The 66,513-nt window shown below is 41.2% G+C and overlaps 2 protein-coding genes and 1 pseudogene across 2 annotated transcripts in view; all 3 read right to left on the reverse strand.

Annotated features, from left to right (window-relative positions):
* Window positions 1–29,396: 29,396 nt before the first annotated feature.
* Window positions 29,397–60,313, reverse strand: PPP1R36 (protein phosphatase 1 regulatory subunit 36). The gene is given in 13 exon segments (XM_065871665.1): window positions 29,397–29,580; window positions 30,160–30,351; window positions 30,434–30,612; window positions 30,934–30,976; window positions 42,087–42,221; window positions 46,993–47,091; window positions 49,238–49,304; window positions 49,399–49,493; window positions 50,012–50,098; window positions 57,665–57,712; window positions 59,203–59,277; window positions 60,114–60,181; window positions 60,263–60,313. Coding segments are annotated over 13 exon segments (1,323 nt in total).
* Window positions 60,314–60,444: 131 nt separating this feature from the next.
* Window positions 60,445–60,606, reverse strand: LOC136119538 (U2 spliceosomal RNA; annotated as a pseudogene).
* Window positions 60,607–65,281: 4,675 nt separating this feature from the next.
* HSPA2 (heat shock protein family A (Hsp70) member 2) overlaps window positions 65,282–66,513 on the reverse strand; it is a 2,550-nt gene continuing 1,318 nt past the window's right edge. The window contains exon 1 of the mRNA XM_065871278.1: window positions 65,282–66,513. This exon is cut by the window's right edge and continues 1,318 nt beyond it. Coding sequence (XP_065727350.1) covers window positions 65,759–66,513 — 755 coding nt within the window. The 3' untranslated portion in view covers window positions 65,282–65,758.

Genomic DNA, 66,513 nt, shown 5'->3' on the forward strand with positions numbered 1-66,513 from the left:
ATATGTGTTAGCATACAGTATTTGTTTTTCTCTTTCTGACTTACTTCACTCTGTATGACAGACTCTAGGTCCATCCACCTCACCACAAATAACTCAATTTTGTTTCTTTTTATGGCTGGGTAATATTCCATTGTATATACGTGCCACATCTTCTTTATCCATTCACCTGTAGGTGGACACTTAGGTTGCTTCCATGTCCTGGGTATTGTAAATAGAGCTCCAGTGAACATTGTGGTACATCTCTCTTTTTGAATTATGGTTTTCTTAGGGTATATGCCCAGTAGTGGGATTGCTGGGTCATATGGTAGTTCTATTTGTAGTTCTTTAAGGAACCTCCATACTGTTCTCCATAGTGGCTGTATCAATTTACATTCCCACCAACAGTGCAAGAGAGTTCCCTTTTCTCCACACCCTCTCCAGCATTTATTGTTTGTAGATTTTTTGATGATGGCCATTCTGAGGGGTGTAAGGTGATATCTCATTGTCGTTTTGATTTGCATTTTTCTAATGATTAGTGATGTTGAGCATCCTTTCATGTGTTTGTTGGCAGTCTGTATATCTTCTTTAAAGAAATGTCTATTTAGATCTTCTGCCCATTTTGGATTGGGTTGTTTGTTTTTTTGTTATTGAGCTGCATGAGCTGTTTGTATATTTTGGAGATTAATCCTTTGTCAGTTGTCTCATTGCAAATATTTTCTCCCATTCTGAGGGTTGTCTGTTTGTCTTGCTTATGGTTTTCTTTGCTGTGCAAAAGCTTTTTTTTTTTCTTTTTTGCGGTACGCGGGCCTCTCACCGCTGGGGCCTCTCCCGTTGCGGAGCACAGGCTCTGGACGCGCAGGCTCAGCGGCCATGGCTCACGGGCCCAGCCACTCCGTGGCATGTGGGATCTTCCCGGACCGGGGCACGAACCCGTGTCCCCCGCATCGGCGGGCAGACCCTCAACCACTGCGCCACCAGGGAAGCCCTGTGCAAAAGCTTTAAAGTTTCATTAGTTCCCATTTATTTATTTTTGTTTTTATTTCCATTTCTCTAGGAGGTGGATCAAAAAGGATCTTGTTGTGATGTATGTCATAGAGTGTTCTGCCTATGTTTTCCTCTAAGAGTTTTAAAGTGTCTGACCTTACGTTTAGGTCTTTAATCCATTTTGAGTTTACTTTTGTGTATGGTGTTAGGAAGTGTTCTAATTTCATTCTTTTACATATAGCTGTCCAGTTTTCCCAGCACCAGTTGTTGAAGAGGCTGTTTTTTCTCCATTGTATATTCTTGCCTCCTTTAGCAAAGATAAGGTGACAATATGTGCGTGGGTTTATCTCTGGGCTTTCTACCCGGCTCCATTGATCTACATTTCTGTTTTTGTCCAAGCCTCCATTTTCTCATCTGTAAAACAGGGGAACAAGGGAGATGTCAGAATTTGAATGAGCAAGAGATAGAGATTTAAGTATATATTTGTCAAAGTTACAATGTTAACCAATGCAATACAGGGGAAAATAGTAATTTAATTATAAAGAAATGGGAGGGGTGTCATAGAAGTGGTGACATAATCTAAATCCTTGCTATGACAGCAGAACATCAGACGTCAAGCTTATTATTTAGAGATCAAGAGGCAGCCCCCAGAGGCAATAAAAGCATAACAGGTAAAAGTACTTACCTTTAGAGTTTGGGGTTCAAAGTGGGGAGAGATGTAGCTGTAGCTTTTCATTGCCAGATTTTCCAAAGGTTTTGCTTTTTATTTATTTATTTATATTTTTTGGCTGCACTGGGTCTTCATTGCTATGCACGGGCTTTGTCAAGTTGTAGTGAGCAGGGGATACTCTTCGTTGCGGTTCATGGCCTTCTCACTACGGTGGCTCCTCTTGTTGTGGAGCACGGGCTCTAGGCATGCAGGCTTCAGTAGTTGTGGCACGCGGGCTCAGTAGTTGTGGCACACAGGCTTAGTTGCTCCGTGGTATGTGGGATCCTCCCCTACCAGGGCTCGAACTCGTGTCCCCTGCATTGGCAGGTGGATTTTTAACCACTTGCACCACACGGGAAGTCTCTGTTTTGCTTTTTAATCCTGGTCATGTATTACCTTGATTTAATTTTTTTTTTTTTTCCTGTATGCGGGCCTCTCACTGTTGTGGCCTCTCCCATTGCAGAGCACAGGCTCTGGACGCACAGGCTCAGCGGCCGTGGCTCACGGGACCAGCCGCTCCGCTGCATGTGGGATCTTCCCGGACCGGGGCACGAACCCGTGTCCCCTGTATCGGCAGGCGGACTCTCAACCACTGCGCCACCAGGGAAGCCCAATCGGGTGATTCTTAAACGCCCAATTCATCCATTCACTCATCATCCACTCAGTAAACAAATATTTATTTAGTGCTTACCTTGTGACAAGCACCGAGGATAAAGTAGTAAACAGAACAGCAGAGCCTCTTGGACTCATGGAGTTTATATTCTCTTTTCATTGATGAAACTTTTGTGGGGACCTCCCCCTGGCAGTGCTGTTCTGTTGTCTCTTGCTGGGAAGATAGTGGTGAAGGGCACAGACAAGAACTTTTAGATTTACAACCCTGCTGAATAAATCCATGGCTATCAGTAAAAGCTACTTCCACACTCAAACCAAAATACTCGCAGCTCCCAGGCAGGCCGACAGCCCCAGAGCCCCTGTCTCAGGCACAGGAGCCCTCCTGGCCTCCTCCTGTGGGCTCAGCATTCCCATGCGCTGGGCTGCTTCTCCCCCTCCCTTTCCGCCTCCCTGGTCCTGACCCAGGGGAAGAGCCTGAGCAGGCTTGGGACACTCCTGTCCTGCCTGGGCTGTTGTTAGCAGGGGAGTCAAGGAGAGAAAGTACTGCCAGGGCGTGCAGGGTGAGGCAGGAGAGGCTGACTCTGGGTTGGCAGCGACTGGGACACCCCAGGTCAAGTGCAGGGAGATACTGCAGAGGCTCTGAGACGGACCAAGGACCCAAGGTCACAGAGCTCACCACACACATCCTTCCTGGTATTTTCTCTCCAGGAACAAATTTTTGACTGTAAAATCCTTTGTAGCAGTGCAAGAGAGGGAAGTTATAGTCTGTTACCTCAAATAAAATCTTGTTACTGGGTTATGAAGGCTCCACACAGAACCCAGAAGCTGGGGCCAATCAGCCCTTGACTCTTTTTTCCAGTTGCCTCTGCCCACATCTACAAGATAAACAGAGCTATCTGGCCACCTGACCTCCCATGACACAGCAGAGTCCCAGCACCGACCTTCAGCCTTCTTCCGCAGCATCTCTGGGGTCTCCCCGACCCTCTTATCTTCCACCGCACCTGGCTTGGGCACCCAATGCTATTTCCCTCAGCCTTCCCCTTCCCCCACACTCTGCCTAGCTTCTGTAATTAGCTACTGTTACTTCAGTAACTATGCGTGCACTGGGTTCCTTGGGACTGGCATGGGGGAGCTGGGATTTAGGAGCTGCTTCACCTTCGGGGGTCTGGGTCATCTCTTGATTTAATTGGCCTTCTCCTACTCAGTTAAAGCAGTTGAAGGAGAGAGTCTGCAAGGACTTCAAAGTAAAGGAGGAGGTCACAGCTGGGGTCCCTAGGAGTGCCGGGTTCACCCTCACTTTTATGCAGAGTGGAGCGCCCTTAATTTCTTCTCTCCCTTTCCGCCCAGATAACCCTTCCTTGGTTTTTAAGATTCAGTTCCAACAGCTCCTCTTCTAGGTCACAGTCTCAGAGCCCTCCAGTCCACAGCGACCTCAAGTTGCTCTGAGTTTGTAGAGCTGTCACTGCATATGTAACAAATACAATCACTGTTGATGCGTGTCTTCTCCTGGGTTGAGAAGTGGCCCCGTTGGTTATTGGCCACACGGGTCTCTGTGGAGAGTACATTTGATTGCAGAGTCTACGTTGGCAAACTCCTTGGGGACAGAAGCCATGCCGCTACCTCTGGAAACTGCTCTCGCCCCTTGGCGTCTTGATAGTAGTGGCAGGTACGGATTTCCTTGCTGATTGATGGCTGATTAAAGATGGAAACTTGCTTCGTCATTTGATTTCACTCCTGGTAAGACTGGGAAGTAGCTGGCACTTTGGGGAGGAACCCAGACCTTGATTATTCTTTGCGTCATATGCTGTTCCAGCAAAAAACTGAGGCTCAGTAGGAATCCAAAGGAGTGGAAATTACAGGGAACCTTGTGCTTTTCTAGGCTCGTGTTCCAAAGCGATGATAAAACATCCAAGTACACTTCCATTCCTAGCTCAGAAACCACAACAGATGGGGGAGCAAGTGTGGGCAGTAATTAGAGGCCAAGGTGAGGGAACAGAGTCATCCATCGGGCCCTGGAAAACCTCATCAAAGGAAATCAACATAGAGAATAAAGCCTCCCTAGGTTTGTTTTGGAAGAAAGTTCGGGGTTTTATGTCCTGGCTCCTACAAGTACAAGAGACCTGGCACTGGCTTGGGCCATCCAAATATGAAACCCGGTGATTATGTGCTGTGGGCAGAGCCAGCATGGTTTCTCAATGCCACATCCATTTCCTGTGGTGGGTGTCAGGTCTACAAGACACGGTGGTGCCAAGTTTTCTCAGCTCCCTTCTCAGTGTGCGGAAGTTAGAACACAGCCGAAGAGAATGGTCTGGAAGCATGCAGTGAGCCACTGTGAAGATGGGTTGAACAAGATGGGCCAGGTTTCAACCAGAACGGCTGGTTCTTTTTTTTTTTTCCTTATAAATTTATTTATTTATTTATTTTTGGCTGTGTTAGGTGTTCATTGCGGTGCACGGGCTTCCTCTCATTGTGGAGAATGGGGGCTACTCTTCGTTGCGGTGCACGGGCTTCTCATTGTGGTGGCTTGTCTTTGTTGCAGAGCACAGGCTCTAGGCGTGAGGGCTTCAGTAGTTGTGACTCACGGGCTCTAGAGCACAGGCTCAGTAGTTGTGGCGCATGGGCTTAGTTGCTCTGCGGCATGTGGGATCTTCCCGGACCAGGGCTCTAACCCGTGTCCCCTGCATTGGCAGGTGGATTCTTTACCACTGTGCCACCAGGGAAATTCCAGAACGACTAGTTCTTTCTGAACAGAAGCAAAGCCATGGAACACGTTCTGGTGGAAAAACCAGTCTGGGGGGAAATGGATCTCCTGGATGAAGAGGCACCAAAGGCAGGAAGAGAGTAAGGAAGCACCTTCTCTGATCTGGACTAGTGAATGGTTTGGCCAACTTCATTATCTTTCCCAAGGACTGCGTGGAAGCATCCAGGGATTTCATTTGTTTATTTGTTTTGTTTTGTTTTAATATTTATTTATTATTTATTTAGGCTGCACCAGGTCTTAGTTGAGGCATGCAAACTTTTAATTGCGGCAAGCATGCAGCATCTAGTTCCCCAACCAGGTATTGAACCCTGGCCCCCTGCATTGAGAGTGAAGAGTCTTACCCACTGGACCACCAGGGAAGTCCCTCCAGGGATTTTTGAATCCTGTGAGAGGTTTAGGGTCCATATTAGGATCCATATTAAAGAGAACAGTCCCTGCTCTCTCCCTTGGCCTTAGCATTGGCAAACTCTGTTAAGGGAGATGGCTCCTTCCCCTTTGTCCCACCAAATCAACTAAATAAAAATGACCTAATTTGGCAAAAATAGTCATTGGGTACCTTCACATACAGGAGCTATGGGAGTGGGAGCTACCCAAGAAAAATAACTTGTGGTCCCCACCATTTTGGAGCTCAAGGAAGGAGATGGCCACTGGGGATGCCAGCGCTGGGAGGGTCCCTCCAAAAAGGAGTCCTTCCCAATGTTATGCACCCCCATGGAGCAACACTCCAGGGTGTCTGTCCCCTTATGCCCATGTGACTGGGAGGCACAGCTCCTGGGGTGAGGACCACCCACAGAGCTTCTCTGAAGTCAGGGTCTCCAAAAGACCGACACAGAAGTCCTGTTAGCTCTGCCCTCTGAAGGTTCGAGGATAGGGCCTTGCCCATAGCGAGTGCTCAATGATCTCAGCAGGCGATGAGTGCAAATCTGCTTACCTCATGTAAACCCTCTCCATTTTTAGGAGGCACCCACTACTGACGTGTGTTACTCAGCATTATGGGAGTTACATTCTTTCATACTGTGGTTGGCATGCAGTTTACTGCCTTGGTGGAGACAGACAGCCAGTGAGCAGGAAAGCACTGTGCTGCTGCTTTTTTTACCCCACTATGGACATGTGCCAAAAATTCCTTACCTTTTTTCCCGGCTTTATTGAGATATAACTGCTTGAAATTTTTTTAAGATGCAAAAAATTTGTAATGGTTTAACTTAAAGAATAATTTAAACTATTACTTTAAGATTGCATTTGCTGGGACTTCCCTGGTGGTCCAGTGGTAAAGAAAGACTCCACGCTCCCAATGCAGGGGGCATGGGTTCAGTCCCTGGCGGGGAACTAAGATCCCACATGCCGCACGGTGCAGCCAAAAAAAAAAAAAAAAGATTGCATTTGGTAACATTTATATTAATATTTGTTTATGGGAGCAAATCTGGAAGAAAACCAGAAAAGTATTCAAATAATTTTTAATCTCTTGTAACTGCATAGACTAGAGTTAGTCACTGCTATCTTTCTCTTTTTTTTATATATTTATATTTTTTTATTGAAGTACAGTTGATTTACAATGTTGTGGCTACTGGGGCAGGGAAGCCCCAGCATAGTGTTTTTGAGGTTCATCCACATTGTTGCAGGTACAAGTAATTAATTCCTCTTGATTACTGAGTAGTATTCCATTGTATGGATACACTACAGTTTATCTATTCACCTGTTGATAGACATTTGGATTGTTTCCAGTTTGGGGCTATTATGAATAAAACTGCTATGCACAGGTCTTTGTGTGGACATATGCTTCTTGAGTAGACATTTAGGATAGACTTCCTAGATCATAAGGTAGGTATACGTTTAAATTTGTATATTTTTCAAAAGTCAAAGTGTTGGGGCTTCCCTCGTGGCACAGTGGCTGAGAGTCCACCTGCCGATGCAGGGGACACAGGTTCGTGCCCCGGTCCGGGAGGATCCCACGTGCCGCGGAGCGGCTGGGCCCGTGAGCCATGGCCGCTGAGCCTGCGCGTCCGGAGCCTGTGCTCCGCAACGGGAGAGGTCACAACAGTGAGAGGCCCACGTACCGTAAAAAAATAAAAAGTCAAAGTGTTTTCCTAAGCATTTGTACCATTTTACAGTCCCACCAGTTGTGTACAAGTGTTCCAGTTCCTTCCCATCTTCACTAACATTGGGTATGGTCAGTATTTTTAATTCTAGTCATTCTATGGAGTGTGTTATTATATACAGTGTTTTTTTATTTAACATTATATCATGAGTATTCCCCATGATATTAAATATTCTTTGGAAACACCATTTTGTGTGGATGCATTATATATCATTATGTGGGTGAACCATACTTCAGATAAGTAATTCCCTATTGGTGAACATTTAGCTTATCTGTTGTCTTCTCCATAAATAATGCTGTTAAAACATCTTTGGCAGAGTAAGTGGTTATTTCCTTAGGATAAATTACTCAAGTAATTCTTTCTTATGGTAGAAAAATACAGAAGCAAAAAGAAAAAATCATCCAAAATTTTATCACTGTGAGAAAACCATCTTCAACAATTTGGGGTATAGTCTTCCCACCAACTAGCTAACCAGCTAGCCATCTACATTATTTAGAGTCCATTTTTTTGTTCACTGTGCTAAACTGCATCTCAAAATAAGGTCAATTTTCTTTAAAGCTATGTCCATTTTAAAAAATTAAAAAGGATCATAGTAGAGAATGAACTTTTTTAGCGCTCTTGATACATATTGCCAAGAGCTCATTTCTAGCATTTTGGTGCAAGGAAAAGGGATCCTAGCATTTCATCTATCCAATGGGCAGCTTTGGATGTTCCCAGTGGAAGGGGTCTGAACCTTAAGGATAATCCCCTACCTTAAGGGCAATCCCCTGCAAATCTCTGGGCAGACTCTAGAGACGTTATCTCTACAAATCTCAAATGGAGCCTTAACCCTCTCCAGAAGAAGCAGAATGTACAAAACTAGGAAGCAAAAAACAAGCTTCTTTTTACAGGCACTCTTATCCCCATGGAATATACATGCATAGTCTATGAAGCATTCTGATGGAATTCTCCCATTTCTGAACTTTGCAATGAATGTACTGCTCCAATATAAAATGAAAAATAAAACTAAAAAAAAATTTTAATTAAAAAAAAAGATAAAACAAATAAACAAACAAAAAAGGTACTGCTGGACACACCCTCTCTGGACCCAGGGAGGAATTTCCTAAATGGTGGGTGTGTACTAAAAGCAGAGAGAGGCTCTGAACTGGACTGTGGAAACAGGCCCTGACAGGCAAATGTCTCATAGCCCCCAGGCTGGTGAGCACCTGGGGAAGTCACAAGGGTAGAAACCACCACTCTCAAGAGGGGAAGGAGGGAAAAGAAAAACTCATTTATTTGTTTGTTTGTTTTCAACCAGAGGTTATAGTTATAGGAGTGTACACACAAGCAATCACTTCTTAGAAGCAACACTTAGAAAATGTGCCAATGTTGCCTTTGTACTTCCTGTGTGCCAGGCAATGGATTAGGTGCTTTATGTGCTTTGACCACTTTAATATTCACAGTGACCCCATGAAGCCATTAGTATTTTTACCCCATTTTTTAAGACAAGGAAATAGAGGCTCAGAGAAGTTAAGTAACTTTCTTGAGGTCACACAGCTCATGTGTGTGACCTGAGACTCTCTGACCAGATCTATATTAGATGGACCCACATAGCCCCATAATTCCCAGTCCTTTCCCTCTCCCTCATACTTGGCAGCTCTCTGAACTGTGCCCCAGTAATACTGCCTCTGCTCTGTTCATCATATTCATACGTGCATCTACAGCTGGTCACACTGGTGCTTGGGAAAGTATATACACCAGGATGTAAGAAATATGAGTGATTCTCCCAGGGCTCCCAGGTGAGGGAGGCAGCATTGTATAACACAAAGGGCACTGGCCTGGGGATTAGAAGGGCTGGGTCCTATCTCGAGATGTGCCATAACAGCCTAAGGACCACAGGTAAGCGATTTAACCTCTCTGGGCCTCTGTCACTTCCTCCAGCATCATTTCCCCATTTAATCACAAGGCCTCCCTCAGGGGTCCTTGTGGGGACTGGCTGAGACTATGTGTTTCATTATGAAGCCTCTTGAGCCACTCAGCTGCCAGAGCAAACTGCTTGAATGGAATCCAAGGTCTGTCCACTTGCTGGTTGTGGAACTCTAAGTAATTTATCTAACTCGCTGTGCCTCAGTCTCTCCTCTGCAGAATGCACCTACCTCATAGGGTTACTGTAAGGTTCAAAGAGATCATTCCCGGGACAGAGTAAGTAGTAGATACATGTTATGATTACTATTCATAACATGTAATCTGTACATCCCCATACTTGGGTTGGTTTTTCCTGTTGTGTAAGCCCCGTTCTGCCTGTCTCACCCATGATGATGGCATGAATTTCACACAGGCCTCTGATTCTCTTCAGAGATCTGCAACAGGGCAAGACATACTTGGTGTTATCTGAAAGTGTTTAAACCCAGAGCCAGGAAGACAGTTGACTACCGCCCCCAGCTCTTGGTTCACCGCACAGTGACTGTATCATGGGCAAGGTGCTCTCCCAGGAATACTCAACACTAGGATGGTGTCTAGAGTGCAGTTCCACTGCGTATGTGTTCCTTTGTGATCTGAAACCAGGGAAGAGCCAGGGCTGCAGGAAGAGTGGGAACAGAAGGGGAGGGCGCTGTACAGACATTACTCGTCTGCTCTTCATTTAAAGACTGAGGAGGGCATGGTATCCTTGCTCCTGTATTTTAATCAAATTGCCCCAGTGGCACATTGCCTGAAAACCTGCAAGCGAATCACACTAATTCAGACCAGGTGGACTTTGTAAAATGTCAGCATTTTCGACTATTTCATTCAATTCAAAATATTTTCTAATTTCCCTTGTGATCTCTTCTTTGACGCACCGGATATTTCCAGAAATCTTTCTTTTATTGATTTCTAGCTTAATTTCACTGTGGTTAGAAAACATACTTTGATTTCAATTCTTTTTTGTTTGCTAAGGTTTACTTTATGGTCCAGATTATAGCGGGGCATATTTCACGTGCACTTGAAGAGAATAGGTATCCACTATTGGGTGGAATATCCTATAAAGGTCAATTAGGTGAACTTGGTTAATAGTTTTGTTTTGGTCTTCTCTATCTTCACTGTTTTTCTGTCTGCTTTGTCTGCTTATTCTATCTTGCTACTGAGAGAAGAGTCTTGAAATCTCCAACTATAATTGTAGGTTTCTCTATTTCTTCTATCAGTTTTTATTTTAGATGTGTTGAAGCTCTATTATTGGGTACTACACATTTAGAATTGTTATGTCTTCTCAATAAAATTATTTCTTACCGTTATGTAATGTACCTCCTTATCCCTGGCAATATTTCTTATTTTTGAATCTACCTCAGCATTCTTTTGATTTATCCTTCTCTATCCTTTTACTTTTAAACTATTTGCATCTTTATATTTAAAATGTGTTTCTTATAGGCAGTATATAGTTGGATCTAGCTTTTTCATTCAATCTGATCATCTCTGCCTTTTACTAGGGGTGGCCTAGACTATTTATGTATCTAATTATTGCTATGTTGGATTTAAATCTACCATCTTGCTAATTGTTTTCCATTTGTCACATCTTGTCTTCGTTCCTTTTCTCTCTTTTTCTTCTTTTGAATTACTGTTTTTTAATTATTCTATTTTTACCTCCACTTAAACTATTTGAATTGAAAGTATTCCCATACATACTGAAGCCTTTTAGCATACAGATTCATTTAACGCATTGTCAACTAGAAGTCCTTTTCATTTTAATTGAAAGAACAGTGGACTTTGGAATCAACCAAACCTGAGTTTGAAATCTGACTCTGCTGCCAACTGGCCATCTGGCCCTTGTCACCTTAATCTCTATAGGATTCAATTTCCCCATTTGTAAAATGGGATGATCATTACTACTTTTCAGAGTACAAAGAGAATCCAATGAAAAAATTAATTACAGTATCTAGCATGGGCCTAGAACACAATAAATGCTTAATTAATGTTCTTTGCTTCCATTTCATTTGTTTGTTTTCTACACAGCTCTGTTTCTAAAAGAGGTTTGAGCACTATTAAGGAAGCAAATACCTGGCCTATTTACTATCACTCCTGTATCTTCCTTTGAGCCCAGCGCAGACATTGCTAATCAATCACAGTGTTGTTTTAAATATATATAATAAAAGATTATATTATAAATAAATATAATCTTTCTTTCTTTTCTTTCTCTCCTTTGTTTTAAATGCATAATCTTTCTCAACGTTGTGCCAATCAATTGGAGATGAGCCAAAATATAAAACCTATCAACCACCAGAGGACTAGCACATCAACCCTACTTAAGATCTTTTCAATACATTCATAATTTTAATTGGGTTAAACCCCCTCTTCCTCTAACAATTTTTTATCTCTGTTTATTTATTAAGCCCTTTGCTAAGGTATATTGCAAGGGAAAACTTTAGTTAGTTCAGCTCCAGTGATTTCAAATGCTGAATCAATGAGGTTTTTACTTGGCATCTGTGAAACCAGACACCAGAGAAGAGAAGGGGGAGAAAGAGTTGTTGGCCAGAGGTCAGGGGCAGGGCGGCAGGCCAGCTCATCAGACTCCTTTTAGAGCCTGACACAAGCATGTGATGAGGGCGTGGCGTCCCGTGATGGGCACCAACTATTCCTCCTGGGACCTCGGGTGTCACTTAGCTACAGATGGACAAAGAACAATCTGTCATTTGCTTTGAAAAAAAGCCTTGACCTTGCACCACAGCAAAGCACCGCACAGTCCTCGTTCAGCTGCTTCTCCCCCACCCAGCCCTGAAAATAAAGCCTTCCTGTCAATGTTGCCGGGGCCGTTCGCCATTCCAGAGACTTGCTGGTGTCCAGGGACAGACATGCAGCTTTGTCCCCTAGGATCCTGAGCCTGTTGGGTGGGGACCAGCGTGGTCAGTGGTGCCACGGCTGCCCTCCTTGTAACCGCAGGAGGGCCTGACTTATAATAGGGTCCGTTTCTTGTTATTGAGGAAAACAGCAGGAGAACAACCTCATTGCCTGGAGGGAGATTAGGAGAGACCCCTGGAACCACCACTCAGCCTGACTCAGCAGGACACCTGTGTCCTCCTCTGAGCTTTCCTTCCTCTCTTCTTACCATTTCTCCTACTATTCCTGTCCTAAAAACCTTCGGAATGAAACCAAGCAGGACCCTGTGGGGGCTCCTGAGCACGGAAACCTTTCCATGTCCTCCGTTTCTTGTTGGTAGGTCAAGGGATACATATAACGATATCTCTGAGCTCTTCTGCAGAACAAAACCCCCCAACAAATGGAAGATGCTAACTACTTGATGAAGCCTTCTTCAAAGATCAGGAGACCACCTGAGGCCAGATTAAGGGAGTACAGGCCCTGCACACACCCTGATCCTTATCAGCAACCCCGCCCTTGAACCATTGTTAAAAAACTCCTCACCAAATTCCCCCAGGTTAGGACACACAGTTTTTGAGGCATGAGCCCGCTGTGTCTCCCTTTGCCTGGCAAAGCAATAAAGCTTCTTTTCTACTTCACCCAACACTCTGTCTCCAAGATTCAATTCGGCTCCGGGGCACAGAGGCCAAGTTTTCGGCGTCAGTAACAGCAAGTAGGGGGTTGAAATTTCTTGAAGTTTCCCACATTACATGTAGAATGGTGTATGCTTTCACCAGTTTGGACCGCTGAGATAAACGGGGAAGAGTGCTTACATCTCATACACCCCTGTGATTGGGCGGATATGACCAGAACCCTTCCAAGCGAGGATCCAGAAAGACTGCCTTCTCTTCCATTTCTCACAGACAGGACATCTTGCTCTGGCATTTATTATTTCACTATTTAGAAGTTGTCTTGGTCCAAATGCGTAAGAAGGGCAAAATATAAAGGCATAGATGGATACACACACATGCGCATACACACCAGGATTCTTACTCAGAGTTGTTAGTGGTGCTTTTGAAATCTTTCTGCAAAGCAGAGGTGCAACTTAAACCCATGGCCTTTTGAGTTCCTGTTGCCTCAAATACTGCTTCATGTTCACATCCATCTAGAAATGTCACAGATTTATGCCCACTTGACTTAGTCAAGTAATAATGGTAATGTATAAAGACAATAATAATGGTAACAATAACAAAAACCCAGCCCCTGGACCCAATAGAAGCTGTCACTCTCTAGACCTCCTTTCAGCTTCACCTGAGAAATTCTCTCCGCTCTCCTCTTTCTTCAAAGTTCACTTAAGTGTCTGGGCTTCTGTGAGCCTTTGGTGATTCCCAGGCAAAAATCATCATTCAGGCTCTATGCTTCCACGGCAATTTGCCCCTGAAATTTGTCTTCTGTCACGTGATATTAAAATGAACTATTTTTGCTTCTTCTTCTTATAAGACTGTGAGGTCTTTAAAGGCAGAGAACAAGTCATTTGTTGTTCCAAGGGCCCAGCACACGTCCTCGATAATGCTTAGTTGAACTAAATGGAATTTATTTGAATTGAGTTAAACTGGCTCATTAACACAAAGTTCAGACATGAATATATTCCAAGGTATATGATATGAAGATTATTTGATAATAGCTCTGCAATATCAAAAGACCAAGGAGCAAATATTCTCATGAGCCATGTCCAGGTTTGCAATCCACCTGATCGCATATGCGTACTGTGTGCAAGGCAGTCTCAGCTGGGTGCACAAGGTTTATAATTCTGTGTTATAAGAATGTGATAAGGGGCTTCCCTGGCGGCGCAGTGGTTGAGAGTCCACCTGCCAATGCAGGGGACACGGGTTCCTGCCCCGGTCCGCGAAGATCCCACATGCTGTGGAGCGGCTGGGCCTGTGAGCCATGGCTGCTGAGCCTCTGAGTCCAGAGCCTGTGCTCCGCAACGGGAGAGGCCACAACAGTGAGAGGCCCGCATACCGCAAAAAAAAAAAAAAAAAGAATGTGATAGGGACTTGCCTAGTAGCGCAGTCATTAAGAATCCGCCTGCCAACGCAGGGGACACAGGTTCGAGCCCTGGTGCGGGAAGATCCCACATGCCGCAGAGCAACTAAGCCTGTGCGCCACAATTACTGACCCTGTGCTCTAGAGCCCGCGAGCCACAACTACTGAGCCCACGTGCCACAACTACTGAAGCCCGCGCGCCTAGAGCCTGAGCTCCACAACAAGATGAAGCCACCACAATGAGAAGCCCACGCACTGCAACGAAGAGTAGCCTCTGCTCGCTGCAGCTAGAGAAAGCCTGCGCACAGCAACGAAGACCCAACGCAGCCAAAAATAAATAAATTAAATAAATAAATTAAAAAAAAAAAGAATGTGATAGAGTGAGGCAATTTTGAAATGATGGCTAAAATATTGTGTGAGATGTTTCGTGTAGATGCCATGTGTTGTTCACAAAGTTGTCTCAAATTAGAACTATAAATTTAACCATAAGTTCGAGACAGTCTAGGAAAAGATTCAAGGATCCCCTCCAGGAGTCCATTCTAGAAGTTTTACCATCCTTAGTGATCAGCCAGTAATCACATCCTTTCGGGGCTTGCCTACGTCATCTCATACTATCTTCCCCACAACCTTATGAGGCAGACAGTATTGACCTCCCACTTCTTAGATGGGCAAACTGAGACAGGATGCAGGTAAGTCAGGCTCATAGATATTAAACAGTCTGGCTCCAGAGTCCATGGTCTGTACATTCTAGGTATTATACACAGCTGCCCAGTACACTAATCTACTTCAAGCACACATGTCCTCAGATCTAAGTTAATCCAAATTACTGCATGTTTACCTCTTGATTTCCAGTTGTGTCTTTTGTAGAAAAGAGAAAAAGATATTCAGCACTCCATAATCACACCATGAATATTTGAAGACAGTTCTAAAGTTGTTTCTGAGTTTTCTTTTTTTTTTTTTTTCTCTTTTTTTTTTGCGGTACGCGGGCCTCTCACTATTGTGGCCTCTCCCGTTGCGGAGCCTGCAGGCTCTGTGGCCATGGCTCACGGGCGCAGCCGCTCCGCGGCATATGGGATCTTCCCGGACCGGGGCACGAACCCGTGTCCCCTACGTCGGCAGGCGGACTCTCAACCACTGCGCCACCAGGGAAGCCCCTTTTTTCTTTTTCTTTTTTTTTTTGTTTTTTTTTTTGTGAGTTTTCTTTCTGCAATTTAAATAATTCCAATTAGCTTAATTTTTCTCTCAGAGATTTTTGCCCCCCATCTCATAAGTCACCCACATTTTTCAGGCGCATTTTACTTTTCTTAGATAGACTTCCAAATTTTGAAGACTCAAACTGGATAGGAGTATTTTCCAGTTAAGGCCTGACCCAGGCCATATGCGGGAAAAGTATTCAGGAGTTTTGCTTATCTTTTCCTCATTAACATTCCAGTATCATGGTTTTTTGTGTGTCTGTTTTCTCAATAGTTTCTCTATTGCTAATTCTGTACTTGTGACATAGTTGTTAACTTTGAAAATCTCATATTTTTTTTCACTATAGCTCTTGTGAGCCGTCTTTCATCTTGTATTTGTGGTATGGGTCGTTTTTTAAAAGTGTGTCAAGGCCAATCTAAAAGGGTCACAGGGAGTTTAGTTCTCACTATTTGGGATGTTAGCAACTCCACCTAATTTGGTATCATCCACCAACACAAGATGCTTATTCTCAACTCCATCATGTGGGTCACTGAATAAAGTATTTATATAAACCTCTTTTCCCATAAATATAATTTTCTAGCTTCCAGATTGCCTGGAAGTGCTGAACTGAATTACAGTTTAATCCTTTCCAAGAACTGTAGTTGATTATCTGAGCTTTAGGCCGACTTACGAAAAAAAAAAATCAAGATTCACTTTCAAATTTGAAGAAATACTGATGTTTGGCCACTGCTCAGTTCCTGGAAGACAACCAAAGTTGAATTTTTTCTAAATACAAGAGGGACAGCAATGTTCTTTGGAAGCAAAAGCTTGGCCTGTATATACGGAACTCACTGAGAGGGCTCTGCCCCTCATCTTCTTTCTAGACTGACATTCCTTTTAGTTATTGCTAAACAGAGAAAAATTGCAATCTGGTAGCAAGCCAGGACAACGATAAACTTAAGGACTGGAAGTCTTTAAACACAAGTTTTTATATTGTTTATTTTATATCTTGTGTCCTAGAAAGGGGAAGACAGGCCTTCTTTTTTTTTTTTCTCTGCGGTACTCGGGCCTCTCACTGCTGTGGCCTACTCCCACTTTGGAGCACAGGCTCCGGACGCGCAGGCTCAGCGGCCATGGCTCACGGGCCCAGCCGCTCCGCGGCATGCGGGATCCTCCCGGACCGGGGCACGAACCCACGTCCCCTGCATCGGCAGGCGGACTCCCAACCACTGCGCCACCAGGGAAGCCCCCAGGCCTTCTTTTATAAAGGAAGTTGCATGGTTTTTTCTTTGCTTTCATGTTTGCAGGGCCAACTGATGCACTGCTCATGCCAATAAATCCCAGACCTGGAGAGCCACCTGGAGAGTTTGGAAAATTCACATGGTCGGCCTCTCCCTAGACTTCCTGAATCTCCGTCTTGTAGGTGGTTTTTTTTTTTCTTCCAGTTTTATTGAGATATAATTGACATACTGTACAATTACAGTATGTAATTGCACAGTACAAGTACAGTACAAGCACTGCACAAGTTAAAGGTGTACAGCATAGTGATTTGACTAACATTCATCATGAAATCATTACCACGGTTTAGTGAACGTCCATCATCTCATATAGATACAAAATTCAAGAAATAGAAAACAAATACTTTTTTCCTTGTGATGAGAACACCTAGAAGTTACTCTCAACAAATTTCACATATAACATAATACAGTAGTGTATTATCACGTCGTACATGACATTCCTAGCACTTATGTATCTTATAACTGGAAGTTTGTAACTTTTGACCACCTTCACCCCATTCCCCCTCCGCCCACCCCCACCTATCTCCACATTCCGCCTTTGGTAACCACAAATCTGATCTCTTTTTCTATGGGTTTGTTTCTTACTTTTGAAGAATAATTGACCTACAACACTACGTTACTTCCTGGTGTACAACATAGTGATTTGATATTTCTATACACTTTAAAATAATCACCATGATAAGTCTAGTTACCATCTGTCACCATACAAAGTCTCGGGTTCTCTGGTTGTAGGGCTCGAGGTCCTAGAGCTGATGTTGGCCTACTGGCGGGTGGGGCTGGATCTCGACAGTTGGCTGCAGGGCCAGGGGGCCCGGGGCTACTGCTGGCCCACTAGTGGATGGAACTGGGTCCCAGGATCTCTGGCTGCAGGGCCTTGGGAGTCCCAGAGCTGATGTCGGGCCGCTGGTGGGCAGGGCTGAGGCTTAGGGGCTCCTGGGGCTGGTGCCCTCCCCCGCCCCACTGATGGGTGAGGTTGCATCCCAGTGCTAGTACCAGCCCATTGGTGGGCAGGGCTGGGTCCCAGGGTAGCCGGGGCCCTTAGAGGAGCCTAGGGCAGCTGACCTGCTGATGGGTGGGGCTGTGCCCCAGCCCAGCTAGCTGCTTGGCTAGGGGCATCCCAGGACTGATACTGGGCAAGTCTGGGTCCTGGGGCTCATAAGCTAGAGGGAGGATTCTAAAATGGCACTTGCCACCACCAGTGTCCTTGTGATAGAATGAGCTCCCCAAAATGACTGCCACCAGTGTCTTATGTCCCCAGGGTGAGTCCCAGTTATCTCCTGCCTCTCTGGGAGGCTCTCCAAGGTCAGCAGGTGGATTTGACCCAGGCTCCTTTCAAATGACTATTTCTGCCTTGGGTTCCAGAGCATGTGAGATTTTGGATGCGCCCTTTAAGAGTGGAGTCTCTTTACCACAGCCCTCTGGGTCTCCTAAAATTAAGCCCCACTGGTATTCAAAGCCAAACGTTCTGAGGGCTCGTCCTCCCAATGCAGGACCTCCTGGCTGGAGAGCCCAGTGTGGGGTTTGGATCCCTCACTCCTTGGGGAGAACCTCTGCAATTGTGGTCATCCTCCTGTTTGTGGGTCCCCTACCTGCAGGTGTGGGTCTTGACTATACTGTGACTCCACCCCTCCTACCCATCTCATTGTGGCTCCTTTATACTTTCAGTTGTAGAAGATGTCTCTGCCCGCCTTCAGGTTGTTCTCATTGATAGCTGCTCTATAAACAGCTGTCGTTTTGGTTGAGCTCAGGGTCTTCCTACTCTGCTGTCTTGGCCACACCCTTGTAGGTGGTACTGAGATGTGGGGGAAGGATATCTCTATTTTGTAAAACCTCCCCAAATTGGTTAAATCATTTGTAGTTAAATCCCTGTAATGAAATACCAAGTAGCCATTTGAAAAGGGAATAAATCTACGTGTGCTTATATGGAAAGGTCTCACATTAGCCACACAGAATGTGCAGTAAGTTCCCATTTGACACGAATTCATCCTGAATTTTTGATATTTATATATACTTACATACATAACATATATGTATACCGTGTACATTTAGATGCATCACCAGAGGCACCTGTCAATCAGAAAGAATGCCACCTGTAGTACCAGAGCACCTGTGCCCAGTGTAACACCTTGAGATTATGGATTGTAGGGAAGAGAGAGAGGGTCCCAGGGGAGGGACCAGGGAGCCTGGGGTCTCAGGGGGCTGGGAGCAGTGTTTATTTACCAACTGACATGGAAGTATTTCATCATTTCCACAACTGGGTGAGGCTTAGTCCTGCATTTACATTCATAAATCAATCCTGGAGGGATACCTAATAACCTGAAACTAGCAGTCTATCAATCAACATTGGCTGATTTAAGAAGAAAGAGAGGGCTTCCCTGGTGGCGCAGTGGTTGGGAGTCTGCCTGCCGATGCAGGGGACACGGGTTCGGGCCCTGGTCTGGGAGGATCCCACATGCCGCGGAGCAACTGGGCCCGTGAGCCACAATTACTGAGCCTGCGCGTCTGGAGCCTGTGCTCCGCAACAACAGAGGCCGCGATAGTGAGAGGCCCGTGCACCGCGATGAAGAGTGGCCCCCGCTTGCCACAACTAGAGAAAGCCCATGCACAGAAACGAAGACCCAACACAGCCATAAATAAATAAATAAATACATTTAAAAAAAAAAAAAAAAAAAAAAAAAAAAAAAAAAAGAAGAAAGAGAATTTACCGGGAGTACCTTGGGTAGAATCACCAAGAAGGCTTGGAAAACATACAAGAATTAAAGGAGAGTGGACAAGAAGCTATAACCACAGACAAGACCACACTGCCGAACCAGTCCAGTAGCCCCCTGCTGCCACCACGCCTGGTGACTGGAGACTGCCACTGGCACCACTGCCACCTGCAGACTTTGGAATACACTTTGGAAGCACTTAGCGTGTCATCTTCTGACTGTTTAGACATCCCCTTCCCCCTCACTGGAGTGTGAGCCCCTTGAGCATAGGAACAGCATCTAATTAATCTCCCAGTTTCCAGACCCCACCCCGGTCCCTGGCACAGAGCGAGCAGAATGCTGAATGCAACAAATGAGCAAATAGAATTTAATTGCCAGATATTAGATGAATATAGGCAGAGAGAGTGACAGCTGTATCTGGCCGTGTCACTTTAGAACCTCAGAAACGAACAGGGACACACGCTTTCTCACCCTCCATTTCTACCTTACGGCTGGTCAGATGCGGTTTCAATAAAAGCACACGGCTTGGGTTTCTTGGCGGATTCATTCTGTATCTTTCTCTAAATTGAACATTCTTTTCAGCAGAGATTTGTTTAAAACCATGGTGCCATGAAGCGACTATCTTAATTTCAAATGTGAGATCAAGATGAAGTGAATCTAGGGGCCAACTGTACTTGCATCTGTTTTAGAACTTTTGTTTTAATTGCCCACACACATTGAAAGAACATCCAACCACACCTCTGACCCATTCCTAAGCAAGCAACTAGAAATCAAACTTGCTTCATATCGACCAGGATTCCAGAGAGAAGAAGCAAAAATAAACTCTGTCTTAAGAGCTGCAGTGATTTCCATAAGAGCCACATGAAAGCCAGGAGTTGAGAACATATATCAGAATTCGGTCTCCACTGGACCTGCGAACACACTACGTAACTCTTTCAAGTTTCATCTGCTTTTTTCCAGGCCACGAGGAGTTGGAAGATGAAGGATAATAACATGCTAATAACAATCACAATACAAAAATAGTAGGTGGTCTTTATTTATGATTATATACTAGCCACTCACAGAAAAAGACCTGGTACAATTAACTATAAAATGTATAAGCTCAGAGAAATGAAAACTTATGTCCACACGAAAACCTGTACATGAATATTTCTCGCAGCTTTATTTGTAATAGCTCAAACTGGAAACAATCCATATGTCCTTTGAAGGATGAATTAAACAAGCTTCAGTACATCCACATCACAGAATACAACTCAGCAATAAAAAGGAACAAACTATTTTTTTTTAATTTTTATTTTATATTGGAATATAGCTGATTTACAATGTTGTGTTAGTTTCAGGTATACAGCAAAGTGATTCAGTTATACATACACATATATCTATTCTTTTTCAGATTCTTTTTCCATATAGGTTATCACAGTCTTGAGTAGAGGTCCTGTGCTGTACAGTAGGTCCTTGTGGGTTTTTTTTTCCTGGCCGTGCCGCACTCCATGCGGGATCTTAGTTCCCCGACCAGGGATAGAACCCGTGCCCCCTGCAGTGGAAGCGCAGAGCCCTAACCACTGGACCACCAGGAAATTGCCCTCCTTGTTGATTATTTATTTTATATATAGTAGTATATATATGTTAACCCCAACCTCCTAATTTATCCCTCCCCCCACCTTTCCCCTTTGGTAACCATAAATTTGTTTTCTAAGTCTGTGACTCTGTTTCTGTTTTATAAATAAGTTCATTTGTATCATTTTTTTGGATTCCACATATAAGTGATATCATATTTGTCTTTCTCTGTATGACTTACTTCATTTAGTATGATAATCTCTAGGTCCACCCATGTTGCTGCAAATGGCATTATTTCATTTTTTTTATGACTGAGTAATGTTCCATTGTATATATGTACAACATCTTCTTTATCCATTCATCTGTCCATGTCTTGGCTATTGTAGATAGTGCTGCAAAGAACAAACTGTTGATACATGTAACATCCTGGATGAATTCCCAGAAAGTTATATTGAGTGAAAAAAATCCAGTGCCAAAAATTTAGGTACTGTATGATTACATGTATATAGCATTCTTGAAATGAAAAAATTATAGAAATGGAGGAGAGATTAGTGGTTGCCAGGGGTTAAGGAGAGGGTGGGGACAAGAAAGAAGTGTGTGGCTATAAGTGTAACATGAGGGATCCTCATAGCAATGGAATGCTTTGTATCTTGACTGGATCAATATCAATATCCGGTTGTGAAATTGTTCTGTAACTGTGCAAGATGTTACCATTGAGAAAACTGGGTAAAGAGTTCACATGTATTATATCCTACAACTTCATGTAAATCTGCCATTATTTCAAAACAAAAAAAATAATTTAAAAAAGAAACAAAAGAAAAGGTATAAGCAACACAAAGTTGTGAAGATAGAAAATAAAAATCTGAGAGACCAAAGCTCTAAGTTCTTATGATTAAGCAGTAAATTTATTTCTGTGCTTCCTTGAAGCAAAAGATAAAGAGGAAACCAAGATAAGTCATATATTCTTGTTCTGTGATGAAAGTAATCACAGAAAAGCTTTTCCCCTGGCAGTCAATTCTAGAAGAGAAATGAACTTAAAATAGAACCTTCATGTGGTAATATATATTATATTGAGTAATATATTACCATCTGCCTTGATCTAGAATTTATGACAAGGTACTGTTATTTTTATTATCTGTGCTACTATAATATAGTTCCTTGAGTTGGGTGATGCGTTTACTTGAAGAAACTCAATGCATTTCACATTATATTATTTCTGTGATGAATCAGAAAAGGGGAAGCACAAATGACCAATATGAAGAGGTATGCATCCTTACTGTTAATAGAAAGTATAAATTAGAATGAACATACAATTCCATTTTTCACTACCATAGAATTGGCAAGGATTCAAAGGAATGGTAATGCCCAGGTGAGGGGTGAGCATCCTCATACACAGATGGAGGTAGTCTCGCTTTGGGGCTAGACGTGGGCAGGAAATTCAGCAATTGTAAGGTCTTGAGAAGGAGTGTGCTCTTTGATGCAGCGATATCATTCGCAGGGTTTTATCCTAAGGAAAAGAGCAGTAGTTTGAGAGACAAGGTATGTATACGAGACAATAGGTGACTGGGCAAGGACACTGTGACATACTCATACCACAGAATACCACAGGGCAATTAAAATCATGTTTTAGATGGGTACTGGCTGAGTTCACGATGTATTTCTCTCTGAAGGAGGGAGGCTGCAGACAAGGGTACACTGCACGACCTCGTTTTTGTTTGTACATAAATGCACACAAATGACTGAAAGGAGATTCACCTAATTATTAACAATGAGTTATCCTGAGTGATGAGATTATGGGCATTTATTTTTTTCTTTGTGTTTTCTAAGGTTTCTTTTTACATTGAACAAGGATTACTTATGTAAATTAGGCAGATGATATCATTAAAAATTATTTCCAGAAGAAATACAGGTTGATATGGGGCAACCATCAATACACTTAAGACTTTGATTCTAAATAGCTCCAATGTTCTGACACTGGCCAGTTGATGGGGGACAAGTGTCCCCCGCAAAGGTCCTAGGTGTGGGTGGCTATTTTTGTGCCAGGTTTCAGTGTGATCTGAGCTCTTTGGCCCCAGTGCATCCCCTTTTGCTCTGCTTAGGCCTCTGGGTTAGACACAGGAGAAGTAAAGGAAATGAGAACAAATCATTCTGCATAAGGAGGACAAGGGAGGCCAAGGTGTAAAGCAAGTGGTGTAGGACACCAAGCCCCTTAGCATGGCTCGCCTAGATCACCTTGGGCACCACCTCACAGAGAGAAACTCAGAGGCAGAGAACAAATTTATGAACCCACTGTCAGACACAGACTGCTCTGGAGACGTCCTGCAAAAACAAGGGCACAGTTCACCCTGTGCTCTCAGTCCCCTGAAACTGCTTGCTTTCTGCAAACTGAAACTTGTTCAGAGGGAGGAGAGCTCAGTGGCAATGGGCTTGGAGGAGGCACATTTATTTTTCTTTCTTGGTATGAAAATTAGCTAGAGTTCCCTGGTGGCCTTGTGGTTAGGATTCCAGACTTTCACTGCCGTGGCCCAGCTTCAGTCCTTGGTCAGAGAACTGAGATCCCACAAGCCACGCAGTGCAGCCAAAAAAAAAGTTAGCTAGAGATCAAAATGCCATATGCCAAGTTCTAAGTAGGGTGATTTGTATCTGTGATGGAACTGAAGCGCAAAACAGAGGTAAAGGGCTTCCCTGGTGGCGCAGTGGTTGGGAGTCCGCCTGCCGATGCAGGGGACGCGGGTTCGTGCCCCGGTCTGGGAGGATCCCACGTGCCGCGGAGCGGCTGCGCCCGTGGGCCATGGCTGCTGAGCCTGTGCGTCCGGAGCCTGTGCTCCGCAACGGGAGAGACCACAACGGTGAGAGGCCCGCGTACCGCAAAAAAAAAAAAAAAAAAAAAAACAGAGGTAAAGATGTAAACGCTGAGATGGTTGGACAAGCTGAATCCTAGAAGAGGATGATGATTCAAATGTTATAGGACCCTGCAGCCTGAACAAAGGCAGAATAGAAAGGGTTTTGCAGCCCCTGGAAAAGGTTAAGAAATAAGATACCATCTTTCCCACATGAAGAAGTCCTCATTGCTCCCCTAGCAAACCCCACAGCCCAGCTCAACTGCACAAGGCCCCATCACCACCCGATTTTCAGGTCTGAACCCTGTGAGAACCCCAGGAAGCATCCCCAGATACCCCCACCCCATCTCTGCCTATCCAGACCCCTCACATCTTCCAGAGCCATCTCTATGCCCATCTCCCAATCCCTTGACCTGAGAGGCCCTCTCCTTTAAGCCCTACTGCATAGTGTTTCTTGATTTCTGACTTCTAGCCTCCTTTTTGAGCACGTGTTTATCTTATTCTTCCGCTTCTGCGCAGAGGGCAACCTGAACAAAGACCATATGTGGTCCAGCTCTATGCCCACATATCAGGTATGACATAAGTATTTGCTGAATATTTTTTTAAATCAACTTTTTACTTTAGAACAGTTTTAAAGAAAAATTGCAAAGATATGATAGAGAATTCCTGTATCCTCACATCCAGTTTCTGATTATTAACATCTTATATTAGTATGGTACATTAAGGAACCCATATTGATACATTATTATTAACTATAATCCATGCTTTATTAGGATTTCCTTAGTTTCTACATAATATCCTTTTTTTTTGTTTGTTTCAGGATCCTATCCAGGATACTAGATTAGATTTAGACATCATGTGGCAATTTCTCAGACTTTCCTTGTTTTGTTTTGTTTTTAATTGAGATATAATTCACATACCATAAAATTCACTCTCTTAAAGTGTACAATTCAGTGATAGTCTATTGACAAAGTTGTGTAACCATTAGCACTATCTAATTCCAGGACGTTTTCATCACCCCCAAAAGAAATCTTGTTAGCAGTCTCTCCCCATTCCCTCCTCCCCTTAGTGTCTGGCAACCACTAATCTACCTTGTCTTTATGGATTTCCCTGTTCTGGACATTTCATATCATTGTAATCATAGAATAGGTTGCCTTTTGTGTCTGGCTTCTTTCACTTAGCATGATGTTTTCAGGCTTCATTCACCCTGTGCCATGAATTAGTACATCATTCCTTTTTTATGGTTGTGTAATATTCCATCGCATGGATATACCACATTTTTGTTCATTCATTCATCAATTGTTGGTCATTTGGTTTGTTCCACTTTTTTGGCTATTATGAATGATGCTTCTTTGAACATTTGTGTACAAGTTTTTGTGTAAACATATGTTTTCAATTCTCTTGGGTATATATCTAAGAATGGAATTGCTAAGTCATATGGTATATGCTTAACTTTTTGAAGAACGGATAAGCAGTTTTCTAAAGTGGCTGCATCATTTTACATTTTCATCAGGAATGTTGTGAAGGTTCTGATTTCTCCACATTCTCATCAACACTTGCTCTTTAACTTTTTGCTCATAGCCATCCTAGTGGGTGTGAAGTGGGATTTCACTGTGGGTTTGATTTGCATTTCCCTAATGACTAATAAAGTTGAGTGTTTTTCATGTGCTTATTAGCCGTTTGTATATCTTCTTTGGAGTAATGTCTATTCAAAGCTTTTGCCAATTCTTAAATTGGATTATTTAGTTTTTATAGTCAAACTGTAAGAATTTGTTATGTATTCTGAATACAAGACCTTTGTTACATATAGGATTTGCAAATATTTCCTCCCATTCTGTGAACTGTTTTCACTTTTTTCTTTATAACAGCTTTATTGATATGTAATTCACATGCCATAAATTAATCATTAAAATGTACAATTCCATTTGTTTTAGTATATTCACAGAGTTGCTATACAATCATCACCCCATTTTCTTGATAGTTTTCTTTGAAGCACAAAAGTTACTAATTTTGATGAAGTCCAATCTATCAATTTTTTCTTTGGTTGCTTATGTTTTTGGCGTCATTCATATTTAAGAAACCATTGCCTAACCCAAGATCATGAAGGTTAACACCTATTTTAGAGTTTTCTAGTTTTAGTCCTTGCATTTAGGTTTATGGCCCATTTCAGTTAAAGCTTATATACAGTGTAAGGTAGGAATCCAACTTCATTCTTTTACATGGGAATATCCAGTTGTCCCAGCACTGTTCGTCGAGAAGACTATTCTTTCCCCATTGAATTGTCCTGGCACACTTGTCGAAAATCAGTTGGCCATAAATGTATGGGTTTATTTCTGGACTCAATTCTATTCCATTGATATAAATGTCTATTCTTATACCAGTACTAAACAGCCTTGATTTCTGTAGCTCTGTAGTAAGTTTGAAATCAGAATGTGTTAGCCCTCCAACTGTTTTTCTCTCCAAGACTGTGTTGGCTATCTATTACATTTTCATATTAACTGTAAGAAAATTAAAGTAAGAAACTTCAAACTGTCTTCTAAAGTGGCTGCATCATTTTGACTCTGCAATGAATAAGAGTTCCTGTTGTTCTGAATCCTCATCAGCATTTGGTATTGTCAGTTTAGCCATTCTAATAAGTGTGTAGTGGTATCTCATTGCTTTTTTAACTTCCATTCCCTAATGATAAATAACATAGAGCATCTCTTCATATGCTTGTTTGTCCTGAGTATATATATATTTTTTGATGAGGTGTCTGTTCATACCTTTTGCCCATTTTTTGACTGGAGTGTTTGTTTTCTTGTTGTTTTTAAGAGTTCTTTGTATATTTTGCATACAAGTCCTCTATCGGATACATGCCTTGCAAATATTTTCCCCCAGCCTGTAGCTTGTCTTTTTGTTCTCTTACTTGAATATTTTGAATTAAAAAAAAACCCTCTTGGTAAGCTTTAACAATGCGCCTGCTTAAAAACCATTAAAGGGTACCCATTCAAGACTGCTGCTTTGTGAATTACAAAAAGGGACTCCACCTGGAAAGTTCCAGAATGAGGTGAAGATATGCATTTGGATCTCATTCCCCATCCACTTCCTTTGCTGGTGCCTTTGTGCAAGACAAAAACTGCACAATCACACTGGAACAACCCACATTGATCTTAAGCGTGTCCATAATAGACTTATAGAACCCTCCATGACAGGGCTCTTGCTTATTCTCCAGCCACATCTCATCCTTCTACCCTTCCTCTCTACAGCCTCAAAAGCCTTATCTCAGCAACTTGAAGGAGCTTTGCTTCCAGCCTCAAGACTTTCGTATGTTTCTTCTGCCAGTGTGGCGGGCTGACTTTTCAGATGACCCGCAGTGATCCTTACCTCCTGGTGTCCATGGCCTTGGTGGTCCCCTTCCCTTGTGAGTGGGCTAGACCTTGTGACTTGCTGCTAGTGAATAAAGTAGAGCAAAAGTGATGGAATATCACTTCCAACATTAGGTTGTAAGTGACTAACTTCTGTCTTGCCTGCACATTCTCTCCTCCTCTCTCACTTGTTCACGCTAATGAAGCCAGCTGACATGTTGCAAGCTCCTTTTGGAGAGACTCATGTGGCAACGAACTAAGAAAGGCCTTGGGCCAATAGCTTACGAGGAGCCGAGGCCTCAGTCCAACAGCCTGTGAGGAACTCAGCCCTGCCAATAACCACCTGAGTCATACTGGAAGCAGATGAGGCCTCTCTTTTGCAATATTCATCATCATTGCAATTAGTTCATTATCTGAGTATTCATTTCCTATCTGTCTTCCCCAAGACTGTCAGTTCCAAGTCAGAGCTGGCTATATTTTTTCCATACTGAACTCCCAGGACCAAACAGGGTGCCTAACACAGAGTGGAGATATAGCAATTGTAGAATGAAAAAATGAATCAACAGTTGAAGGAATTAATAAATGAAGTATACTGAAGCCTCATAAGTCATAAAGGAGGCAGGAAAAAAGAGCCCGGTGCCCTATTAAAGACAGTTATAAAAGTCCCACAATTTCCAGGGTTTATTTTTTTAAATATCAAAAAAAAAAAACCCCAAAAATCAAACCATGTCAACATGTTCTAGATAAAAATTTGTTATGACAGTGTGTAACCAAATGCTCTATGTAAATAAAAAGTCCAAGAAGGGTTCGTTCATAGTCCAGGATTTTTTTTTCTTCCCCCCCCCTTTGTTTTCCTCTCCCCCTCTTTTGTTTTTCCTTTTCTTTTTCTTTTTTCCCCCCCTCAGGATTTTGATTTTTAAAAACTTTGCAGTTTTAACAGGAATAACAGGAATTGACCTGGAACATAAAGGACGAGAGTGAAGACAGAGTGCCTGTTGAACAGAAGCTGTCCCACATGATCGACAGGCTGGAGCTGCTGTTCCTCTGCTCTTGATATTAAATCTGGAAAAAAGCATCCAGTTTTTTCCGTTAAATGAACTTTTAGCTAAATGCAGAAAGGAGAATTTTTGAAGTTTGGGGATAAACCTGTGGCCACAGAAAGGTAAATTCAGACCAGTTATTTTAGGACTCCTATAGGACTTTTAAAATGATGATACTATATAATCAGCAGCCAATGAAAGGGTTTCATCAGCGGGCCCTAAGCTCCACTGCCTACCAAATAATATCCAACTCACTCCCTGGTGGGGCATGTGGAGGCTCGGCTGACCTTTGCAGCCCGCTTTTCTTCTGCTCCCCCTCACACACCTTCCCCCTCGCACACCCACGGCTCTTGCCTTCCTCAGTCACAGGGCACACCTTTTCATCTCTGTGCCTTTGCACATGGTCTTCCTCTGCCTGGCGGTCCCCCTTTAGTGCCACCCAGTCCCTGCAACACCAGATTCAAATCTCAATGCTCCCGATTCCTCCAGAAGTGAGGGCTCTACTGATCTGTCTCAAAGGGCGCTTGGATTTACCTCTTTAATGGCCTCTAACACATTCAATGGTTATATCATTAGCAGGCATGTGTTTTACTGATCCTCCCTACTACTCAGACCAGAGGATATGGTCTCTGTCTTGATGACCTTTTTTCCTTACATTTTCCAGCACAAGGCTTTGAATGGAGCAGGGGCTTGAAACATATGTGTTGTTAAATGAATAAATGAAAACAATGAATGAAACATATATGCTAAAAGGCTTTTAAATGAGTCAGATGTACATTATATCCCAATGCCAATAATAATATAGCCATAGGAAGAGTTGTGGGTTTTTTTGTTTTTTTGTTTTTTTTTCGATACGCGGGCCTCTCACTGTTGTGGCCTCTCCCGTTGCGGAGCCCAGGCTCCGGACACGCAGTCTCAGTGGCCATGGCTCACGGGCCCAGCCACCCCATGACATGTGGGATCCTCCCGGACTGGGGCACGAACCTGTGTCCCCTGCATCGGCAGGCAGACTCTCAACCACTGTGCCACCAGGGAAGCCCCAGAAAGAGATTTAATGTTAAAAATATTTAATTTGCCTTTTTATGAAATTTTGTTTTCAAATGTACCAATAACACTTTCTCATGAAACAAAAAGGAACTTAGAAATGAATAAACAGAATGTTTCTTCACTAGTCCACTAGAACACTGACTAAATGTCCTAATACATTACTCTAAATGGTCATGTAAAAGCCAAGGAAGTAAATAAATAACAAAGCAAACTATTAAATATAGGAAAAGGAGCTTTTCAAAAGCTTTCTAGAATTCTTTAGTCTATTGTTGAACTTTTAACAAAATAATTTGAACAAATTTTAAAGTTTAATAATAAACACTAGTCCTGTATAAAGTGATTAAGTCAAAGTAGTTTACTTCAAATACAGGAATTAATTACAGAAATGGAATGTACAGATTATTTAGGGAATGTTGTTTGAGAGGACAGCGTTCTCATGACTAAGTCCAGTGTATCCTGAATCCTCATGTTATTTCTTTCTATCATGGAAGACTGTCTCCCAGACTTCATGCTTTCCTCTGTATCGAGGGGGATAAGGGTATGGGGGTTGAACTGACATCGCGGCTCCCCCAGGATGCCAACTCTGTGGAAAGAATTATTGGTGTAGCTGAATATTTGCTGAGGCCAAAGACTAAGGTATTGGGTTGGCCAAAAAGTTTGTCTGGGTTTTTCTGTAACATCTTATGGAAAAACCCAAAGTTTTTGGCCAACCCAGTATATGGCTGACTTGTGCATGTGTATAAAGCTAAGACTGATACACACACACACACACACACACACACACACACATCTATTTCTTAAATATGGGTTCAAAAACTCGACCCATAGCAAGATTTTGTACTGGTCCTTCCCTTACTTTCCAAAGATGACTCTTCTAATATTGAAAACCTCAGTCTTATAAAGTCTGCTACTCACTTCACCAAATTAGAACTATTTGAAGTCTAGCATAACTTTGTAGTTTTTTCTAGTCTAGATGGGTATACCAAGAGCTGATCTGGAAAGAAAACATGTTGAGAGGAGCAGGGGATGGTAGGAAGATGATGCTTCCAGCTTTGTTCAGCTTTCTGGCAGAGGCACCATGTCTGAGCCCTTGCCCCTCCTGGATCCCACCTAGGAAGCAACACTCAGCCTTCTCTCCTTCCTCTCTCCTTGGGCCACTTACGTTGGCATGTGCACAGAGTCCAGATTTTCCTTGTGCTCTTGCATCCGGACTGGGAATTTCATGCCTACTTGACGGTACTTTTTCTCAGAGATATTCTGAGCTTTTTCTCTGAGAGAGGGCAGCAGGGTAGACATGACTGGAGAGCGCATGTTAATGGCTTTTTTCATCGCTGGGCGCTTTGCCATCATTCTCCTGGGGGTGGGGGTGACATTTAGGTCACATCATCTTGTTTTCTAGAAATGTCCTTGAGCTTAGGAGAGTCAAAAGGTCATACCTGAATTGTACAAAAGTCATGCGTTTCTTTTCCCCTCCTGACTCTTCATCCTCGCGCTTCCTTCGAGGAATGTTGAACATGTCGGTACGAAAGAGCCTCCCTATTTCTTCCTCAATCTCTGTGAAGTGTTGACGTCGGAAGACAATCCAGGCTACATACGTACAGAAAGTATAAAAGGACTACGACAGAAACAGACGAGAATCGGAACCCACAGTTACGACATGAAAAGCTCCCACCTGTCTCTAGAACACTACTAAGTGGACACAAACCCAGGTGCCCTGCTTTCTCCACATGCCTGAAGGGCTGCGGAAAATTATACATGTACTCACCTTTGCAGAAGGAAAATCAGACCAAAGATTTAAGGAGTGGCACACAGCTTATTAGTATCCTTTGTAGAAAGGATATTCATGAAAAACAGGTGCCTGACAAATGTCTATCGCTTGTTGCTATACTTCATGTTTCATATCAAAGAGCAGAGCCCCTAAACGTAAGTGACTCACCTCAAAGAATTTCCAGTCTTTTTGTGTATATGATATTTTCCCCCTGAAATATAACAAATCACAACTATAGGTTGGAAAGGGAAGTTCAGTATTTCAGTGATCTAGGCAACCCCTTATCTTCAAAAGGCCTTTTGCAGATCATTACCTGTGGTCCCATACCTATTTAGTCACATAAATGCTATCAAAAGGCACTGATAGGGCTTCCCTGGTGGCGCAGTGGTTGAGAGTCCGCTTGCCGATGCAGGGGACACGGGTTCGTGCCCCGGTCTGGGAAGATCCCACATGCTGCGGAGCGGCTGGGCCCATGAGCCATGGCCACTGAGCCTGCGCGTCCAGAGCCTGTGCTCCGCAACGGGAGAGGCCACAACAGTGAGAGGCCCGTGTACCGGGGGAAAAAAAAAAAAAGGGCATTGATAATGAGTGCCAATGTCTTTTTCTTCAACTTCTTAGGTTACCCAGATCAAAACCTCTAGTGTTTGGTCAAAAGTTAATCAACATATCCTGTGATAAACCATAATGGAGAAGAACATGAAAAAGAATGTATATATATGTATAACTGAATCAATTTGCTATACAGCAGAAATTAACACAACATTGTAAATCAACTATTAAAAAAACTAAAAAAAACCCACTAAAGTGGGGTTCATAAAAAAGCTAATCAATATAAATTCAGGATAAACAAGCCAGCCCTCTCTGTCTTCTTCCAAATGTTTCTAGTAATGTAAGTGTTAGGGACGTGAGGAGAGTGGAAAGGTGGTGAAGAGGTAACACAAGGTGTTAGTAGGTATGGAAGTAAAGAACTAGAGGCTAAGTCTAAAATAAAGGAAAAGAAAAAAAATCTTAAACAATGGTTATGGCTATTGGGTACAGAAAGAATCAGAAACAAAACAGACACAGGTCTATCTGTGCCATACAATCAACTGGCTGGGAAGAAGAGTGCGCTCTTCCTTCTGAATGAAGTATGTAGACCGAGCCTTGTCTCTTAAAGGTAGGCAAACACCCAAGAGTCCTTGCAACACAAATTCAGTGTTAAGGGTACTGGCACGGGCACACTTAATAAACTTGGCCTCCCTCTCCATTCAGAACACAGGCCATTCTAATTCTGATTGCCAGCCTTGGGAAAGCAGGCATGGCCAGGGGAGGACTTGAGAGTTGAATGACGGGGCTATGCACCTGCAGTCACTTGATCCGTCTTGGGGGCCAAGGCCAGACCCAGGGCACACCAAGGTTGATCCTGGGTCTGCTTCTGCTTTTGCTTTGGGTTTCCCTGGAGTAACTGACTCCTAGGATTGGCCCTGGTATCAGGTTCTCCAGAACTGTCCCGACTCCCATGGTCTGGGGAAGTTGACCCAAACTCCTCAGGACCTCCAGCTTTTTCACAGAGACTTCATGGTCTGTATGGGCCCAAACTAGCCCTCCATTTGGAGGAACCACTGAAGAGGTGGTTCAGCTTTTACTGGGGTGGGTCCCCCCCTCTGGCTGATGGTTCAGCTTTCACTGGGGTGGGTCCCTCCCCTCTGGCTGATGCTTCATTTCCTCACGTGCAAGTCTTCAACAAAGAATTAAGGCAACAGGAATTACAGTGAACATTTACTAAATATGGACTGTGTGCCAAATACTATGCTAAGCCCTTTACATTTATGATCACATTTAATTCTCATAAGATTGCATGGTTATTCCCACTTTACAGGTGGGGAGACTGATGTTGAGACTGAAGTCCAAAGACATATATTTAATTAGGGACAGAGTCTGAACTAAAAATCAGGCCTGTCAGGTCTCCACATTTGTCCTTGTAACTCAGAATGCTAGGAAAATAAGCTTTTTCTTTAAAATATTTTAGAGATGAACCCATTAAACAACAGAGCCCAGCAGAAACTTTTTAGGACAAGCCTCCTTCTGTGTCACCTAAAGCCTTTACCCAACAAGAGTGCTTCTGTGGATTCCCGCCCTTCCACTGCCTCTGCCAGCTGAAACCGGAGACCATGCACACCTGTCAAGTGGAAACCAACCAAACTCTGGTTTTGGAATACTGAGTTGGCCTGTGTCCTTGAGAGAAGGTTTAGAGCAGTATTTATGCTGGCACAACCTAAACCAGCACCATCTCAGCAAGGTTTTGAAATGACAGAGTGATTGACCAGGAAACACACACTTTCTCTCCTTTTCTTTCATTTTTCTTTTTTCAAACATTAGAAGAGAAGGTACCATGAACCTCCTCTCCTTTCCCTCAAGTTGTCACAAAACTGGGACTTCTTTCTCTCTTAAAGTCCAGAGCAAACTGATATAGCTCACAGTTCAGAAATTAAGAACAGAATGTAGTGGGTTTCTTCTGACCATTCTTTTTTTTTTTTAATTTCTTTTGACCATTCTGATTTAGCTCTGCATGTAAAACTGAAATGAGTTCAGGAAATGGAGACAGAGAATGAGTACATTTGGGAATGAGCACATTTAAATCTTCCAGTTCATCTCTTGCTGGTGAATCCTGAGTCATTTTCCTTTTTTAAAAAATTATTTTTATATTTTAATTTTATACATATAAAATAACTATATATTCTATAATTTTAATAAGTACATAATAATTATAAATTGGTTACAAATTTAGAAATGTACTGAGTATAAATAACAAACTTAGGCCCTCCAAATCCTCTACAAATTGAAACAGGGTTGATAACAGCACAATCCAATAGAAATATAATGCAAGCCACAAATGTAACTTAAAACTTTCTAGGAGCCACAGTAAAAAGAAACAGGTGATATTAATTTTAATAATATATTGTACCCCAACCCCCCCAATATTATCATTTCAATATGTAATCAATATTTTAAACTATTAATGAGATATTTTATTCATTTTTAAACTTTTTGTATAGCGTGTATTTTACACTTACAGCACATTTCAACGTGGACCAGCCACTTCCAAGTACTCAGTAGCCACACGTGGCAACTGGCTGCCGTGCTGGTCAACAAAGACGCTGTACATTTACCCGTCAAGGCGGAATCCAAAGGAAAGAGGGGAAAGCCAAACTGTTGGTAAACCCAGAGATTCAGTGGCCTGTTATGTGCTTCCTTATTCCTTCTTGCTATATTAGACTCTTAACTCTAAACTAAAATGAGGAGAGCTTATATTTTTAGTCATTCCTGAAGGGGTGCAAAGCCTAGGGCCAGACCCATGGGGTTCTGCGCTGGAGAAAGAAAAAAACTGTGCTCCCACTTGCCCCCTGCTGCCTTAGGTGAGGTCAGGTTTAAATGATGGTCAAGGCCTGCTCTGTACAAGGGAAGAGAAATTTCAAAGGAATGTGTTTGGGGGAGGGAAAAGAGGCCTTGGTGCAAGTGACTGGAGGTGGCAGGGGGAGGGCTTAAAGATGATTTAAACACCTGAGCTTCTAAGAAACGCCTTTCTCCCCATCCTCATCCCCACAGCCAGCCTCTTTGGTCACCGGTCAGGTGACAGCTGCACTGACCGCAGAGGAGGAGGGTATACCTCCTAGGTAGAGGTGAGGTTGGAGCCAGAATTGGCCATAACCAAAGATCAGATATAATTCTATGGCTTGTGCCATGAGGAGATTTTCTTATCTACCATGGAAAACACAGAGAGCTTTTACTGAACATGTTCATCAAAATTTTGCCAAAACTTTTGTAATATCAGGATTTCACAGATGCATTTAGAATAGAAAGGCATGTCCTCCTACTTCTCAAGAAACATGAAAGCACTAAATTAACAGTCCCCAAAGTGCTGGTTCTACTGAAATCGTTAATTTATCTCCAGGGATAAGGTGTTCTAGTCCAATATTAAGTATGCATACATTAGAGAGAAAAATCAGAAAATACACATGAAAATGTTCTCATGCGAATATCAGCTTGTTCACATTGGGAAGAAGTTAAATAATGATATGTTAAAATCAGGTAATCACTCACAACCGGCAAAAACATTGTCCTTATCTTCTCCTAGATAAAAACAACCAAAAGAGCAATGTAAATTTCATTCAAGGACACAATCAACACCTACCGCCAATTAACAACTTTTACTGGTAAGGACATGCTATAATCTGTTTTCCTCAATATCCTTTGTTCAGCAATTTGACCTGTATAAAATTTGTTATGTGAATGGTGGCTGGTGAGCTCCAAACTGATTCTTCTCCAAACTGTTATCCAACAAGCAGGAGGAAAGTAGGTGACATTGCCTACAATGGCAAAAAGACCAACATCTCCTGGAAATGAGCTAGTACTAAACTGAGGCAATCACTTGCAAACATGAGTTCCTTTAAAAGTTTGTATAAAAAATATATTGTAATAAAAAGGTACTGTTAAAAGTACAACTTAAGTGGAGGTTCTATATCTAGGAAACTAAAAGATATGATAAAATCTCTAATTATGGGGCTTCCCTGGTGGCACAGTGGTTGAGAATCCGCCTACCAATGCAGGGGACATGGGTTTGAGCCCTGGTCCGGGAAGATCCCACATGCCGTGAAGCAACTAAGCCCGTGCACCACAACTATTGAGCCTGAGCTCTAGAGTCCATGAGCCACAACTACTGAGCCTGCGTGCTGCAACTACTGAAGCCCGCGTGCCTAGATCCCGTGCTCCGCAACGAGAAGCCACAGCAATGAGAAGCCCTGTGCACCACAACAAAGAGTAGCCCCCGCTCGCCACAACTAGAGAAAGCCCGCGCTCAGCAACGAAGACCCAACACGGCCAAAAATAAATAAATTTATTTTAAAAAAATCTCTAATTATGATACATTTACAGTTTGTTTATCATCCCCAAATTGGTTTGCAATGCCTATGTTCTTTTAAAAATTGAACAATATGGGCAATAAATTTTTAAAGTTTTTTTAGAGTAGGTGTTTTTTTAACCTTGTTATGGACTGAATGGTTGTGTCTCCCCCTACCACCCTAATGCATATGTTGAAGCCCTTAAACCCCCCAATGTGGTGGTGCTTAGAGGCAGGGCCTTTGGGAGATAATTGGGTTTAGATGAGGTCATGAAGGTGGGGCCCCATAATGGGATTTTTGTCCTTTTAAGAAGAGGAAGCGAGACTAGGGTTCTCTCTCTCCACCATGCGGGACACAGTAAGAAGGCAGCTATCTGCAAGCCAGGAAGAGGACCCTCACCAGAACCTGACAATGCTGGCATCCTGGCCTCAGACTTCCAATTTCTATCATTTAAGCCATCCAATCTGTGACAATTTGTTATGGTAGCCTGAGCTGACTGATACAAAACTTAAATTCTAGTTTTCTTAATTAGAAGTGACGCTTTAAAGAGAGAAGAAACTAATGTTGAGAAAAGGTGATTTTTACAAGTGATTAAATAGGAAAATGTATAAAGCTATTATTTTACTATAATACCTTTCTTAAAAGTTCTGTCAAGAAGAGAAAACACCACTTCTTCCTAAATAAGGGAGTCTGTGGCAAGCTGAATCTCTACCAACAGTTCTAGGGACCCGGAAAGGCCTTCTGTATTTGGGCCACAGGAATGTTTTTTTTTTTTTTTTTTTTTGCGGTACGCGGGCCTCTCACTGTTGTGGCCTCTCCCGTTGCTGAGCACAGGCTCCGGACGCGCAGGCTCAGCGGCCATGGCTCACAGGCCCAGCCGATCCGCGGCATGTGGGATCTTCCCGGACCGGGGCACGAACCCGCATCCCCCGCATTGGCAAGCAGACTCTCAACCACTGCGCCACCAGGGAAGCCCCCACAGGAATGTTTTTTGATGCTTAACTCTCAATCCCCAATTTTAAATCTCTCTCTATTCCTTCTACTACTACACCTCACAAGAAAGTTCTGACCAGGCCAAAGGGAAGCCCTCAAGCCAGTCACCCACCCGAGGAGTCCCATGTCTGGCAGGAATGAGCCTGCTTTAGTGTCCCCACTGCCCTCAGACATTGGCTGGAGACAGTCCATGGGAAGAGTGGCCTCAGCACAAACCTGGTGGTGGATTCAGAGTGCAGCAACAGGGGCCGCTGGTCAATTACACCCTGCACTGTAGCAGATCTGAGTGGCACGTTTTCATGGCCGCTGCACTGGAAGACAGCACTAACCTGTCAACTCCATAAAAGAACTGAACATAGCAGTGAAAACTCTCAAGAGCAGAAATGATGTAGTAGAATAAAGAATGAATGTTGCTGGAGATGTATTAAGAGGGCATTCCCAAATCATGGTAAACCACACAAAGTGAATCACAGAGATGGTAGACATGGGAAGCAGTCTGAGTATAGCCACCACTGTGGACAAGACGGGTGCAAGAGAAGAGAAATGGCCAACAATGCCAAAATATAACCAAAAACCAAAGACAATGAGCTTGAACTGAAAATACATTGATATAAACATTAATAAACATCACGTCCCTATTTGAGAGAAATCTCACATGCATTTTTGTTTTTAAACTTTATAGACCAATGTATGTCCTTATAAATAGCCAAGAAGAGTGGAGAGAACATATGCTTGCCCCTTAGACCCTGGAGAAGCCTGGAGAGAACCTATTCCAACTAAACAATGAAGTTATTAAACCAGTACAGTCTCTGTTCCACCTGATGTTTCTCTTTGTAGGTGGAAAGAAAAGGTTTCAAGACTCAGAAAACCTGAAAAAAGAAAAAATTTAACCACATGGAATTGTTATAAAGTTCACTACATGAAAGGGTAGAAATCCACTCTCACGTGAAGGACTTTAAAATGCGGATAGAGTAAAATGTTTAGTAAAGGTTAATGGTAATGATAAAAAATAAAGTAAAATAAATTGGAAAAACCAGGTGAGAACAGCAAAGTATAATATAGAATTTCATTAAGTGTTTTAGATTCTCAAACTATAACAAAGCAGTGAGGACAAATCATACAACCTTAAGAGAAAACAGGAAAACAGTAAATATTATAGTCTAGGTCTCAAAAGATCCAACAACTTGTTTGATAATGCAAGGCACTTTTTTTTTTTGGCTGTGTTGGGTCTTTGTTGCTGCGCATGGGCTTTCTCTAGTTTCAGCGAGTGGGGGCTACTCTTTGTTGCGGTGTCCGGGCTTCTCATTGCGGTGGCTTCTCTTGTTGCAGAGCACGGGCTCTAGAGCACAGGTTCAGTAGTTGTGGCGCACGGGCTTAGCTGCTGCGTGGCATGTGGGATCTTCCTGGACCAGGGATCGAACCCGTATCCCCTGTATTGGCAGGTGGATTCTTAACCACTGTGCCACCAGGGAAGTCCTCCATAACGCAGGGCACTTTTAAAATCGCCCATAGTCCCTTTACTCTAACAAATTATCTGTTTTTCCATTTATTTTCTTGTCCATAGTAACATCTATTCTTGAACAGGACTTTCAAAATTTAAACATATACATCATATTTAAATATGCATTCTCTTTGACCCAGGAATTCTACTGTAAAAAATTTATCTTTAGGACAAACTAGACAAGTACATCAAATATAGGTATAAGAAAGCTCATTGCAGTGTTATTCCTAATATTTAGAAAGGAAATATTCCAACTGCTCATCAATAAGTTAAATATATTTGGAATGCCAGGAAGCCATTAAAGGTGATGTTGTAGAGTTATATTTACTACCAAATTCCACAGATTAATAGCAATAACAGTAATAACAACAGAAAAGGAATAATAATAGCTAACTTTACTGAATACATAGTATGTGCCAAGGATGGGTCTAAGTGTTTTATATGTATTATATCACTTAATTTTCACAACTGGTCTATTAAGTAAGTATGTTATTGGGTATATTTTACAGGTGTAATGTTATAGAATAATAAATTCTATTTATTTATGTAAAACTGTGTGTCTGGGTGTGCATATAGAGATGTTTGAAAGGATAATAAATGAAATGTTGACAACAGATTTACCCTTTCCTTTTTATGTATTGATTAATTATTGTACACGACTATGCATTAATTTTATAAAAAGAAAGAACAAAACTATTTTTGAACATATAGGGAAACAAGGAGTTATTTTCTCGACATGATAAATAATTCATCACTTAAACTAAGGGTAAAACAATAAGTAAATAGCATGTGCTAGCTTATTCTCTTTTATAACAGAAAAAAAATAAGGCTGACTTCAGTCACTTCTTTAATGGTATTAGATACAGGAAATGTTACTACTATAGCTAATTAAAAATTTTAAATATGACTCTAGGAAAAAATGAAATTAAAAACTACCTTTTACAGATGATATGATTATATACCTAGAAAATCCTAGGAAATAAATCAAAATTGTACATAGGCAGGAAATGTGTTTAACATATGTGTCATAGGTTATGACATAAACTGATAAAACCAAATGCATTCTTATATATTTTTGTCATCAAAAATATATTACCAAACATGCATCAACAGGGAAATAATCAGTTAATGATAATAAGTCCGTAATGTCCATGGTTTAAGAACTATTCCATTTTTTAAAAAGAATATGGTAGAGCTATGTGTACTAATCTTCAAAAATATCCAAGATTTATAAGTGAAAAAAACACATTTCAGAATGACAACATAGCATTATCCGATGTATTTAACAACAATGTAAGTGCATACGTATAATTGGATAGAAAACCAAGAGGACATACATTGAGCCAGAAGTAACAGTACTTACTTCTGGGGAGAGATTGATATTGAAGGATGGTGGAGGAAGTAGGAGACTTTAACTTTTAACTCTACAGTACTAACTAACTATAAACTATATACATAACTATTTAAATTTTTTACCCTTAGGATATGTTCATGAAGTACTTATACAATTAAAAACAAATAAATAAACCAAAACTTCACATTGGTATTTAAAACATTGATTACGTGAATACATAAGTGCTAATCTAATTTAGGACCACAGAAATTTCTTTAACAATTACTATGTAAAACTTTAATGGACAAAATAAAGAACAATATGAATAAATGGAGAATACAACTTACAGCTCTTTGAGAGGATTCAAGATAGCAAAGATGACACTATTTCCTAAGCTAAAGTATAGGTCTTAATACAATAAACAATAAAAGGTTCTTGGTAGATATTGCTTAGAACTTGATTAATAGTGAAATTGATCTCAAATAGGCAAGATCACCAAATACAAGGTTTCTGGAGGTAATAGGAGTGAGTACTTGTTTTCAGCTAAATCACCTCCTTTCCAGCCCTGCACTCCCTGAGGTCCACTGCTCCTCGCCTTTCCTGCTTTGGGTGCCCAATCTCTGTCTATACCTCTATTACACCAGTCACTAGTCTCCTTACCTGATGACTCCTCCAATAGACTGTATGCTCCTTGAAAGGAGAGACCATTTTCCTTGTACCCTGGCACTTAGCACCACAATTACCACAGAGCAATAATGTTTGTTGAATAAAGCAAAGCAAAATACAAGCTGTATAGTTCTGATGTTAAAAAGAGAAAAACTAATCAAAAAAATTCAATAGGAATTCCCTAAAATGGGTTAAAATATTAGAAAAATTCAACATCTAATAAACAAAAAATGTTACAGTGGAAAAAATCACTAATAAATATTACAGGAAAGTTGGCTATTAGTAAAGAAAAAATATCTTAGATTCATAGCTCATCTGATCAGATATAGCAAATTTCAAATGGATCAAAGCTTTTTTTTTTTAATCCTATTTTTAAAAACTAAGAAAGAAAGGCGAGGAGTTTAGCCTGGAAATGAACAGAAGGAACCCAGGAATGCAAGAATTTGTATGACTATTGAATAGCATCAGAAACAAGGTGGAAATGTTCAAATAAATAAAAACTTAAAACATTTTCATAATGTGTAAAAACGTAAATATCAAAATGAAAGCAACAAACTAGAAAAAACAAGTAACCAATCCTTGCTATATGAAATATAAATTATACAAATTCCCAGTTTCCACTTGATAGATGGTTAAAACTAGAGGAGGAACAGGCAATAAATTATTTTACACAAAAAAAGAACAAACTCTACAGTCATGAAAAATATTCAGTCAAATAAAATATCCTTAAGATTTTTATATACCTTTAAGCTATCAAAAATATTAAACTAATAAAAACAAGTATGCTTATTGTTTATGGTGATAAAGAATGTTTTAACCTTTTTAAAGGACAATCTGGCAATATGTAACAAGAGCTATAAAATTGTTCATGCCTTCCAGATAAGTACATTCTGGGTAATAAGCCGTAAGTAAACAGCCCAAATGAACAAAGTTATTTATATAAAGATATTCAATGCAAAAACATTAGAAAGCAGAAAAACTGAAACCACACAGATGTACACAAGAGGAATGGTTAAGCAAACTGGTATATTATAAACAGAATGACTACAGTTGTTATTCAAAGTGGTAGGTGAGATTATATAAGCAGAATAATAGAAGGTACACAGAAAAAATGTGGAACACAAAAAAGTATGTACAATACAAATATTTGTATTTTGAAAATGTGGGGGAATGTGGAGAGAGAGAAATCATGTATTGGGTTCTTTTCCAATAAAGTTTTTAAAAAATGTAAAAGGCCTGGCCATGACCATGGCATGGATCTTGAGCCTGTTGTGAAACTACTACTTAAGAGAAGGAGATTTTGGGTTAAGGATTGGAGTTTTCTCTCCTGTGACCCCGAATTTTCCTGTGATAAGACACTTTAAAATTTTAATTACGGTAGTGTATGAACTGTTATCCTAAGGTAAAAATTGCCTTCCCACAAACAGGGTCATCTTACAACTCCCACCTTACGCACTTATACCCACAACTGTTGCTGCAAAACAAGCAGCAGGAGGGGAGGGGACACACCCAATACCCGCTTCAACCCTAGCCCATCACTCAGCCTCCTGCCCAAGGCAGCCAAGTGGCCCTTGTCAGACAGCAAGAAGCCTTCCTGGCAGAAAGCAAGATTTCATTGAACTGATATAACCTGAGAGAAATTTAAACCCAAATAGTAGAAGGTTGTTAAAACATCTGCCACACCTGAAACTAACACGATATTGTAAACCAACTTTAACTTGAAAAAAGAAAAAACAATATCAGCCAAGATTCTGGGATTCTTCCTATCCTCATTTGGCTCTCTCAAACAAGACGTCACATGTGTTTGGGACAGAGTCTCAGCTGAGCCCAGTGATTCTGTACAACAAAAAAGGAACCTTTCTCAGGGGCACCAAAAGTCAAAGCTGAGGGTTGTAAGGATGTGGATCTACACACAAGTGAAGATCTAACAAAATCCTAAGTGGGGACTTACTTTCCGCAGCACATGTGATGCTTATCAGGCATTCCCAAGCCCAGGACGAGGACACAGTACTTCTGTGCCAAGTATTTCTGTGCTGCTTCTAACTTACTGATAACCAATTCCATCTCTTTTTTCTCTACAAGGCCCCTGAAAAGAAAAACAATAATCTGGATTAATGTTGGCAAATGTCTATATTAATTAGTAAAAAGTCAGAAGTATAAACTATTTTGAAAGAAACCTGAGTCAACACACCTCACTTATCATTTCATTTATTTTATTTGAGCTGTGGCAGAGAAAGTTCCTCAAAGCCCTTTGATATTTATCATTGTAATCAGCATCTCAAGTTTATGCTGAATATTCACTTTTTTAATAGATTCTTTATAAATTGTATATGTATTCTCAATTTTATACACAGGAAGTCCTAATTTATATAGAACAGCTCAACTAACAAATTCCCTATACTAGTTTCTGTGGCAGTTAGCAGCCAATTTTCCTGCTGTTTTGCTAAAACAGCCATGGAGACTCTTTCCCACCTTAGCTTCCCCTGGGTTTCTGATGTTATTACTAAGTTCAGGGGCTCAATGTTTGAACTACTCAATGTTTGCCCACCCTCAATTCTGTGTTTGCTAAGGAGGCATCTGTGGAATACCACTCTGGGAACTTTGGCATCAATTACAATCACCTTGCTTCCCTGTGAAAACACAGCCCCAGTTCCAATTGAATTGCAAATGTACTTTCTAAAAGGCAACCTGTTTTTAAGTTACAGCATGTCTGAAGCCTAATTTTAGACATTTTTGCTGTACAGTACAGCAGGAAACATTGCCGACAATACATTCCAATGATTGCTATTGAAAAATGAAGTGTCACTAACTTTGTCTCTGCCTTTTTATTTTCAGAAAGATAAAAGCCAAACGAAATGCACTCTAAACAAGACAACCTGCCCCTTCTGATGTTAATCACTAGACTGACTGCATGAGGATAAGCCATGGGGAAAGGTGGTGGGTTTAAGGATAATATGGATGTTTCAAAGCACAAAACATTATCACTGTGGTGAGAAGGCCTGTGAGTAATTGGAATAAAATGAGTTTCTGGAATAGATAAGGTGGGTTCCAACTTTAAATGCCCAAATATCATATAAACCCAACATACACACCCACGAGCACCCCGGTGACCATCACTGTGCCTGCCTCCCTGTTGCCTTCCCTCATCCTCACCCCTGCTTTGCCAGACCCGCCTATAGTTAATCTCTTCTTTTGCTGTTAACAACAAAGCAAACCAAACAACAACGAAGAAATGCTTTGAAACGTTTCCGCCAATGGTTCTCAAGTTTTAATATATGTAAGAATTGCCTGGGGTATTTGCTAAAAGTGCAAATTCCCAAGGGCAACCCCTCTTCCAGATTTTGGTTCAGTAGGTCTGGGTAGAGCCTGGCATTTAAAATAAACCCAGGGGGCTTCCCCGGTGGCGCAGTGGTTGAGAGTCCGCCTGCCGATGCAGGGGACACAGGTTCGTGCCCCGGTCCGGGAAGATCCCACGTGCCACGGAGCGGCTGGGCCTGTGAGCCATGGCCGCTGAGCCTGCGCGTCCGGAGCCTGTGCTCCGCAACGGGAGAGGCCACAACAGTGAGAGGCCCGCGTACCGCAAAGAAGAAAAAATAAATAAATAAATAAAAAATAAACCCAGGTATAACCCTTTGGAAAAATTTTTAGTAATAATTTCAAGTGCCATACAATTGGTCATAAACTTTGATCCAATAATCTCTCCTGGAAATTTATTCTTTGTAAAAGATCATCCAAAGTTAGGGGAGAAATCTAATGCATGAAGATATTCAATGCAATTATTATTTATCTATTTGACTATCAGAAAAACTGGAGACTCCCAAAATATATAAAATAGAGGGATAATAGGAGTAGTAATACAGGCTGTAGTAATAGAGCCAAGTACTATTGAAGGATTTGACATTAACCTAACATATGAGTCCCCCCGTGGGATTGAAGCCAGGCACCAAAGTCTGTACCCTTAACCACTATACTACATTGCTTCTTAATAGGTAGGTCAATAAGTTATTAACATACAGTAGCTTGATGGAAAGTTATGCCACCATTAAAAATTATGATTACAACGATTGTAATAACTTGAAAATACTTATGATGTTTAAAACTGCATACATAATTGTACCTTTGTTCAGAAGCTGTAAGTCCTAATTACAGATGGATAAACTCAGGGACAGAGAGTCGAGTTCATTGGTAAGGGATGTGGGGACACCACACTGTGGTTTAGGCAGAGACTTTGGAGTTAGAGACCTGGATTCTAGCCTCAGCTCCATCACTAACTTGGCATGTACAACAGCCATTTAACCTCTCTGAGCCTTAGTTTCATCATCTGTTAAATGGGGATAAGGGTTTTTCTTCTGGAATTAGGGCATTTAGTCATCTAAGACCATCAAAGTGTATCTTTAATATCCTTCTGTAACTCTTCCTGCTCTCCTCTCACAGGTTATAGGCTTTCCTTCCAAGGGCCAACCACTAGGCTAAGATAATATGCATTAACTCATCTAATCTGGACAATAACTGTAAAGTGAATGCTACTATTATCCCTATGTTATACCTCACTATTTTGACGGAAATTAATTTTTTTCTTAAAGTTATTTATATCCAGATATCTCAATGTAATTTATATTTGTTTCTATTATAATAAATAAACCAACTGACTACTGGAAGCTTGAAAATGAAAAGTTGTTATGCTTTTTTTAGAATCACACCACAGAACCATTAATTTTAAGGCTTGGATTTTTCTTTGTCATTCTGTAACTGATTCCTTCCATGAAAGTCTACCATATATCACTGGGTTCTAATAATTTTTAGTATATTTTATTTTATTATTTTTTAATAAATTTTTAAATTTATTTATGGCTGCATTGTGTCTTCGGTGCTGTGTGCGGGCTTTCTCTAGTTGTGGTGAGCAGGGGCTACTCTTCGTTGCGGTGCACAGGCTTCTCATTGCGGTGGCTTCTTTTGTTGCGGAGCATGGGCTCTAGGTGCGTGGGCTTCAGTAGTTGTGGCATGCGGGCTTAGCTGCCCCGCAGCATGTGGGATCTTCCCAGACCAGGGCTCAAACTCGTGTCCCCTGCATTGGCAGGCAGATTCTTAACCACTGCGCCACCAGGGAAGCCCTTTAGTATATTTTTAAAATAACTAAGAAACCTTTCTTCTGTTATCTATTTCTGTAAATTAAGAAATGAAACAATGTCTTTGCTTTTTTTAAAAATTTTTATTGGAGTATAGTTGCCTTACAATATTGTGTTAGTTTCTACTGTTCAGCAAAGTTAATCAGCTATACATATACTCATATCCCCTCTTTTTTGGATTTCCTTCCCATTTATGTCACCACAGAACACTGAGTAGAGTTCCCTGAGCTATACAGTAGGTTCTCATTAGTTATCTATTTTATACATAGTATCAAGAGTGTATGTATGTCAATCCCAATCTCCCAATTCATCCCACCCCCCCCCACAACATCTCTGCTTGATTAGCAACAATCCACAGAATTAGAAAAAAAACATACAAAATATAAGCTAATATGCTATCAAAATCTAATAAATTTCTTCTTTGGAAATAGTTAAGACTCCTCAAACCTTCTGAGCCCACAGCTGGCTTGAGCCCATTTGCTTGCTACCACAGAAACACTTCATGTTCTCTGGCTGCTCTGCTAGATGTTGCATATTATAATGGCTTTACTGTAGCAGTAGTGTTTGAATTATTTATTTGGTTCTTTACAAAACTGCTATCCCAAGACATTTATTTATCCACAAAATTTTTCAAACTGCCTGTTTACATGCAAGGATCTTGCATTTTGAAAACATTCTACAACAACAAATTGATGACTCTATCCAGCATTCCTAACAGCAAAATCACTGGGTCGGTTCCACATATAGTGGGGAGGGCAGCCTGGGCACTGGGAAAGTTCCATGGCTTGCAAAGGCCACCAAGCCTGAGAGGCATTGTTCTGCTCTGGATTCTGAGTTCCCAGATTTTTGCCCTGTATAGCTCCGAGCCACCTCCACCTAAAGTGATTAAATTCTTCACATGTAGCCTAAGAAGTCGTTTTCTTTTATGATATATAATATCATTTTGGTCATATCTGTTAATTTTTTAAATTCTTAGTTTTTTTCATTAGATGCTTACAAACCCTTTAGCAAGAACTTTGTAAGCAAGACAAACACAGAAACAATATCTCTATCTGCACTGTCCAATATGGTAGCTGTGAGCCACATGTAGCTACTGAGCACTGACTGTGGCTAGTCTGAATTGAGGTATATTGTATTTGTAAAATAGACACCATTTCAAACACTTACTACAAAAAAATACAGTATTTCATCAATAACTTCCTAGTATTGACTACAGGTTGCAATGATAATATTTTTGAGTCATTGGGTTAAATAAAATATCTTGTTAAAATTAATTTCACCTGTATCTTTTTACATTTTAAAAATATGGCATCAGAAAAGTTTAAATTACATATATGGCTCTCACATATTGGGCATACTCTTCTATTGGGCAGTGCTGGTCTATATTATTTGCAATATTTAGTTAACAGAATACCCATCTGAATTATTCAGTGAGACTTAAAACTGGTGAACCCCTTCCTGTAAAATGTTTTAGCATACTCCAAGATTTTAAAATTTCCATCATCTCTTTACCCTAGACAAAAGTTAGTTTTAATACTGGCAGTGATAAAGCTTTAAAGTGCACTACAGGGAATTCCCTGGCAGTCCCGTGGTTAGGACTCGGTGCTTTCACTGCCAGGGCCCCGGGTTCGATCCCAGGTCGGGGAACTAACATCCCGGAAGCTGCGTGGCGTGGCCAAAAATAAATAAATCAATCAATAAAAATAAAGTACACTAGAAAATTCTACTTACACCACACAGCTTTTGGGTTTCTTTTCCTGTGAGATTTTTTCCAAGTAATAATATAAATAGTACAACAATGCCATGAGGAAATTGTCAAGATTCTTATTCCTATGGGGAGATTAAAAGAAAATAATGAAAACATATTTCAAACAAAAAGCTTGTCATAAAAAAATATATGGGCACACAAGAATAAGTAGAAACACATGTTACCATACCATCACACAACTAATTTACCATTTAAAGTTCTATCTACTATAACTGTTGAAGATATAAGAAACCTGATTTTCGTAAACAAAATTTTTTGAGAGGTTATAACTGAATTATAGCTTTGCTTACCAATTAGTTTTCATTTTTAAAGTGTTTTTATAATACAGGTAATTTTTTGTTGTTGTTTAAAAAATGTACACAAATGTGGGCTTCCCTGGTGGCGCAGTGGTTGAGAGTCCGCCTGCCGATGCAGGGGACACGGGTTCGTGCCCCGGTCCGGGAAGATCCCACATGCCGCGGAGTGGCTGGGCCCGTGAGCCATGGCCGCAGAGCCTGCAGGTCCGGAACCTGTGCTCCGCAACGGGAGAGGCCACAACAGTGAGAGGCCCACGTACCGCAAAAAAAAAAAAAAAATGTACACAAATGTAACAAGTAAAAAGACTCTCCCCTCACTCCTTTGTCACCATCCTACTCCTTAGTGGCAGCCACTGTTAAGAGTTTGGCATGAATCCGTCCTAAACCTTCTAGAGCATAGGCAATCACATATAAGGTCCTCCCCCACCAGCACACATACATATGCATGAATATATGCCTTACTTTTTTTTTTTTTGGTAACAAATGGGATAATGCGGTATATACAAGTCTTGCAACTTGCTTCTGTCACTTACCTGTGTAACATGGACCTCTTTCCATGATACCATGTATAGATTTTCCTCACTTTTTTAAACAGGTGGATAAAGTATGCTATACTTCATAATTTATTTAACTAATCCTCTACTGATGGATATTTGGGTTTTTAAAAAATATTATAGACAATGCTGCAGTAATTATTCTTATAGCCACATCTCTGAGTAACTTCCTAGAAGTGAAATTGCTAGGACATAGAATATCTGCACATTAAAGTTTCATAAGTTTTGCTCTCCAAAAAGACTGCATCGATTTACAATCCCATCTCATTTGTTTTAAAACTAGAAGGCTTTGTTTTCTTTCTAAATATTCTTACAAGATTTTTGCTGCTTCCTTTCTAGCCCCAAACGGAAATTCTTACTCTGGCATGCATTCCTTAACCATACCTTGAGAGCAAGATGAAGATGACCATTGCAGACTTTTTTGTCACAGTATTGATAACTACCTGTCCTAGGTTGGGTTCTCCCAGAAACACACCATGAGACAGATTTGCGAGTAAGTAGTTTACTAGGAAGTGATCACAAGAAACATCAGTAGGGGAGTGGGGAGGTGAGATGGAAAGGGGGTGTTAACAAGTTCATTATCACTGTGGACCAATGTAGTTCAGTACCATGAGGGACTCTAGGAGACAGCGTAGAAAACTTAGAATTATCCTGACAGATGGAAGCTGGGATATTTATCTACCAACTCTCCCTCCAGCATATCATTGATTGGAGGCTGCTTCTCGGGCACTGACTTCCTAGTGCCCCAAGCTTGTCCTGTAGCCCTGCAGGCAGGCTGAGTGTGCTCCTGCCATAGAATAAAGCTTCAGGCAGAGAATCTCAGGTGTTTGCCATATGCGGCCTTTACTGAATGCTGAGGGAATCTGTGAGCGCTGCCCACAGCATAGGATACCCAACTCTCACTGAGCACTTACAAGTGCAGCTGCCAGGAGAAGCACCTTCCACGTACCGCCACGTGGAGACACCGTTACTTCCAATTTTGTATCCAAGGAAACTGAGGCTCGGGAAGATCAAAAAGCTCACCCAGAGTCACACACCTAGTACTTGTTGGGGCTGCCAAACCTAACTAGTGGAGAAAACCGATCTTCAGTAAATGAGTATACCCTTTAACCAACATATACCTAGCGCAGTCTCAGTGGGACTCTGACGACGTGCTCACCATACTCCTTGCCCTGGACTTTATTTGGGGCTCCTGTAACTTCTGGCTTCCTCTCTTTGGTCTCAGTCTTGGAAACTGAATCCTGAGAGAATGGCTTGCATAGAGCCAGCCCTTTCTCCAAAGATCAGATTTGTCTTCATTTATCAGATGGGATGGTTTCAAAATAAAAGATCTAAAATGTCTCACAAGCATTACATACCTCAGAAATGTTGTAAAAGAACAGATATGCTGCATCTCAGTATCTTGTAGCAAAAGCAAAGCAACAACTGAAAGGAGAGAAGATGGACAATTGAAAGAGGGACAAAGAGCTGCCTGTTGACACCAGGTAATACATGTAAGGATGATGAAGCAGTTACTCACATTTAGCATCGTGGAGTGTAACATTGCCCTGCTGACTTCGTTTCTCTATGCCTTTGGGTGACTTGTCTCTTAAAGCAAACCTTTTATCTGTCAACCTGTTTTGGGGATATAACAGTCTATAATAGTGCTTTGAAAGGTTTTAGTTGTATTTTATCTACCCTGAGGCACATGAGGTGTTTACTATAAAGTAAGGAGACCCTGAGTGTCATGTGTGGGTTTCATTTAATGTAGGATCATTTTGGAATACATTTTATTAAACATTGTATTTACTATGCTAGGGGTAGGAGGAATGCACACTGCCTTACATAAAAGGTAAATACCAATTTGATCCAAAATAGATCATTTAAATCATCTATTTTTGGCATAGCTATCATTTTCATTTTTTTTAAAGAAGCTGAAAATTTGCTAATAGCCAAATTATCACAGGGATACATTATTGGGATGATTGTAACTCCCACCATAATTGTGAAATAGTGCATGTTCCTTCCTTGATGGCTATTTGCATTTCAACCTGGGAAGACGGGAATGATATTTTCTTAGCATCTGCAGAGGCTTAAGCCATTCTGCTGAGAGGTGCTATCGGCAACACTGCCATGGTGCTAAGTTAAGCTACCTGTCTGAAGCTGGACCATCAATTTCAGCAAAGTGAACTGCTTTGCCTTTCTTTCCTCTTTCTCTGAGTTCTACTGCAGGTGTAAAACTGTAATAGAAATGAGAAAATTAGGAACTTAACCTTTTCCCGGGGGAAACTAATCAGAGCATGACCTAGGAACTTAACCTTTTCCCGGGGGTAACTAATCAGAGCATGACCATAGCTCATGGAACCTGAGGAGCAGCACATATTGTGAGTGTCCTGGAGAGGATCTGAGGCACAGCTGTGCTTAATTCATGTATTTACATGTGGTACAATCATCTAAAAAAGATGAAAAGATCAGACTTTATACTCAGCCTTTACGTATCACTAGCCCCCTGAATACCACCATACACAAAACGTTTCCATCTGAAAATGCTGCGGTAACTTCAGAAGAAACAGAAAGCTCGTGATCAGTTTGGAAGGATTTTTTGATTTACTGAGTACTTGTTATGTGCTTCTAAGCATGGCCTCATTCAATCTTCACAGCAACTCTATTAGGAAACTATTACTATTATTACAGTTTTTACATATGAGAAAGATTGAACCTTAGAAAGATATTAAGTAACTGGACCAAGATCACTTAACGAGTGCCAAGGCCAGGACCGGGCACAGGTTCTCTAGCCACAGGGCCATGTGTTTACCCGCCAGGCAGTCCTGCCCCCCGAGCAGCCACCTCGTTATCACCGCTGTGGACTCTTCTAGAAGCTTGAGGATCTCGAAGAAGGTTTCAGGACCCTTTACTTAACTCAGGGTTGCTTTGACTCTATAGTTTTTGTACAAGCATTACCAAGCAGTAATGGGCCTAACTAACCATGGACCACAATTAAGCAACAAATAAATGTGTACTGAGGCCATACTCTGTGTCAGGCATTGCTATAACATTGAAAATAAGTGGTGTCTGATTACAGTCAATGCACAGACTCTCAGGATTATCAGCAAATGCTTAATAGGAAAACAGAGAAAAGCGTTTTGAAGACTAGCAGGATGTGGTTCCTGCCTCATAGAGAGTTCATTTTCTAGAATTGTGGTGTCTACCAAATACATTGGTTTGGTGACCATTGTGGATTATGACGTTTATTTTTCTGCCTGAAACAATGCCATGTTGATAACACCACCCAGAAGCTTAATCTCTGCCCACAGTTACATGTCTCTCTGTTAAATTTAAGCATAGATATAGTAAGTAGAAGCACTTTCCCCCAGATTTTAGTCATTCCCTAATCATGCATATATACTCTTTATCATCTCTTTGTCAACACAACAGTTTTGAAACAACTTCCTTTAAAATTTTTCTGGGATTGGTTACCCACAAAGTCATCATTTTAGAGAAATACCTCCCATGGGAATGATAAAGTTAACCAGTTTGGTACTTTCTTCTTCCAGGAGTTTTTGCCAACATCCTGGCAATATTCAGGTTGTAGACTAGGTTAGAATCTAAAAGCATGTACATGATATCACCTCAAGGGAATGATTTTTTGTATTTTTCTTTCTTTTCAGACCACTGGCACCAAGTTGGTTAGTGGATGTAGAAATTTCTAAACTTTTCATTCTTTCTTGTCCTCTTCTTATCACTGGTCTCCAAGGATTGGGTATTTAGAGGGAAGGTGTGCTGAAATACTGAGGAGGTGGCAGGAAAAAAGAAATGAAAGGATACCAAATGGTGATGCTGGGTACCTCCAAAGAGAGATGGGGCAGAGAGGAGGCATAGTGATGAAGAGAGCTATCTTCCACAGCTGTATACTTCTGTATTATTTCAGGTTATTTTAATAACAAGAATGTATTGATTTATTATCTGCGTTCCTAAAAAAAAAGTTGATAGAGGAAGAAACAGTGCATTGTTGATACATTCTATTGACAGGCCATTTAGATAGCCTTTAACAAAATCCTCAATTCCCCCAAACATTCAGACATTTTCTAAGAGCTCTTTGAAGTCCATTCTACTTGCTGGATATCTAATGTGTGGCATTAACAGAACCACCCTAAACAAGAACACAAAGTTGTTTTCAGTTTTCTCTTGGACCGTCACAACATTCTGGCCACTTACAAGCCATTGGCTGTTAACTTCCCTAACAGGCTAAAGAAAACTCAGGTCACCAGCCCTTCCCAGGGTTTCTCTTCTCTAGAAGATGAGAGAATATAGATAGAAACACCCAATTTCAGTTAGTGTCAAATGAAATTGCTTCCCTCCTAACCTTGCCTCAGTCCCATCCCTATAATTCAACATTTTTTGCCCTATTAGTTAGTTTGCCTGAGTTGATTTGAGACAAGAGAGCCTTAAGATAAGGAAAGGATACATTTGGATCAGGTCTATGAACTAAGTCAAATGAACTTAGAATTATAAAATCATAAGATCATAGAATTTGGGGGTTAGAAGACATCTAAAAGATCATCTGGTACATGGCTATCATTTTACTGATGGAGAACTAAGGCTCAGAGAGGCTGACCATGTCTCAGTATTTGAAACTTGTGGCAGGTAGTGCCTGCTTTTAGCCAGTAGTCTGGCATTTACTGCGAAACCTCTAGTCCTTATTCTCTGACCTCTGGACACGTCTTCTCACACTTGCCTGAATGGCTTTTCACTTGACTGAAGTCATTCTCCGGATCAGATGGTGAGATGGATGTCTCTTTGTGAGTGTCCTGCCATAGCTCTAAAAGCAGCCTATGTTCACAGTGCATTTGGAATCACTAAGAAGCATCACTAGTAATAATTAAAAATTGTCCTTTGAACTGCACCTCTGATTGGCTCCCAAACCACAGTCTGACCTAGATCTGTACCTTCTTCCGGTCTCCGTTGTCTCCCTCTCAATCTGGCAACACATTTAGAATCACAGACCACACTGTGTTGATGTGATTTCCTAATATCACAGCCCAGTCACATCATTTCCCTTTGCCCTGAAATAAATGAGAAAAAGCAGTCATATTTTCTCCTAGAACCCATCACTAAAATGCGGAGGGCTGGACCACTCCTGGCTTCCACACCAGTTAGAGCTCTTCAGTGGTTACTAGAGTCTTTGGTTAGGCTGTGTTAAAAAACAAGAGAAGTTCGAGGCTTCTGGAGGTGTAGTTTCCTTGGCTGTATGTCCTCAGGGGAGTCCATGACCTTGGCAAACACTCAGACAGGCGGCTGGTTCTCTCCCAGCTGGGAGTAGGGGGCACTTGCAACATGAATGGCTAGGACTACAGACACTGTGTCAGAGAGAAGCATGCCTTGTTGGTTGGCCCATTACTTCCCCATTTAAAACCTTTCAATCCCCCCCCCACCCCCGACCCCACGTGGCCTCTGAATAAAGTTTAAATTCGTCAGCATGGTCTGTAAGACCTTTCACGATCTTGCCCTGGTTTAAAACTTCTACTTCCTCTCTTAACACTCGCCTGGAGCTCTACACCCAGCGTACTGACCACTTGCAGTCTCAGATGTGTCTGGGCCTCTGCACGTGCTGTTCCTTCTGCCTAGAATGCACTCTCCTACTCCACAACCAGAGCTCCCTTTGCCTTGCCAACACCTTCTCCTCCTCAGGTCTTAGACAGCGCCTCCCCTGGGAAGCCCTCCCTGTCTCTCCTGTCCACTGGCTCCAGGAAATGCCCCCATTTAGGTACTGGGTCAGGGCATTTGGGTGAATGCAGGTTTCCGGAGCCCCGGCCCAGCCCAGTGTGGCAGTGGTGGCAGTTACTGAGGAGGGAGCTGGAAAGTGAGCAGCAATCTCGGGGGAATGAGTCAGGGTCGGTAGCACTGCTACCAAAAGATTCTCCTCCCAGTAGTAGCCTGGGAGGGTCTGGTTTACTTTCAGTAAGGAGAGCGGCATAGATATATCTTCCTGCACCTTCAAATTCCCAAGCTTTCCTGTGTCTATTACTTCCTTCCCACCATACTCAGCGGAAACTCTGCTTCTACCTTTTCCAAGCTAATCTGCGCTCTTGATCCCATTCCCACTTTCCTTTTCTTCTCTTCCATCTCTTCTTTCTACCCAAACAAACTCAAAATTTTCCTACCTTTATAACAAAAGCAACAAAAGTCTCTTCCCTTAGTACTGGATCCCCTAAAGGCTACTGTCGCTTTCCTTTTTCACTGGTAAACTTACTGATGAGAAACTAGCAAAAATAGTCTTTATCTCAGATTCTTCTCCTCTAGCTACTGTAATCTGATTTCTACTCCACTGCCTTCCTGAAATGGCTTCTCACCTAAGTCCCCAGCGACCCCTAAGTCCAAAGGCTTCTTTTTGCCCCATCCTGAGCTCTCTTTAGCATCTGACATCGCTGACCACTCCCCACTCAAATTCCCTTTCTTATTTTGCCTTTGAAGGCCTTTGTGTGTCTCAGGGCTTTCCTCCTGACCCTTCTAATCATGCTTTCTCTTCAGTTAGCTCCTCTTTCTTTGCCTGTCTGCTATTCCTGAGGGCCATGTGAAGATACCTTTCAAAACCTTAAGACATATACACGGATTAAGAGACATATCAAACCAACTGTAATGTATGGAAATTGTGTGGATCCTGACTGGAACAAACTTTTAAAATATTAGACAATAGGAGACATCTGGATACAAACTGCATATGTGACAAGGTTAAGAAATTACCTTTTGTATTTTTAGGCCAGTAAATAGTAATTTAGTTATATTTTTTAATAGAGTGCCTATTTTTTCTGAGATATGTACTGAAATACTTATAGATGAAATGATATGATATCTGGAATTTACTTCAAAATAATCAAGGGGTGGAGAAGATGAGGGTATAGATGATACAAAGTTGACCTTAATTTGGTGACTGTTGATGCTATGCTATGGGTATGTGAGGGTTCATTATCCCATTCTCCCTACTTCTGTTTATGTTTGAAATCTTCCAATATAAAAAGTTTTAAATATTTATATTTAGTTAAAATTTTTAAAATAACACTATAAGAGAAAGAAAAGCTGGCAACAAAGTCAGATGTACAATGATTTCAGGTACTGGAATTATCAGTCACAGAATGTAAAATAAATATAATCAGTATGTTGAACACAAAAGAATAAAAATAAGGTGGTAAGCCTTAACACTGGTGCACCGGTGGTCTTTGGGGGCAGAACTGTGGCAGAACCCCCCACTTTCTACTTTTATATACTTGTTTTTCAACAAGTATGTGCAACTTTGTAATGAGGAAAAAAGATACGGAAATGGAGAGTAAGTTAAAAATGTATGTGTGTGTATACATACATAAAAGAAGATTTGGAAAGCTATACAATAACTGTTACCATGTTAACAGTCATACTCTTTATGTGGGATTGTAAAGTTTTTTTGGTTGTTTTCGCTTAATGGTATTTTCTGGTTTTTAAAAATAATATGATATTTTAAAACATTTCATAATTTTTAGAAGTAGGTATTTCCTAGGCTTCTGGCCTCAGTCAGTTCACTTTCCACTGTAATTCTGCACCGGCCCCTCTCAGGAAAACCAAACCCCTGCTTACTGAATTCTTGACCTGGACATCTCACAGGCAGGTCCAGTCAGCCCGTGGAACGCGCAGATACAGAGGGCCGATTGTACTATGTCATTTTATATAAGGGACTTGAGCATCTGCACATTTTGGGACCCGCAGGGGGCGGGGGTGTCTTAGAACCAATCCCCTGCAGATACCAAGGGCCGACTATATCTCAAATTCTGCACACTGAAAAAGTAACCTTGTTACCTTTCACCCCTCCATAAACATACCGGATCTGCCACCTTCCTTGTCTCAATAGACAATGCTGTCACCCACTCAGTGACCCAGACGTTCTTGCCTCCTTCCTCCCTTTGTCTCACAGCCAGTCTTACCAGCTACTTCCCCCTGCACACAAGGCCGGATTTATCTGAGTTGCCTCTAGCATGACTCTTTGACTCTGTTCTCCTGCAAGTCTCCATCTCCCCCTTAGAGTAATGCATAATTGTCTTGTCTCCCGAGTTCTAATCTTGCCCCTCCACGTTACTATGGGAGAGGGCTTTCTAGAGCACAGATGCAATCCCATGACACAAGCTCATAAAGGTTTGTGGAGTGACACCAAACAGAACTGGTGTGAGAAGAGTGACTGAACAAGCCTCTGCCTCTGCAGCTTCCATTCTTACCACTGTCTCCTCTCCACATTCTCTGCCTCAGCCCTGTCTCATCACGAATTGGGGTGACATAGTGTCTGCAGCATTGTCTCTGAAAAAAAAGAGCATGTTCCAGCTCATGAGTCCTCTCTGACTTCAGACCTACATTTTAATGTGTGATGGGACATGCTTAGACTTTAAAAGGGAATCAGTATCTACATTTCCAACAAAGCCAAACATTAACTTTGGCCTAAAACATACAAAAGTCTGCTTTCCTTTTCCTTAGCATCACCCCTAGCAGCTGGACTCCCAAGGTAATCCTAATACTCGGGTTTGCCACACAGTTGCTTAAACACAAAGCAGCTCCACTATGAAAACGTTGCCCCCATCTATTCTTCATGGTAGTCCTTTCCCCATCTTTAACTACACCCAATTTGTGTACTTGATACAGTCTGGTGTTTGGGGGGTTTTATTTTTACACTGTTTAAATTGAGGTATAGCTTCCATTTATGCAGTAAAGCACGTAAATCTTAAGTGGACAGCTTGATGAATTTTTTTTTTTAACATCTTTATTGGAGTATAATTGGTTTACAATGGTGTGTTAGTTTCTGCTTTATAACAAAGTGAATCAGTTATACATATACATGTTCCCATATCTCTTCCCTCTTGCATCTCCCTCCCTCACACCCTCCCTACCCCACCCCTCGAGGTGGTCACAAAGCACCGAGCTGATCTCCCTGTGCTATGCGGCTGCTTCCCACTAGCTATCTATTTTACGTTTGGTAGTGTGTATATGTCCATGCCACTCTCTCACTTTGTCACAGCTTACCCTTCCCCCTCCCCTTGATGAATTTTCTACTATGTATATACCCATGTAACCACCACCCAAATCAATATATAGTCCATTTCCAGCACCTCAGAAGGTTCTCTTATACTTTCCCCTGCCAGTTGATAACCCGCAAAAAGTAACCACTATTCTGACCTCTATCAATACAGTTCTGTTCTTTTGTCTATTACTGTAAATTTTTATATAAATAAAATCATACAATATTTACATTTTTGGGTCTGGCCTTTTTCATTCAACATTATGTCACACAATCTACCTTTTAAATCGTACCATCCCATGTATATTCTCCAAACTCAAGTGGGGAATATACATGGGAAATCAATCAAGCCATTTTAAAGAATAATTTGGTAACGAACCAAGAGAAACGTTAGTTTATGAATATGAATGTTTTATGAATAATAAAGTCAGTGTGAAGCTGATATCTGCAAATTCGTTACTAGGATCATACAGGAAAAAGTGCCACTTGGGCTGGGTTATTATTAGATTAGCACTGAAAAATTAGTTTGAAAAATACTACAAAATAATTTCATTTATAAAGATCAGTACGTAAAAAGTATGGTGCAATTTTTATCATAAGAAGAGAGGATTGGGATGGCCTTTATATATATATGAAGACTGAGAAAAGAAAATATTGGCACTGAAAATTTGCACCCACATTTTCTTGTGCTTTACCGTGTATAATTTGACTCCTGTGATTATCCTGTCTGTCTAATCTCAGAGCTGTCTTGCTGTCTTTGTCACTATCTCACATTCACTAAGTATGATGTTTCAGGAGCTACTCTACTGAATCTTCTGTGACGTATCTGAGAAGAGAAATTGAACTCACTGCTGTGGAAATGACAGATTACTCAAACACTGAAATAAATATTCCATGAAATGTAAACTTTTGATTTTGACTTTAATATAATGGTTAGCCTTTAAATTATTCATGTTTAAGTGCTATTAAATATTTAATTATATTTATAATGTAACTATAAATTACATCTGCACAGCCAACTCCTTTTCTGACCTCCAGCCCCATTTGACCGACAGCCTAAGAGATGTGTCCACGTCATAGCAACCTCAAACACATCACCAGTTTTGCCTCTTTTATTCTGTATATGGGGGAAGGGCAATCCCAGCCAACAAATCACCCAAGCCAGACACCTGGGAGCCAACCTAAGCACCTACTTCTCCCTCTCCCTTCACTTTCAGGCACTATATGGTATCAATCAATTCTATCCAAACATCCTGTCAATTTCATCTCTTGCATATTTCTTAGTCCTGCACCCTTTTCTCTCTGACTCTGTTTCTTACCTGGATAACTATTTATAAGCCTCCTACAATTAGCCTTCTAATTGGCCCTGTGCCTCTAGTCTTCCTCTGCTTGAATCTATTTGGTTGATTGTACTTGTTCAATAAACATTTGGTGAGTGCCTACTCTGTGAAGTTCTGCAGATGGCTCCAGGGACATGAAGATGACTAAGACAGTTCCTGCCATTGAGGTCTTGCGGTCTATCAGAGGGAGACAGTGTATAAAGTGGAAAGGACTTGGATAAATCTTGGTTCAAAATGTCAGTTCTGCTACTTACTGGCTGGAAGACTTTGGTTCAATGGCTTAATCTCCCTGAGCCTTGTTTCTTCATCTATGAAATGGAAATATTAGTGCTCACTTTCCATGGCTGTTTTAAGACTCAGAAAAATAAGCAAATGTCTGCGATATAACAGGTGCACAGCAGATAGTGGCTAGTTTTGTTAGTTTAGTGATACACTTTTAATAGAGTCAGTATTTTCTCAATGGAGAATTAAAATTAGTTTTTCTAACCTAATAATTTTACCTTGTAAAATTTACGGTCTACTGCAGCAGGTATAATATATGGTCCCATTAATGTAAAACTCTATTTCTATAACTCAAAAAGGCAATTTTACAAAGTAGTTAAGAATATGGACTGTTAACCAAGTAGACCTAGATTTAAAACATCTTAATCACCTCTGAGCTGTGTGATTTGGCCAAGTCACTTAGTTTCCTTCTTAACCCTTTGACATCAGTTTCTTCATCTGTAAAAGTGGATTAACACGCAGCTGTTTCAGAGGGTTGGTAAACTGATTAGCACGGTGTCTGATACATAGGAGCAGCTGATAAATGTCATAAGAAGGGGATGTCAGGAAGGCTGCCCAAATGGTTATCTCTGGACGCTGCGATTGCAGCAGATCTTTATTTTATTCTTTATACTCTTCTGTGCTGCTTGAATTTTTTTATCCCAAACACACGTAATTTTCATAAAAGCTATAATAAAGTTTTGTTAAAATTTACCTTCTGAATTCAAGAGTTCTGGTTTCATCTTTCCAGTACCACATCCCTAATCGTAATCCCAACTGCTGTAAAATGAAATGATTGCAGCAAAGATAAAGGTTCAATTTACAATCCACATGTCACAATGAACTTTTAACAATAATTCTCACTAGTTGCTATTTAACTCTATTCAATAAAGATGTAGCGTCTTAAACTGTTTTTTGTTTTTTTTTTAACTTGAAGCCAGGATTTTATCTTTTTTGATTGTTTTGGGGTGTAGTTTCACTAGAAAGCAAGGAAGGGAGGAAAGTAGGGGAGAAAGGAAGGAAGGGAAAGAAGAGAGGAAGGCTAGGAGCCTGTCTCATCTCACCATAGTAATTTACTGATTAACTGGGACTCAGACCACAATAAACTGGTGCCCAAGGCAGCCCCAATCTTTCAGAGGAGTTAGACAGCAACTCTAATCCTGACCCCACCCTTCGGAGGAAGTGGGCGAAGTACCAGGTTATCCTTTCCAAGCCATGGTAGCTACCAGCCTCCAGCCTCTCCTCTGGGGATCCCACCCAGGGCAGGATCGCTTCCTCCGCAGGACGGCTATTTATTTTTCAGCCAACCAATTAGAGGTGGTGCGGTGGAACTTTCCTATACCCAGATATCTGTGGGGGGAGCCGGAATTCAATTCTGACCGTTTGCCGAACGCACCTCCATCGTCTGGTTTTTGTAGACAACTAAGCCCAGGTCTCCTCGAGTGAGGTTCGCCCCAGGCTAAGGCGGCGCCCCTGCCTGGGGAGGATTGAGAGCAGGGCCTTGGCCGAGGGAATGGAGGGCGTCGCTGCACCGCCACCGAGCCCCCGTCGGGCGCCGCGGGCGGGAGGGGGTCGGCTTTCCACCCGCCACGGGCTGGGGGCGGCCCAGGTGCACTTACATCCGGCTAGTCGGCCTGCGAGTCCAACCGTCGCCTCCTCGAATAAAACTCGGGCACACGATACGTGGTCTTCCGCTGGCCGCATTAGACCGACCGTCGCGGAGGCAACTAACTGCCCGTGAGCGCTGAGAAACCCCGCCGACGTTGGGCGGGGGCGGGACCCTGCTTCCTCCGCGGCGGTGGCGGGTGGGCGTCACTGCTGCCCATGCTGACACCTTTGGCTGCTGTGGCTCCCTAGCGTCTCACAGCAAAGCTGCACCGGGGTTCCTTCTTTAGAGGTCAGTTCTTCGTGCCTTCCCACCGAGAAGTCAACTGCATCACTGTTTTTTTGTTTTTAATTAGAATAACTTTTTTTTTTTGGAGTGGACAGAGCAAGCTCCTATTCCAACTCCCTGCTCCAAAAATCCACTTAGTATGTTATCCTCAGATAGAAGATGTATCAGATATTAAACTAATAAGAACAGATACTACACTTGATCTTAGCCAAAAGGTCTTCAGTTCCTTAGGGAAGCTTCCCCTTTGTTCCAAAGTTTAATAGCACTAAATGAAGTTCAAATCCAGGTTAGAAAAATAAAAATAAAATAAAATATAAAACATACAGGTTGGGACTAGGTTAATTTAGGGCGGGGCGCGGCAGGAGGGGAGCAAGGGAGGAAATAAGGTTTTCAAAACTGGGTTCTGCTGCATAACTAGATGTGGAACCCATTTGAAGATATCCAGATGAGGGGTTTACGAGGCTCTTTAAGGAGTAATGTGTGTAAAGCATCACCCCGAATAAGTACTCAAAATTAGTGTCTCTCAAAGTAGAGGAACTTGCTTTGTATCAATGGGTTTTCAACTGATATTTCTGTATTTACACTTTTCAAATCATGTGTCTTATAATTTCTTCTTGCAACTGAGTTGATATGCAGATTGTTTGGTATTTTTTTCCTTCCATCACTGATGTAAGCAATGCTAGATGACACTACATGACTGGGAACGCCTAATATATTCTGCTTTTGTTTTATCCCCACAGCTTAATTAGCGTTAAAGAGATGGTTAGTAAATAGTGATTGTATACTCACATAAACTTTAAAAACATAGCAATAGATATCCCACTGCTTCCCCTTCCCTCCATCCTCCCAGTCTCACTACTTGGTAACACACAATCACTGGTCACAGTGGTATAAAATTGTAATCGCCTAGATTCATGTTCCACTCACTTGAGTCCACTGCTGGTAGCTGTTCTGGTTGGCTCAGATATAAGGAAACCCACCTGTATGCTGGCAGTGCTGCTTTCAGGCTGTAGCCTTAGAGGCTGGCTTATTACAAGATGACTCAAAAAGAATTTAGCAAAATATCCCAATCACCAAAAGCTTTTCTCCAAGCAGGGTATTTAACTTTGGGTGGGAAGAGGAGAAATAATGAGTTGAAGCTCCTAAAAGGACTGAGAGAGACCAAGGACTCTGGATAGTACCCATTCCCCACACTTCCAGGCAACTTCTTCAGTTATCTCAATAAGTGAAGAAATGCTAATAGAAAACCAAAGATCTTTTATACCTTACCATGTTTAACTTTAGGCTAAAATACAAAACTAAAGTAAAAATAAAAGCGTTGAGAACCCAGAACAATGACCTACAGAGAAGTTACATGACAAGTTACGTCACATGTGGTAGAGGGACATAATATTTAAAGGAAAGCCTCGATAACTCTTAAGGAACCATCTTATATTTCTGTATCACTAGGCCCTAACAAAAGAGGGAATAAAAAAATTGTTTTTATGGCTCTAAATTATTATTTATTTTAAAAGTGACCCACTCATTTCTTAGGTTAGATTTTTCACCAGTTAGGTTTTTTGTTAAATGGCATGAGAAACTCACAACCTAAAATGGAAATATAATTTTCTTTAAAAAAAAACCCAAACAATTCATGATGCTATAAAGTAGGGATAAAGGTGCCATCTAAATATTTAATAATTTCAAGTGTCCTGTGAGGGAAAGTTGTTTTTGTTTTTTTTTTTTTTTGCCTAGTTAAGATAAATTCCTCAAGGTCAAAGAACTCAGAGCATATGACATAGAACTAAGTTGCTGGTCTCAAATTTTAGGCCCAAGATATTAACTGGATATAATGCATGCTTATACTATGAAAAAGTCATAATGGACGTATTTTCAAAGTGTTATAATTCTACTTTTAAGACGAACATGTAAGAAAACAGCAATGCCAGTATTTGAATTAGCAACTCCATTTTTGATCGCTTATTTCCCCAATCTTCAATTCACAAACATCCCTATCTATACTTAAAGGGGTGGAGGAAAAGAGTCTATGACTTCATTTGTTCTAAGGGAAAGACATTTCAACATTAAGTATTACTCTATTAAATTTTAGAAATACATATACCCTAAAATATTTCCATCCCAAGAGCTATATCAAGAGTAAAAACTTGTATCTTTCTTTAAAGATCCATAATTTTTCTTCAAGGATTTAAATTCTGTATCTAATTTTAATGCTTAAGGATAGTTCTTCACAACAGTTTTCTCATACCTACTTACACATTATACAGAAGCAATTGAATATTCCTGTTGTTCCTTAACCTAAATATATGTATTTCCTTAGCAATTGTCTTGTGACGTATGGATCTGAGATTCTTTAAAATTTCAATTCCAGTGTTCAAAAGCAAGGGAAATATACCCCACAATACAACTTTTATAAACTACATTCAACTTAAAGTAGATGAATACCTTATCATGGGCCCAGTATTTGAGCTTCATAAAAAGAAATCTCTTGATTTCATCTAGATAGCCAGGTTATTATATTCATGTTTAAAACTGTACATAGGATAAAGAAATTCTTAGCTCTCCTTGACATACTGAATAGGTGATACATTAAATATCCTATTATGCATGCTAAATTTAAAGATGTAAAGAGCACTAATATCTCCTAATACACAAGTCAAGTGCATGAATTTCCATTACACATATCAAATTAATTTGATAAAAAACAGGGTAAGCTTGTTTTGAAATTTCATACATCTGCAATACTGTAAACAACCTGCTATGTCTTATTTTGACAGGTGTATAGATTCATTGCCTCAAAACAGCCATTTTGTTAATCAGACATTCAGATAAGAAAAAATTAAGTCCCCATTCTGATAAATGTACTTTTTCAATCCCTTAGCATTCTATATGTATTGCATTAGCTTTAGTCATGACCACTAGTCCCTAGCATAACATTACTTTCAAGTTCAAGTGATGCTAATTATTCCTTAAACTGTAATGTAGCCTCATCCTAAGATCAAGTACTTTTTCCATTATCATTTGACTACAGCTGATCTAAAATCTGCTAAGGAGTTCCCAGGAGTTATCGAGTTACCAGTTTCAACTGACCCCTGGAAACACTGAACGGCTACTTCAGTGGCTTTATCTTAGCAATATTCAGATCTAGGTAAATTTGAGAAGACAGAATTAAAAACACTCAAGGCTAGGACTTTTACAAATTACTTTTCAAAATAATGGAAAATGAAGTATCTACATAGATTGATGTTAGTGTTACAGCAGGTTACCAGAGACCAGGCCAAAGAGAATACCATTGGTCATTTTTCTGATACTTTAAAAACTAATCTCTCCCAAACTGAGGTCTAAAATGAGTCATACTAATACCAAATTGCACTTACAGAAAGACTCCATTATACTTTATATACTTTGAAGTTAGAGCAAGGGATAAACACTTTCAATAAAGGACTAATAAAAGGTTAAGAATGAGTGTTATCTTGGTAAAAACTCATGTTAAACGTCACTCTAAGGCTACTAATCACCTGATTCTGTTAGTACCAAGGTAGTTTGTCAAATATTTATACGATGCTATCTGCAGTCAATGAAACACCCTAAACGCCTTCTTGCTGAAAACTTTCCACCCTGGCATGAGCACTGAAAAACCCAAGTTATGTCCAGCTTTCAGAGTGTAAAGAGCAACTACCTTTTTAAAAATGTTTATTTTGAAGCAATTTCCAACTGCCTTTTTATCTCCCCACCCCACCCAAATGAGACCTGCTAAAAAAGGAAAAAAGTATACGTAAAAAGAGTCAGCTCTTCTGTGAGAGGATCATTACTAAAGCTCAATATTTTTAGGCTGCTTTGTTCTCTCGTTTTTATATTATTTCAAAAACTAATCTCTGCATGATATGGAAGTGTCCACTACTAAATTAAAAATTAGCTTCTATAAGTCACTGTTATGAGCAACATGAAGCGAATCTACATCACTTGGAAGAAGATATTAAAATGTCTGTATGGTGAAAACACTAGGTTAACTATGCATTTTCCAATCAGCTTTTACTGAATTTCTTCCACATTCTCCTTAAAGAGAATCAATCAGAACAAAGCGGATGTGTCATTCCACTAAAATATGAACCCCCCCCCCAAGGATATGGATTTTAAAGCTTAAGCCCAGGATATCTGTGACAATCTCAAATCGGAAATACTGGAAAATGGACAAGTTGCATATTGACGAAATACAGGACTATCTTGCAGTTTGTCTTTTAAAAAAGAAATAGATTCTAGTCATTTAAGGCAGGTATTGAAAATGCATTATGATTCTCAAATCAGAAGAAAAAACTATATTATCTTCCTCTAACCTGCAAGTAATTTAACTGCTGAAAACATATTCTTCTTGAATTTGCCATAAGCCCAGAAGTTGAGCTGTTTTACTAGAAAATTAAAGTTAACAAATTTGACTAAATTTGGAGTCAGTATTAAGTGGCTTTAACGTTTGCCTGCTGGATCTTGTTTCAGGCACCTGTATGTTGCAGAAAGCAGCTTGTTTCATACTATGTTGGGCTATTATCAGAAGACAACACCTGCCCCAGCTTTCGTTTAGAGAAAGAATCTTTCTGTACTTAACCCTGGAACATACCTTGTATTCTGTTGGAATATTCAGGTGGATTTTCACTTGAATACTTAAGCCAAGCCTTAGGAGTTTGGGTATACTGTCAGACCCCAGTCTGGTTTCTGTATTAAAAGGGGGGAAAACGTTTACCCAGATCTTTTCCCCTTAAGTTGCTGGTAGTTCAAAGCAGGAACCTCATCAGAAAATTAGGCAACACTGAGTTAGATAAATTTCATCTTCTACTAATATCTTAGTTAAAGACTAACATGGGTAAAACAGAAAGAAGGGAAAATTGAAAACTCCAACACAATAATTTTTAGATCAATTTCAGCTTTACTTTTAAATTTGTACTTATGCATTTGTTTATAAAAAGTATGCCTGTCCTTAACATTACTGCAATGTTCACTTTCCTCTTAAAGTAGTACATAAAAATAAACAATTCAAGCTTCTGTATATTTTATTGTTACCAAGCTTCCACAGAACATGTGTGCAAACTTCAGGTTTCCCATCTCAAAACTCCATGTACGAACTAAGCTAACCAAAAATGCTCAAGTCAGCAAATACGCAAAATGCATTAAAGAGAAACCTCAAATAATGTTTTTAAAAGCCAAACTTTAGAACTAACCTTTTATAATTAAACTAAGTTGTTGCACCTTTCCTTTCATATGCATACACCGGGCTAAACACTTACAACAATAGATCTCATACTTGGCACAAGGACATTTCAAAGAAAAAACAAAAACAAAAGGAAAAAGAGAGAAAGGAAAAGAGGTTTACGCTGACTCGAGTCCAAGTTTAGTCCACTTCCTCGATGGTCGGTCCCCCGGAGGCTCCTGAAACACCGCTGCCGCCGCCGCCAGGGCCGCCTTGGTAAAGTTTGCTGATGATGGGGTTGCAAACTCTTTCGAGCTCTTTCTGCTTGTGTTCATACTCATCTTTTTCCGCCATCTGGTTTCGGTCAAGCCAGTTGATCACCTCCTGACACTTGTCGAGGATCTTGCTTCTGTCCTGTTCGCTAATCTTGCCCCTCAGTTTCTCGTCTTCCACCGTCTGCTTGATGTTGTAGGTATAGGACTCCACGGCGTTTTTGGCGGCCACTCGGTCGCGATTGGCGTCATCTTCCGACTTGTACCGCTCCGCCTCCTGCACCATCCGGTCAATGTCGTCCTTGCTCAGACGACCCTTGTCGTTGGTAATGGTGATTTTGTTTTCTTTACCGGTGCTCTTGTCGGCGGCGGTGACGTTGAGGATGCCATTGGCGTCGATGTCGAAGGTGACCTCGATCTGGGGGACCCCGCGGGGCGCCGGGGGAATCCCGGTCAGGTCGAACTTGCCTAGCAGGTTATTGTCCTTCGTCATGGCCCTTTCGCCCTCGTACACCTGCACCAGCACGCTGCTCTGGTTGTCTGAGTAGGTGGTGAAGGTCTGCGTCTGCTTGGTGGGGATCGTGGTGTTCCTTTTGATGAGTGGAGTCATGACGCCGCCAGCCGTCTCAATGCCCAGCGACAACGGGGTCACGTCGAGTAGCAGCAGGTCCTGCACGTTCTCTG

Source organism: Phocoena phocoena, chromosome 2 (assembly GCF_963924675.1).
Source record: "Phocoena phocoena chromosome 2, mPhoPho1.1, whole genome shotgun sequence".
Lineage (NCBI taxonomy): Eukaryota > Metazoa > Chordata > Mammalia > Artiodactyla > Phocoenidae > Phocoena > Phocoena phocoena.